This window comes from Oncorhynchus mykiss, chromosome 11 (assembly GCF_013265735.2).
Source record: "Oncorhynchus mykiss isolate Arlee chromosome 11, USDA_OmykA_1.1, whole genome shotgun sequence".
Taxonomy (NCBI): Eukaryota; Metazoa; Chordata; class Actinopteri; order Salmoniformes; family Salmonidae; genus Oncorhynchus; species Oncorhynchus mykiss.
This window is the reverse complement of record NC_048575.1, coordinates 36048084-36120172: the sequence shown is the minus strand read 5'-3', so window position 1 is coordinate 36120172 and position 72089 is coordinate 36048084. Positions and strand designations below refer to the sequence as shown.

The 72089-nt window shown below is 42.2% G+C and overlaps 2 pseudogenes; one reads left to right on the top strand and one right to left on the bottom strand.

Annotated features, from left to right (window-relative positions):
• Positions 1-44439: 44439 nt before the first annotated feature.
• On the bottom strand, positions 44440-54961 carry LOC110535013 (annotated as a pseudogene).
• Positions 54962-55382: 421 nt separating this feature from the next.
• On the top strand, positions 55383-71827 carry LOC110535629 (annotated as a pseudogene).
• Positions 71828-72089: the final 262 nt, after the last annotated feature.

Here is a 72089-nt window from a genome sequence, read left to right as displayed (position 1 = left end):
AAGAACAATACCAACTGGTGAGTGAACATGGGATAGAGACATATAAAGGGGAGGAGATGATGAGTCCAGGTGTGAATCATAATGATTTCCAGGTGCGTGTAATGATGGAGTGCCAGGTGTGCGTAATGATGAATCCCAGGACCCGATGGTTAGCGACATCATACGTGACAACCCCTGTGTCCAGTTTGGGCATGAAGGAGTTTGGCGTGGCTTGAAAGTAGGGTATGTGGAGGTTCACAGGGGGAGAGTAGGTCTAACAGGTAGGCTGGTCCGATGCCATTTAGAGCTTTCTAGACAAGAATATTAATTTTATTGTAAGTTATTTGATCAACAAGTAGCCATTGGAGATCAGCAAGGATGGGGCTGATGTGTGCCAGGCTTTTTAGTTTGTGTCAGAATCCTTGCAGCACTGTTTTAGATGAGCTATGGTTTATGAATTTAATTTGCAGGCAGGACCCCAATTAATGCGTTCCCATAATAAATTCAGAAGAAAATGAATGCATGGATTAGCTTTTCTGCGTTGGATGTGGTGAGAGTCTTCGGTGGGAGATGTTCTTCAGGTGAAAGAATTACGTTTTACAGACGTGACTAATGTGGGCTTTGAAGGAGAGAGCTGATTTGAATTTCACACCCAAATGACGGATGACTGAAGTGAGGGGGAATTTGGCCATATATGGCAGAGCGGATGCTGCAGGAATTTGTTATCTGCTGTTGAGTTGAAGGAAGATATTCTGCATCCAAGATTTTACCTCTTCCAGACAGTTGGACAATGTTGACAAAGCCAATGTTGTGTCAGGCTTTGTTTTAATGTACAGCTGTGTGTGTCGTCTGCATAGTAGTGGCATTGGACACTGTACTTGTCTGAAGATCTGGCCAAGTGGGAGCATGTAGAGCAGGAAGAGGGATAGGTCCAAACACTGACCCTTCTGGGACACTGCAGGTAATGGTGAACTCCTCTGATCTTGCCTCACCATTGGTTAGAGAAGTAGGAGGTGAAGCAGTCAATGGGCAGTCCCACAGATGCCAGTGTGCTCTCTTATGGGCCGCAGTAGAATAGTGTGATCTACTGTGTCAAAAACAGCACTGAGGTCCAGAAGAATCAAGATCCTTTATCCGCAGGTCATGTACAACCGTCACCAGGACTGTCTCAGTAACTGTGCATAGGCCTGAAGCCAGACTGGAGAGCCTCATAAAGCTTTAGATACAAATACAAAATGGGAGGTTGGAAATAGGCCTGTAGTTTGAGAGGAGGTCTTGGTCAAGGGATGTTTTTTTGAGCAAGAGGGTGATGGCAGTGACTTTGAACAGTAATGGCACCTGCCCAATGTGAAGGTAATTGTTGAACAGGATGGATACAAACTAAATGAGAGCAGCTGAGCATGTTTTTAACAGTGATGTTGGAATAGGGTTGAGGGGGCCGCTGGTAGTTTTAATTTTGGCGATTATTTCTAACACAGCAGCAGGTGAGACCAGAGCAAAGTCACTTTGAGATGGGGGCTGATATGGGTGGTGGGGTAGGAGCCAGAGTGGGGTTGAGGTTGAAGGATACAGCAGTCCAAGCTCCTCTCTGTCCAGGCACCCCAATGGTGGAACCATCTTTTCCCTGAAGCTAGGACAGCATCTTCCGAAGCACCTGAAACTCTACCTCTTCAAAGAGTATCTTAAATATTCCCCCCGCAAAAATGTTTTATAACACTTTCACTTGTCTCCCCCTCCCCCGTTTCTAGCTCTGACTTTGTTGATAACTACTTTATTGAGGAAACGTGTACTAATCCTGTGATATGTGGTTGTCCCACCATGGTCCTGGGATTTCCTCGGTCGTTGTCTATCATGGCATATTAGAAGATGTTGCGGACTGCTTTTTGTGCTTTGAAATAGCAAGCCTGGTGGTCTTTATAGGCCAGTAGGTGGACAGGTAGGCCAGTAGTTCTCCTCAGATGCTCTAAACTGCATCCATGGGTCTTCATGCTGGACAGCTCCTCTGTGAACCATGAGGAGGACCGTTGGAAGGATACTTGACAAGTTTTTTCAGTGGCAAAACTGTTTAAGGTGTTGCTTAGAGTGGTATTACTCAGGCCGACCATCTCGTCAGTGTTGTACTCAAGGCAGTGAGCTTGTAGGGCAGGGCAACAGACTCCTGGAAGAGGGATGTGTCAAGGGACTAGATGTTTCTGAATTGAATAGTGTGCTTGGGGTGGAGATGAAGGGCAGGAATAATCACAGACATTATCACAGGCCTATGGTCAGATACACGTAGCTCATGTATATTTAGGTTTGAGGCAGGCACTTCTCCAGTAGTGATGAGGTCTACTGTATTCCCACGATTGTGTGTGGGACATTGAGATGCCATACCAGGTTGAGACAGTCAAGCATGTTCAGGAAGTCAGTAACAGAGGAACATTTTGTTGAACCAATGTAAATGTTGAAATCACCTAATGGCGTATTGACAGGGGGTGTAGCCTGAAAACTCAACACACGTTGTCAGATTGTACTCCAAGATGCCACTCAGAGGTGATTAGCCTTTTACTGCAGTGGGATAAATCATGGTCACACAGAGTGATTCTTGATAGTCTTAAACAAATCTACTTTGAAACAACAACAAAAACACCTCACACACATGGCTATGGCCTTAAAAACTTATTAGGGCTGCAATCCCGTTAATGGGATTGATATAGCCAGTGAAAGTGCAAATCGCCAAAGTCAAACAACAGAAATCTCATAAATAAAATGCCTCAAACATACATGTTTTATACCATTTTAAAGGTAATCTTGCTGTTAATCCCACCAAAGTGTCCAATTTCAAATAGGCTTTCCAGCAAAACACCACAAACGATTATGTTAGGTCACCGCCAAGTCACAGAAAAATTCAGCCATTTTTCCAGCCAAAGAGAGGAGTCACAAAAAGCACAAATAGAGATGAAATGAATCACTAACCTTTGATGATCTTCATCAGATGACACTCATGTTACACAATACATATACGTTTTTTTTCGATAAAGTGCATATTTATATCAAAAAATCTCAGTATACATTGGCACGTTATGTTCACTAGTTCCAAAAACATCCGGTGATATTGCAGAGAGCGCATATCATTGTACAGGAATTATATTATAAATGTCGATGAAAATACAATTGTTAGACATGGTAATATAGATACACTTCTCCTTAATGCAACCACTGTGTCAGATTTTTTTAAAACTTTATGGAAAAAGCAAAACATGCAATAATCTGAGTACAGCTTTCAGACAACAAAGCAGCCAAAAAGATATCCGCCATATTGGGTAGTCAACAGAAGTCAGAAATAGCTTTAACGGAATTCTTTGTCCTCCTCTGACGAGGAGTATGACATGTCGGACCAATGTGCAGCGTGGTATGTGTTCATGATAATTTGTTTTACTGAACACTCAAATACAAACTAACAACGTGAAAAATAAACGAAAACTGAAACAGTCCTGTAAGCTGCGTAAAACACTAAAAACGAAAATAATCACCCACCAAACACCGGTGGGAAAAGGCTACCTAAGTATGATTCTCAATTAGAGACAACGAACGACACCTGCCTCCGATTGAGAACCATACCAGGCCAAACACATAAACACAACATAGAAAAAGGAACATAGACTACCCACCCCAACTCAAGCCCTGACCATACTAAAACAAAGACATAACAAAGGAACTAAGGTCAGAACGTGACAATAGCATTATAAATATTCACTTACCTTTGATGATCTTCATCAGAATGCAGTCCCAGGAATCTCAGTTCCACATTAAATGTTTGATTTAGTTTGATAATATCCATCATTTATGTCCAAAGAGCTACTTTTGTTAGCACGTTTGCTAAACAAAAAGTCATGAAGCGCGTTCCCTAGTTGCAGACGAAATGTCAAAAAGTTCCGTTACTGTCCGTACAAACATGTCAAACAATGTATGGAATCAATCTTTAGGATGTTTTTAACATAACACGTTAATAATGTTCCAACCGGAGAATTCCTATATCTGTAGAAAAGCAATGGAACGCTTCAGAGCCTGTGGCAATCTGCCAGACCCCTGGCTCAAACAGCCCTTATGAGACCCCACCTCACAGTAGAATCCTCAAACAAGTTTCTAAAGACGGTTGACATCTAGTGGAAGCCTTAGGAAGTGCAACATAACCAATATCCCACTGTGTATTCAATAGGGGCTGGGTTGATTTCAGATTTCCTACTTTCTGTTTGGATTTTTTTCTCAGGTTTTTGCCTGCCATATGAGTTCTGTTATACATATAGAGTGTTTTCTATCCAATACTAATAATAATATGCATATATTAGCAACTGTGACTGAGGAGCAGGCCATTTACTCTGGGCACCTCTGGGCACCTTTCATCCAAGCCACTCAATACTGCCCCCTGCAGCCATAAGAAGTTAAAAAAAGAAGACACCTGTACCATGTCAAATATGGAGTTGAAATGTATTACATGTTGAGTTTGCATCCCAATATTGGACTTTATATACATGGCAAAAGACTGAAATATATCAGAACTGTTTGACATCGAAACACTGGATTTTCGTGTTAAAAAATCTTTATGAATTATAAAATATATTAATAACATTACACCCATGAGGCCAAAGGGGGTGCTTTTGGTCATTGATTGTAGGAAAGGGCTACATAAGTAAGTGATAATCTTGAAAGGGTCTATAAAAGTCAATTAGAAAACAATTACACTTATTAACCTTTGTCGACGCATGTGAGATGGTTTTTAATGAGTGTCTATGACATGCCTGATAAGGTCTTTTTGAAGAGACTGGCAACTCGACCTGTGTGCAGTAGCGGAGCAAGGGTCAAATCACTGGGGAAGCCAAGCCAGGGAAAAAAAGCCATATTACAACCTATGTGTTGTGACAATTGCGTTGTTTGCTCTAGAACCTGTTAGTTCATATGTCAAACAGTTTTGTTCAGTATATGTTTACACATTAGTGCTGATTGTCTGTGATTATTTTAGCTCTGGGCAAGTATTTTCTTTAAAGCATTAGACTTAACACAAATGTGTCTGTTACCCTCACAATGGTGGGTACATTTAAATAATTCAGCAGATGCTCTTATCCAGACTGACTTACAGTAGTGAATGCATACATTTTCATACTTTTTCATACTGCTCCCCAGTGGGAATTGAACCCACAACACTGGCATTGCAAGCACAATGGTCTCCTAACTGAGACCTCTTTCTTTGCTGTGTTAAGTGCCAGCGGGACAACTTCCTGTGAAACTGGAGGGAGCGCAATTCAAATAAATAATCATAAAAATTATGGATATTAAACATTTAGGTACAGTCTTATATCGTCTGAAAACTTAAATTCTTGTTAATCTAACTGCACTGTCCGATTTAGAGTAGCTATTTTAGCAAAAACGTGCCACGCGATTATTTGAGGACGGCGGCCCACATCAAAATATTTTTCCACTGGCACAGGTTTCATACATTCACAAATAACGATTAAATATTCACTTACTTTTTGAAAATCTTCCTCTGATTTGTCATCCAAAGGGTCCCAGCTATAACATGTAGTGTCATTTTGTTAAATAAAATCCTTCTTTATTTCCCAAAAAGTCAGTTTAGTTGGCGCAATCGATTTGAGTAATCCTTTCGTTCAACATGCAGAGAAAGGAATCCGAAAATCTACCCCTAAACTTTTTTTCAACAAGTCAAAATACATTTCTATTCACTCCTCAGATACCTTAAAATGTAATCAAACTATAATATTTCTTATGTAAAGAAGTATGTTCAATAGGAAACCAATTTTAGCAGGTGCTTCCTGTCTTCATGGCGCACGCAAACACGAATTTCCAAGACTGTGTCCCTGTACTAAAACTGATATTTCTTATTCGTTTTTGACGTTACAAGCCTGAAACCTTGAACATAGACTGCTGACACATGTGGAAGCCATAGGAATTGCATCCAGGGAGCGAATTTTCAATATGGATTTTCTCCTACCATATCTATTGTGTTATATTCTCCTACATTATGTTAACATTTCTACAAACTTCAAAGTGTTTTCTTTCCAATGGTACCAATTATATGCATATCCTGGCTTCAGGGCCTGAGCTACAGGAAGTTTACTTTGGGCACGTCATTCAGGCTGAAATGGAGAAAAAAGGGCGCTAGTCCCGAGAAGTTAAATGTTTTTTTAAGTGGGTTGGATAGATTGATAATGGTCTGTTAATTACCAGAGGTTTTTTTGAGAAGGGCTTTTTAAATATCACCCAGAGCTTTTGCTGTCAGATCGAGGGGAGGGATACAGCCCTCATTAGTGGCCTGCCTGCCCCGCTGTTCAGCCTGTGTCTGCTAGCTGCTAGCGCCGCCACCATTAATATCCAGCCTGTGTCTGCTAGCTGCTAGCGCCGCCACCATTAATATCCAGCCTGTGTCTGCTAGCTGCTAGCGCTGCCACCATTAATATCCAGCCTGTGTCTGCTAGCTGCTAGCGCCGCCACCATTAATATCCAGCCTGTGTCTGCTAGCTGCTAGCGCCGCCACCATTAATATCCAGCCTGTGTCTGCTAGCTGCTAGCGCCGCCACCATTAATATCCAGCCTGTGTCTGCTAGATGCTAGCGCCGCCACCATTAATATCCAGCCTGCGTCTGCTAGCTGCTAGTGCCGCCACCATTAATATCCAGCCGGTGTCTGCTAGCTGCTAGCACCGTTACCATTAATATCCAGCCTGTGTCTGCTAGCTGCTAGCGCCGCCACCATTACTATCCAGCCTGTGTCTGCTAGCTACTAGCGCCGCCACCATTAATATCCAGCCTGTGTCTGCTAGCTGCTAGCGTCGCCACCATTAGCTTCTGAACCTGTCTGTCTCTACGACTCTTTACTCCTCTACCGCCACAGACATGCTACACAGCCCTCTTAATGGCGAATAAAAGGGCTGATGAATGAGCTGTAGCCATTACCGGCTCAATCATTGTGTTAAAGGGGGAAATACTACAGTGCAAAGGCACAAGAGACAGAGACAGCTCTGATTCTGAGGGAAATACGAAGGAAACAAAGGACTTTGTCCATCTGTTTAAGCTCCATTGAGCTCAGAATATGATCTGACTGCCCCCATGGGGAGCACAGATGAATGCATTTATAGACCCAGTAGGCGGACTTGAGCAATATAAACTACTGGGCCTGATTATAAATTGCTCTTGACAGATTCACTCTGTGTTGACTGGATGTGATGCAGAAATATTGTTTTCTTCTGTACCCAGGTTGTCCGTGTGAATTCCCATGCTGATGGCTTTGGCCCTGCTGAAGAGCTCCTGAACTGTCTAGATGTTACTTTTTTCTCTCTGCCCTGCACCATCGATGCTCCCTCCCTTTGTCCACGCCATGCTGCCTGTCTGAACCGATCAACTCCTATCTGTCTACAGACTCCTTCACTCTCCATCTTACTCACTTCAACTTTTTTTTGTGTTATCCCTATCACATTTTTGTATGTACTGTGTGTATATGTGTTTTTTTAAACAAATAAAATCAATCAAATAAAATTAGGCAAGTAAAATCAATCAAACCTGAAGTGTGTCCTTATACTGACGCACACATAAGCAATTCAGGACCCTGGAGAGCACCACGATTAGCGCTAACGAATGAAGATTGGAGACTGATTCAGCACCACATTTTAGTAATTTAGCAGACACTCTTATCTAGGGTGACTTACAGGAGCAATCAGGATGAAGGGCACATCAACAGATTTTTCACCTAGTCGGCTTGGGAAGTTAAACAAGAAACCTTTCGGTTACTGACCCAATGCTCTTAACTGCTGTAGCAGCCCCTACCATCGCCGTGGATAGCACCACAGACAACTCTAAATGAGCGGAGGTTGCTCACCCTTGGTGGTTGTTTTTACAATAAATAGCTGTAAATGGGGTTGTGTAGTTCTGCAACTGTGTGGATCAGAACAATTGGCTGCAACTGTAGCAACTGAGTTGCCTGAAGAACCACAATGCAGAAGGTTTAAAGCATACTTTATTGACCATTCTGCCACTGTCCCGGTCTATCAGCGCTGTAGAGATCTGTAACGCCGACGGTCAGGTCGCTAGGGACATACTGTCTCATATCAAGGGGCCACCACTGGAGGATAGACATAACACTCTCATCCTCAAGGGCCAAGGCCCCACATCCTCCTCCATGCAGACCCCGAAAACATCCTGGAGAGTGTGAGTTTGGGCTCTTGGCTGGTCGATGGAGGTGCTCTGTAGGAATATTGGCTTTGGATCAATGGAGACTTTCAGGTGAATAATTCATAAAGACTGAACTCAGGTCCCAAATGGCACCCTATTCCCTACATGCACTAGTAGTCCTCTATTGGCCCTGTTAGTAGTTCACTCTATGAGCTCAAAAGTATTGCACCCTATGGGCCCTGGTCAAAAGTAGTGCACTATACAGGGAAGAGGGGGCCATTTGGGATGCATTCTGAATGTAAAGACTCCCAATTGATGGTGAACATCCATACTTTTGTTATATCTTTATCTACTGTCCCCTATATACTGTAATTAATTGATGTTTGACAACTTTGGAAAACAATGAACACTGATTCTGTCAGGTAATCAAGTGAAATGAAGAATGAATCCATTTGGTGGGCTTGAAATGGGAGCGGAAATGTCATCTCCAAAATATTATTACATGCCCTTGTAATTCTGACTTGGGAGAGAGTGAGATGTAATATCCCTGAAACAAAAGGCAATGACTTGAATTTGGTCCACAAATTATGCATTCCCACTGAAGTGTCAAGGTCTCACAGGACCATTTTTTCTCCCAACTTCTAATCAGAACTAATCAGCTCCTTCCCGGCCGATGAAAACTCAATCATGTCCTCATAAATCCTCTAACTTTGAGGGAGAAAAAACAGACAGATCTGTGATCTTGACTGTCCTTACAGAGGCAATTAGCATGGCAACATCATCCTTGTTTTAGACATTCAAGGTGGACCGATGTCTTGAGGCAGGAGGGAGGATGGATCTTTTGGCTGTCCCATTTTGACAAAGTAAGAGTAATGCCCACTGTCAGGATGCCACCTCTGCTCCCAGTTGATTGCATTTGCCTGGCATGCCAGGATGAGCCGTTACTTTTGGGGAGGAGGGCAAACGGATCATGCCTGGGGAAACAGACATACAGTTTGAGTGTGTCGGCAGGGTGAGAGAAACTGTCGTTGTACTTGTACTGTAGATTTCCTCCTGTAGAGCTGTGACAGTATAGTCAATTCTCTATCCAGACAAAGTATAAACAACATAATATCTTTTCACAATGACCAGGGTTTTGTTCTTTCTGAGATTTTTGTGGCACCGTTGAGGTCCCTGTAAAAGCCTCTGGGTGTTTTTAGCATGACCCACTTGGCTTTTATATATAGCTCAGTTTCTTGTTGTTTCACAACATGGTGTGAACAACCAAAAAATGAAATACAATGCCCAGCAGGCTCAATAAAAATGTCTGTAGAGTAGAGCGATACTTTAAAGCCTCGAGATACTGTCATCAGTCTTGACCTTCACACAATCCATGCACACCGTCTCATCTTGAGAAGCACCGGTCTGGACAAGCTCTGAAGAGATATCACTGGAGCTTCTGTATTTGATCAGGGTTCCACATAGAACCTTGTATTAGTGAAAGGGTTCCACTTGAAACTAAAAATAATTATTTTCAGAAGGTTCTCCTTTGGGGACAATTTAAGAACCCTTTATGGTTCTAGGTGGCACCTTCTTTTCTAAGAATATATACTGAGGTGGACTTCCAAGGTGAGGTGCTTATGGTGGGTTCCTCTGACGACTGATCCATAGTAACATGCTGCCCCATCCTCCATCCCCTATCACCCACAGTAGATACCTAACTGACTGGTATCTGTTTCTTCTCACACTTTTACAGTTGGACAAGGTCTTACAGTATAGCTTGCTCAAAGTCTGTTTCCTTGCTGTCATGGTAACAGCACAGGCCTATGGTGTAGCTGTTTGGATAGGATGGCAACGTGGATGCCATTAATAGCCTGTGTTTCTGTTACACTTGCCATATATGACAAGACATCACTTGGCAATCTGCAGGTGCGCTCTCCTGTTTACTGAGATATAATTCATATAAACCTAAGAAAGGAGAGCTTGGTATTGATTTTAAAACACATTAGTAATGCAACAGGGTATTATTTTGTAGCCTCACACCTCTCCACCTTCCCTCTCAATCCCATACACTCTGTGAGGAAACATTCACACTTTGTCTGCTTTTAAAAAGACAGCACGCACAAAGAGGTCAATGGCAAAGAGGGAGGGGTAAATGTTGTACTTCAGATGCAATGGGATACTTCCCTGAGCTAAACCTTTGCAATTGAAGAAGAAACACTCTTTCCTCAAGCCCTCAAGATTTGAATGATGCACCTTTACCGTATGACTCCTCGCGGTGACTCAAATGTTTTTGCTTACCTACTGTATGTTGACGGTTCTGACTTAGAATATGTGGACAACTATAAACACCTAGGTGTCTAGGTGTCGCTCTCGTTGGTTGGCCATCGCTTCATACTCGTCGCCAAACCCACTGGCTCCAAGTCTCTGCTAGGTAAAGCCCCGCCTTATCTCAGCTCATTGGTCACCATAACAGCACCCACCCGTAGCATGCGCTCCAGCAGGTATATCTCCCTGGTCACCCCCAAAGCCAATTCATCCTTGGCCGCCTTTCATTCCAGTTCTCTGCTGCCAATGACTAGAACGAACTGCAAAAATCACTGAAGCTGGAGACTCATATCTCCCTCACTAGCTTTAAGCACCAGCTGTCAGAGCAGCTCACTACATCTGTAGACCATCTGTAAATAGCCCATCCAACTCCCTCATCTCCATACTGTATTTATTTATTTATTTATCTTGCTCCTTTGCACCCCAGTATCTCTACTTGCACATTCATCTTCTGCACATCTACCATTCCAGTGTTCAATTGCTATGTTGTAATTACTTCACCACCATGGCCTGTTTCTTGCCTTACCTCCCTTATCCTACCTTATTTGCACACACTGTATATAGACTTTTTCTACTGTATTATTGACTGTATGTTTGTTCATTCCATGCTTAACTCTGTGTTTTCACATGTGTCGAACTACTTTGCTTTATCTTGGCCAGGTCGCAGTTGTAAATGAGAACTTGTTCTCAACTAGCCTACCTGGTTAAATAAAGGTGAAATAATAAAAATAAAAATAATAATATTGAAACAGTACACAGTAATGCACATTGCTATGGTAACCAAGCCATTCACCAGAATCATTCCTAAGGCCCTGCCTGCATTCCAAATGGCACCCTATTCCCCATACTGTATATTGCACTACTTTGACCAGGATCCATAGATGATGCAACGAGAGAGGGGGAGACTATACATTATCTCAGCCTTAATCTGACGTGGTCTGTGATGAAGAGGGCCCATCTGTGTTGTATACGGCTGCCCAGAGCCTGATTAGTTAGGGGTTGTCATTACTGAATAGGGCTTAGGGATAGACAGGGAAGTCAAACAGTCAGAGTCTCTCTTTGCAGTCTCTCACTCACTACTGGCAATATCAACATGCAGAATGAGATATCACCACACCAAGAATGTCTCAGAATTGATTGAGCCAGTGAGAGGCTTAAAGATTCATTCAATTTAGGGAAAAATCAGTTGGTGCCAATCTGAGCCAGTCACTAATTTACTGACAGGGTTTTATATTGAGGGAAGAGTCTCTCTGTCTCTACTGGCATACTGATTGTTCAGGATTATTCAGTTGCCAAGGTCTTCTCCTCTTGTTATGAAGTGTTGCCTTTGAGGCTACTTCTTTAATGTGCATTTTGGAGAGCCTGATCTGCCTACATGGTTATTATGATAATGGGGGTGTAGACTACATGAAGTACTCACAAACTCCCTATCATTCTCTCTCGCTTTCTGTCTGTTGCTCTCTCTCTCTCTCTCTCTCTCTCTCTCTTGCTCTCTCTCACATATACACACACACACTCACACTCACACACACACACACACACACACCCTCTTCTTGTCCTTGAGACTTTTCAGTGGGTGAAAATAAGATATGTTGAGACAGAAACAAGAGTAGGTGATTGCAGTTTTTAGACAGCTGAAATACTTTATTATAGCCATGAACAAAAGTATTTTTGAGAATAACTGAGTGTTCTGCATTTCAAAATGGAAACCAAAATGTCCTCTCCCTCCAGGTAGCTATGCCTGAATTGTATATTCTATAGATAAAACCACCATGTCTTGGACACCTGCCAGTTTCTCCCCAGGAGGACTGTGTTTCTCAGTCTGCATCTATGATCAATTCTACTTTCTCCTTGATCTTCCTTTCTTCCCTTTCTTTTTCGGTCGAGCACTGGCTGTCTTCCTATTCACAATCAAAAGCTATCCTTCCATTATAGCTCCATAGACCACCTTGTCGGTCTTCATTTGTGGCCCCCTGCTGTTAAATGACAGTGGCCAGGGTGAAGTGAAGTGGTCTTCTCGTTGTGAGTATGTCTCAGTAGAAAAGCATTGACAAAAACTACTCTGGCAGGAGATGGCACCAGCAGGTAACTGACTGCATAGGCTGTCTCTAATGGGACCCAATTCCCAATAGTTCACTACTTATGACCAGAGCCCTATGAGTCCTGTTCAAAATTAGTGCAAATATATAGGGAATACGGTACAATCTTGGTACACAACCATAGGCTGGCTTCTCATCATCACTCAGATGTAAAAAATGTGGCCACTTTCTCTCCAGCCCTGCTTAATGTTCACCTTCCCAAGTCTATTTCATTTACAGTGTTGTTAACAGAACCTTTCTAAGACCCACCCCCACCCTTTATTTTCATTATTTTCAGCAGGCGGTCATCCTGAGATCAAGGTCTCTTTCACAGATGAGCCCTGCACACACATCAATACACATATACATTATTCACATCACTATACACAACCATACACTCTTAGAAAGAAAGGTGCTAAGTAGAACGATACAGGGTTCTTTGGTTTGTCCCCAAAGGGCAACCTTTGTTGGTGCTAGGAAGAACCCTTTGCAGAGGATGTTACCTAGTACCCTCTGTGTAGGGTTCTTCAAAGAACGCCCTGTATGGTTCTACCTAGAACCCTCTTTGAAGTGATCTACCAATAGCCCTTTTACCCTTTAAAAGGTTCTTCCTAGAACCCTCTATGAAGCTTTTATCTTTGGAGTGTTCTTTCTAGAACCCTCTTATGAACGGTTCCACCAACCTTATTAGCCTTTAAAATGTAATAATTTACGACAGTAAATTACATACAGTGCCTTCAGCATGTATTCTTACCCCATGACGTATTACACATTCTGTTGTGTTACAGTCTGAATTCAAAATGGATTATATATTTTTTATTTCTCACCCATCTACAAACAATAACCCATAATGACAAAGTGAAAATATTTTTGTAGACATGTTTCTGAAATTTTCTTGAAAATGAAATAGAGAAATATCTAATTTCCATAAGTATTCACACCCCTGAGTCGAAACATTTTAGAATCACCTTTGTCAGCAAATTTTTGTCATGCTCGTGAAAATGGACGGACCAAGGCGCAGCGTGATTAAAGTTCCACATCTTTTAATAAAGCGAAACTTCCAAACAAAACAATAAAACAACGAAACGTGACATTAGTGGTGTACAAGCACATACACAAAACAATATCCCACAAAAGCAGGTGGGAACAGGGACACCTTAAGTATGATCCCCTAATTAGAGACAACGATGATCAGCTGCCTCTAATTGGGAACCATACTCAATCCCAAACATAGAAATAATTGACTAGAACACCCCCTAGAACACCCACTAGTCATCATACATTACAGAAAATACACACATCAATATAAATACCAAATGCAAGCAGAAAGAAAAACATGGTCATAAAAAACAAACACATTTATCGGTAATAAGGTTCTCAACCAGCCTTCTGAATTACCTTAAAGGCACCAGAACATCACATTTAAGAACAGTTTGAAGATTGTTCCACAAACAAGGTGCAAGAAAGCTGAGTTACCTAACTCTGTAGAGACCAAAGGAATATCCAGAATTAGCCATCCCTGAGCCCGGGTGTGGTAACTCGTAATGATGTTAGTGGGTATTTTTGTAAATGGGCTTTATAAATGAAACCAGAGCAATGTATCAACCTACGGAACATCAAAGAAGACCAAACAACTATCTGGTAGAGAATGCAGCGAAGAATTCTAAAATTGTGCCGGTAACAAAGCACAGTGCGCTATGAAAAACAATGTCTAATGGCTTTAATGAAGTGACAGCTCTGTTCATATAGATGATGTCCCCATAGTCTAGGAAAGATAGGAACGTAGAGTGAATCATCTGCTTTCTACTATTTAGTGAGAGGCAAGACCTATTTCTATAGAATAAGTCCATTTTTATTCTCAGCTTTTTTACTAACGCATCAACATGGTTTTTAACCTTTCTGATCTCCCCATCCCGGATCCGGGATCGTGACTACAGACTCAAGCTCATTACCATAACGCAACGTTAACTATTCATGAAAATCGCAAATGAAATGAAATAAATATGCTAGCTCTCAAGCTTAGCCTTTTGTTAACAACACTGTAATCTCAGATTTTCAAAATATGCTTCTCAACCATTGCAAAACAAGCATTTGTGTAACAGTATTGATGGCTAACGTAGCATTTAGCGTAGCATTTAGCATTAGCATTCAGCTGGCAACATTTAAACAAAAAAACAGAAAAGCATTCAAATAAAATAATTTACCTTTGAAGAACTTCAGATGTTTTCAATGAGGAGACTCTCAGATAGCAAATGTTCAGTTTTTCCTGAAAGATTATTTGTTTAGGACAAATCGCTCCGTTTTCTGCGTCACGTTTAGCTATGAAAAAACCCCTGTATCCAGGACTGTGTAAATCTATCAGCAAGCTCATTAGCATAACACAACGTTAACTATTCATGAAAATCGCAAATGAAATAAATATGCCATCTCTCAAGCTTAGCCTTTTGTAAACAACACTGTCATCTCAGATTTTCAAAATATGCTTCTCAACCATAGGAAAACAATCATTTGTGTAAAAGTAGCTAGCTAGCGTAGCATTTAGCGTTAGCATTTAGCGTTAGCATTAGCGTTAGCATCCAGCACGCAACATTTCAACAAAAACATAAAAGCCTTCAAATAAAATAATTTACCTTTGAAGAACTTCAGATGTTTTCAATGAGGAGACTCTCAGTTAGATAGCAGATGCTCAGTTTTTCCAAAAATATTCTTTGTGTATTAGAAATAGCTCCGTTTTGTACATCACATTTGGCTACCAAAAAAACCCAAAAATTCAGTCCTCAAAACGCGAACTTTTTTCCAAATTAACTCCATAATATCGACTGAAAACATGGCAAACGTTGTTTAGAATCAATCCTCAAGGTGTTTTTCACATATCTCTTCGATGATATATCGTTCGTGGAAGTGTGCTTTCTCTCCTGAATCCCAGGAGAAAATGCCCGCACCTGAAGATTACGCACAAATTTAGACAAAGGACACCGGGCGGACCCCTGGAAAATGTAGTCTCTTATGGCCAATCTTCCAATGATATGCCTACAAATACGTCACAATGCTGCCGACATCTTGGGGAAACGGCAGAAGGTCTAAGCTTATTCCTGTCGCATTCACAGCCATATAAGGAGACATGAGAAAACAGAGCTTCAGAAATTCTGCTCATTTCCTGTTTAACGTATCATCTTGGTTTCGCCTGTAGAATGAGTTCTGGGGCACTTACAGACAAAATCTTTGCAGATTCTGAAACTTCAGAGTGTTTTTTATGCATAGTCGAGCATCTTTTCGTGACAAAATATCGCGCTTAAAACGGGAACGTTTTTTATCCAAAAATGAAATAGCGCCCCTAGAGATGCAACTGGTTAATAGAAAAGCTTTTCATCTATCCAGATAGTCAGATATTTGTAAGCAGGGACATGATCAATATAGTTATTTTTATGCGCTCTAGAGAACAACGTATACTTAGTTTTACCTGCATTCAATACTAATTTCCGGTCAATAACGTTTTTCTCTAATACAATGAAGGCAGACTGTAGTTCAGATAGAGCCTTGTCAACCATGGGGGCAATAGCATACACAACAGTATTATCGGGATACAGTGCATTCAGAAAGTATACAGACCACTACCCTTTTACATTACAGCCTAATTCTAAAATCTATTAAATAAAACAAATCCTCATCAATATACACACAATACCCCATAATGACAAAGCGAAAACAGCTTTTTAGAAATGTATGCAAATGTATTCAAAAGAGAGAAAACAAAGGTATTTCCATACGTATTCAGACCCTTTGCTATGAGAGGCGATATTGAGCTCAGGGTCCTCCTGTTTCCATTGATCATCCTTGTGATGTTTTAACAACTTGATTGGAGTCCACCTGTGGTGGACAATACAACTGACTGGATATGATTGGAAAGGCACACAGCTGTCTTTATAAGGTCCCACAGTTGTCAGAGCAAAAACCAAGCCATGAGGTCAAAGGAATTGTCTGTAGAGCTCCGAGGCAGGATTGTGTCGAGGCACAGATCTGGGGAAGGGTACCAAAACATTTCTGCAGAATTGAAGGTCCCCAAGAACAAAGTGGCCTCCATCATTCTTAAATGGAGGAAGTTTGGAACCACCAAGACCGGCCAAACTGAGCAATCGGAGGAGAATGGCCTTGGTCAGGGAGGTGACCAAGAACCTGATGGTCACTCTGACACAGCTCCAGAGTTCCTCTGTGGAGATGGGAAAACCTTCCAGAAGGACAACCATCTCTGCAGCACTCCACCAATTAGGCCTTTATGGTAGAGTGGCGAGACGAAAGACACACCTCAGTAAAAGGCACATGACAGCCCGCTTGGAGTTTGCCAAAAGGCACCTAAAGGACTCTCAGACTATGAGAAACAAGATTCTCTGGTCTGATGAAACCAAGATGGAACTCTTTGGACTGAATGCCAAATGTCACGTCTGGAGGAAACCTGGCACCATCCCTACGGTGAAGCATTGTAGTGGCAGCATTATGCTGTGGGGATGTTTTTCAGTGGCAGGGACTGGGAGACTAGTCAGGATCGATGGAAAGATGAATGAAGCAAAGTACAGATAGATCCTTAATGAAAACCTGCTCCGGAGCTCTCAGGACCTCAGACTGGGGCAAAGGACAAGTCTCTGAATGTCCTTGAGTGGCCCAGCCAGAGCCCGGACTTTAACCCGATCGATCATCTCTGGAGAGACCTGAATATAGCTGTGCAGAGATGCTCGCCATCCAACCTGATAGAGCTTGAGAGGATCTGCAGAGAAGAATTGGAGAACCCCCCCCCCCCCCCCCCAAAAAAAAATGTGTACCATGCTTGTAGCATCATACCCAAGAAGACTCAGGGCTGTAATCGCTGCCAAAGGTGTTTCAAGAAAGTACTGAGTAAAGGGTCTGAATACTTATGTAAATGTGATATTTCAGTTATTTATTACAGTTAACCACATCATTTATAACTAGGGATGCAGAAGAGATAATGCTATGACCTGGTCTAAAACACGACTGATGTACATATAAAAAAAATGAAAAATAAGAAAGATCTTGGCTGAGAATTAATAAAGGATTCTAATATTTGAACTAGGCAAAAAAGTTTAGAAATATAGTTATAATTATTCAGGTCACCACCTTTGTGAAGGGGGAGTACATGGGCCGCCTTCCAAACCTTCGTACCAGATATAATTGTCAGGTTAAAAATATGGGTTAATGATTCAGCAATCAGGGGGGTAGAGAGCTGCAGCAAAAATGGATCAAGCATATCACCCCCAGTGGATTTTTTTAAACATAAATATTAAGCAAGGCATCTAGCACATCAGAGAGTAAATTGTTGAAATTAAAACAAAGTTTCACTAGAAGTTGACGGGTTAAACGTCTAGTCAGCTAGAGGCTGGCAGGGGGAAGAGCAGCCGATTGACTGACCAGGGTCAATTAAACCACAGTCTCTCTCAAATAAAAAGCCTGACGAAATACAATCATGATTAAAAGCATCACATTTCATTCTTCTCCGTTATGATGCCAGAGTCAGACCGAACTTGCTTAGGCAGGGAAGAAGAGGAATGTGTATGATTCAGTGCATTTACTATTTTGAAGGATTACCAGCAGAGTCAGAGATAGAGCTTAAAAAAATAGCTTGATTTATCTTTCTTAATCGAGATAGTACATCTGTTTCTCAATTCACGGAAAGATTGCCAGTCCACTACAGAGTCAGTTTTCCTTACTTTGGCCCAGGCCTGATTTCTCATCTGAATGAGTTCAGATAGCTCAGAAGACTGAAATGTTTAAAAGGGAAATATTTATCTGCCAGAGGAATAAATATGGAGGAGAAATGTTCTAGAGCCAACTCAGGGTCAGGAATACAGGAGATAGTGGGTAAATCAGAGCAGAACATGTCATGTAAAAAAAAAACCTTGAGGAGAAAACGTTTTAAAATGTATCTTCTTAATTAAACAAGCATTAGTAATTGTACTGTTTCATATCTCTAATACCGTACATACTATGGGACAATGATCACTGAGATCATATGCAAATACTCCACTAGACAAATATTTATGGGGGTTATTAGTAAGAAATAAATCGATCAATGAGAACTTAACAAGGTTTTCCACATTTAGCCGTGTGGGTTTTGAGATCAATTGAATCAATGCATACACTCTTACATTTATCTGAGGTGGGGGAGGGGGGGGGGGTGCATTATAGCCCAAGCCCCCTACGAGATAAATGATACAGGACCTTTTAACCATGTTTCCAGGATGTCAGAAACCAAGTCCTGTACCCAAATGGCAATTGTGTCCAAAATGTTTATCATACTTCGCACATTTAGGTGCATTAGCCCAAGCCCCCTACGAGATTTAAAGTCAGAGGGGTATTTAGCTCATTCCCATAAGAGCTACCAGGCATAGGGTCATCTGCAGCTATGTTTTGAGTGAGCTGAGATTTTGCCAAAGTCACTGGCCAACCAATGCTCCATTCTGGGTGTGCACAATGCTCCATTCTTGGTGTGGCTCCTGTTGCAGGTTTGGGGCTGCCATGAAGGGCAGGAGTATCCCAGGCCAGTCCTGGGGATGGGAGTAGGGAGGTTAACCAAAGAGGGAGGTTGTGGGATTACAGCTGCCTGAGAGGGAGGTTATTGTCCTGCTGAATGGTGAATTCATTTTCCTGTGTCTGGTGGAAAGCAGACTGAAACAGGTTTTCCTCTAGGATTTTGCCTGTGCGTCAGTTAATTTTGTACATTTTTTTATGCTGAAAAACTCCCCAGTACTTAACGGTTACAAGCATACCCATAGCATGAATCAGCTTAATATGCTTAAAAATATGGAGAGTTGGACTCGGTAATGTGTTGTACTGGATTTGCCCCAAACATAACACTTTGTATTCAGGACAAGAAGTTAATTGTATTTTTTTTGCAGTATTACTTTAGTGCCTTGTTGCAAACAGGATGCATGTGTCACGCCCTGACCTTAGAGATCCTTATTAGTCTCTATGTTTGGTTAGGTCAGGGTGTGACTCGGGTAGGAAATTCTATGTTTTCTGTTTCTTTGTTTTTGGCCAAGTGTGGTTCCCAATCAGAGGCAGTGTCACGGTTTTCTTCCTGGGAAGGAGAGGAGGACCAAAATGCAGCGTGGTTATCTTTATACATCTTTAATGAAAGATGAAAATAGAACAATATACAAAACAAGAAACGTGAAAAACCGAAACAGCCCTATCTGGTGCAACAAACACAAAGACAGAAAACAATCACCCACAAGAGACCTAAAGAATATGGCTGCCTAAATATGGTTCCCAATCAGAGACAACGATAAACACCTGCCTCTGATTGAGAACCACTCCAGGCAACCATAGACTTACCTAGAATACTTAACTAAACACAATCCCATAAACTACAAAACCCCTAGACAAAACAAACCACATAAATCACCCATGTCACACCCTGGCCTAACCAAAATAATAAAGAGAACACAGAATACTAAGACCAGGGCGTGACAGGCTATTGTTGTCTCTGATTGGGAATCACACTTAGGCAGCCTGTTTTTCAACTGAGTTTGTGGGATCTTGTTTAGTGTCTTTGCCTGACAGAACTGTGCGCTTTCGTTTTTGTTATTTTGTTTGAGTGTTTTTTGAGTAAAGAATCATGAACACTTTCCACGCTGCGCTTTGGTCTACTCTTCCTACCACCAACAAGAGCATGTTTTGAAATATTTGAAAAAAAGGAATTCAGTACAAAATACAATCTGTAAATTATGTTAGTATTGTGGAGTATTTCCATCCTCAGTTTTATCCTATCACAGCCATTAAACCCTGTAATTGTTTTAAAGTCGCCATTGGCCTTATGGTGACATCCAGGGGCGCAACTTTGGTTTTAGAAGTGGGGGACACACAAATGTATATTTATTTATTTTGCATTTATTTTTTAGGAGGTAGATCAGCTTTAATAATGCAGAGAGATTGTGACTTCCATCAATGTAATTGTCTGCATCATTTCCAATCTACCAAATATTTTTGGGGAAATATATACAGTACCAGTCAAACGTTTGGACACTCCTACTCATTCAAAGGTTTTTATTTATTTTGTACTATTTTCTACAATGTAGAATAACAGCAAAGAAATCAAAACTATGAAATAACACATGGAATCATGCAGTTACCAAAAAAGTGTTATATTTTATATATGAGCTTCTTCAAATAGCCAGCCTTTGCCTTGATTACAGCTTTGCACACTCTTGGCATTCACTCAACCAGCTTCATGAGCTAGTCGCCTGGAATGCATTTAAATTAATAGGTGTGCCTTGACAAAAGTTAGTTTGTGGAATTTATTTCCTTCTTGATGTGTTTGAGCCAATCAGTTGTGTTGTCACAAGATATGGGTGGTATTCAGAAGATAGCCCTATTTGGTTAAAAACCAAGTCCACCACAAACCTGCCAAGAGAGGGCCGCCCCACCAAAACTCACAGACCAGGCAAGGAGGTAATTAATCAGAGAGGCAACAAAGAGACCAAAGATAGCCCTGAAGAAGCTGTAAAGCTCCAGTGGAGATTGGAGTATCTGTCCATAGGACCACTTTAAGCCATACACTCCATAGAGCTGGGCTTTACGGAAGAGTGGCCAGAAAAAAGCCATTGCTTAAATGAAAAAATAAGCAAACACGTTTGGTTTTCGCCAAAAGGCATGTGGGAGACTCCCCAAAGATATGGAAGTAGGTACACTGGTCAGATGAGACTAAAATTGAGCTTTTTGGCCATCAAGGAAAATGCTATGTCTGGCGCAAACCCAACACCTCTCATCACCCGAGAACCTCATCCTCACAGTGAAGCATGGTGGTGGCAGTATCATGCTGTGGGGATGTTTTTCATCGGCAAAGACTGGGAAACTGGTCAGAATTGAAGAAATGATGATGGTGCTAAATACAGGGAAATTGAGGGAAACCTGTTTCAGTCTTCCAGAGATTTGAGACTGGGACGGAGGTTCACCTTCCAGCAGGACAATGACCCTAAGTATACTGCTAAAGCAACACTCGAGTGGTTAAAGGGAAAATATTTAAATGTCTTGGAATGGCCTAGTCAAAGCCCAGACCTCAATCCAATTGAGAATCTGTGGTATGACTTAAAGGTTGCTGTACACCAGCAGAACCCATCCAACTTGAAGGAGCTGGAGCAGTTTTGCCTTGAAGAACGGGCAAAAATCATAGTGGCGAGATGTGCCAAGCTTATAGAGACATAACCCAAGAGACTTGCAGCTGTAATTGCTGCAAAAGGTTGCTCTACAAAGTATTGAGTTTGGGGGGGGGGGGGGGGGATCCTTGTTGGACATCTTATGTAATATAAAGGAAACCTGACTTGAAACCTGACCTGAAACCTGACTATCCATACCCTTACCACATCATTTAACACCAAGCTTGCAGCAAAGATGGTGCCATGACCCGGCCTGAAACCAGACTGGTGATCACTTAGAATACATACTAAGCTATGAAGGATCTAAGCTGACAGTTGATTAAGGTTTCAAAAGGTTTTGCTAGGCAAGACAATTAAGATATGGCAATAATTATTTCGGTCGGAGGGGTCATTACTGTACCTTTGTGGAGACGGAGCACATGGACCGTCTTCCAAACCTGGGGACAGCACTTCGCAATCGGGGGAGCAGAAAGCTGAAGCGAGAAAGGATCAAGCAAATCAGCCCCAGTGGATTTATTTTTATATCAATCTTAAGATAAGCATCTAGCACATCACAAGTAGAACGATTTGAAATGAAAACAAAGTTTCACTAGACTGCCCAGGTGGCAGTGCAGTGATTGGTCAAAAAGTATTCCACAGAGATAGAGATTGTCTGGTTGTATAGATGGACTCATTTGTTTCCATACCATGCTCCATAATAAGTAGACTTTTTCTGCTAGATTTCTAAACATTCAGTAACGCCTTTATAAAAGTCTATTTATTCTCTTAATTATCTTTATAACTAAATTATGCAGGAAATCAACGCTACCGAATGGGCTACAAAATGGATAGTTTAGCTGTTTATTTTTGTCCAGACTTACAGTATTTTGTCTGCAACATGCTCACGGAATCCTTCAGAAAACCGGTTAAATGTGGCTACATGAACGCTAAAAAGATGCTTTATGCCTTTGCCAAATGCCTCCCGTATCAAAATCAGTTTGGGGAGGTATTTTTCCAACATCATTTGTAACCCAAGCAAAACTCGATGATTACTCTATGGCCATTCATTTGATACATGGTTCAAAAGAGTCTCCTCTGTGCATATAGTATGCCTATTTAGCATCATAATTATACATTGTCTTGACATAATGTCAGTGAAATGACATACTCTACTCAATACAGTATAGATTACTAGATTTTACTATACTGGAGATTCTGGAGGTGTTGCATCTCCCCTCCATCCACCATTAAAAAAAACATAGTCAATTCTACATTCATAACACTTCAACATTTGTTATACACTGAGCTCTCTGCCTTTACATCCATCTGGGTATAGTAGTGGACACGCACATTACTTTATGCATATCTGAGAGCGCTAAACAGGACATGAATGATTTAGGCCTATAACTGTTACCTCCCACACATTCGCCTTTTTACATTTTAATAATTGCTGGATGTGTGAAAGAGTGTCCTTTAACATAAGTTTTAATATTCTTAACTTGACTTGTTTGTCTTCATGCTGTCACAATACATTAGATAGGGAGTAACTGCATGTACAGTCCTGTGACTCCTCTTCATATTACCCTCCTCTCTCTGTCTAATTCAAGGAACACCATTAAAGGGATAGTTCACGCAAATAAAAAAAAATGACATATTGGTTAGCACTTGGAGACAGTGGCCAGGTAAAAAAAAAACAAAGCATGGATTGCTGTCTTGCCTTTTCCATAGACTGTTTACAGAGTACGGAAAGCAATATCAGATTTTGTAATTTGGGTGAACTATCCCTTTAAAACAGTAGGGGTGGGTGGGGTATGCCGTGCCAAAGGGTTAGTTGAGCCACCCCTTGTTTCTAGGAACATAGACAAAATGAATACCGTGACCAAATATTTAGGAAGAGATCATCATGTCATGGAGTCTGTGAAGCAAGCAAAGTAGGTCAAATGAATGTATTGGTTTCATGATGCTTGTATCTAAACCAAAGTAGATAGTTTTAAGACTGTACATCAGTTGGGGTACACTACAATAGAGGTCCTAACCCTAGCAAGAAAGTGCATCCTTATAGCTGTGTGGGCTAATATAGTCAAAATGGTTGCTGTTGGGTAAATTGTGCCATTTGACCAGGGGCAAGTTGAGCCAATGGCTCAACATACCCCATAGAAATGATGACATGCATAGTATTTCTTCCATTTGATTCGATTCGATTTGTCATGCATATGAACTCAAGATAGTGCATTTTTATTGTTACAGAGCAGGCTTCGTCCCAAATGGCCCCCTATTCACTATTTAGTGCACTTCTTTTGACCAGGGCTAATATGGTAACCCATAGGGTTCTAGTCAAACGTATTGCACTATATAGGGAATAGAGGGCTATTAATTAAGATGCAGACCAACTGGAACCACCAAAGCACCGAGGGGTCAGGGGAATGTCAGGGTTGTTGTGGATATCATTGGTTCATCTCGTATTGGCTCCAGTCTGTGTAGCTTTTGACACTGGTCTCTGTATGTATCAGTTGTCCGGCTTTATTTATTAATGTTATATAATGAGCTGAATGCCCGGGGGATTAAGATGAGACTATAGGAGCAACCAGTCCCATTGAAATAAAATGACTATTTAACTAATAATATTTCTTTGAGCAGTACACACAAAAGAGACGGCCCGCAAATGGTGTTTCCTCAAGATGTCCCCTGTGATCATGTTCTTAAAATGTCATGTACTGTAAGAAATGTAATCACAATTTACAATAAAATGTACAGTGAAGGGTGGATGAGAAAACAAAGCATTATAAGCCGAAATGATTGGACAGCAGTTGGGCTTGCTGTGGGGAGGCTTTCTGTGAACTGTGATTACAGACTCTTGCCAGTATCACTTAATTTATTTAAGCATACGTATCGTCCTGTTGGCCTTTGTCAGAGCTTTTGGGATTTTCTGTCTAGAGCAGTCGAAGATATCATCAAATTATTCCCACCCACAACAAGCAAACTTGTTGTGTGAGTGTGTTTTCTAATTTGGAAAATTGAAGTCTGTTTTGCCGTTGTGCTCATCTGCTTTGACAGTCCAGGACTGTTACAAGATACACATTTTAGGAGATTAATAACTGTCTGAGCCATTTTCTTTAATTAAGAAAGATCACCTTCAGGGGCCTCCTGGGTGGCACAGTGGTTAAGGGCGCTGTACCACCAGCTGTTCCACCAGAGACGCTGGGTTTGCGCCCAGGCTCTGTCATAACCGGCTGCGACTGGGAGGTCTGTGGGGCGATGCACAATTGGCCTGGCGTCGTCCGGGTTAGGGAGGGTTTGGACGGTAGGGATATCCTTGTCTCATCGCGCACCAGCAACTCCTGTGCCGGGTGAAGTGCGCGCTAACCAAGGTTGCCAGGTGCACAGTGTTTCCTCCGACACATTGGTGCGGCTGGCTTCCGGGTTGGATGCGTACTGTGTTAAGAAGCAACCTTTAAGAAGCAGTGCGGCTTGGTCGGGTTGTGTATTGGAGGACGCATGACTTTCAACCTTCGTCTCTCCCGAGCCCGTACGGGAGTTGTAGCGATGAGACAAGATAGTAGCTACTAAAACAATTGGATACCACGAAATTGGGGAGAAAAAGGGGTAAAATTCAACAATATATATATTTTTTTTTTATAAAAAAAAAGAAAGATCACCTTCAGTGCTCGGTTGTCTCCACCCAGTGTGTCCCCAAACAATTTGATTTACTGGTTTTAAGCATTACACTTTCAAATAGCACTTTGTTGACTGTTGCTGGGTGCTATCGTCCTCCATCAGCACCGGCCTGAACCCTACCTGCCCTAAACTCTCTCCTGGTCCCTTGCACTAAGTCTGAATTTGTCCTGCTAGGTGACCTACACTGGGACATGCTTAAACTACCTGACCAAGTCCTAAAGCATTGGGACTCCCTAAATCTTTCTCAGATTATTACCAATCCCACAAGGTATGACTCCAAACACCCAGAAAAAGCTACTCTCCTCTACGTTATCCTCACACATAATCCTGATAGGTATCAGTCTGGTGTTTTCTGTAATGACCTTAGTGATCACTGTTTTACAGCCTGTGTTCGTAACGGCTGCTCAGTGAAACGACCTGTCCTGATTTGTCATAGACGCTTGCTAAAAAACATTCATGAGCAAGCCTTCCTTTATGGACTGGCCTCTCTAAAATGGTATAGGATCAGCTTGATCACCTCAGTCGAAGATGCTTCTTTTTTGATATGTTAAGGAAAATGAGAATTAAAAGCAGGTTCAGCCCTTGATTCAACCATGATCTGGCAGAGTTACTCCACCCCAAGAATTGTATTTGGCGAAAGGCTCGGCACATGCATACTCAGGCTGACAGGGTCTCGTTCAAGCAAATGAGAAATAAGTGCACTCAGGCTATACGGAAGGCCAAAATTAATTACTTTAAGGAGCAGTTCTCTCTCTGTGTGTCTAACCCCAAGAAGTTCTGGAAAACGGTTAAAGACCTGGAGAATAAACACTCCTCCTCACAGCTGTCCATGTCCCTTAATGTTGGATGCGGTTGTTACTGACAAGAAGCACATGGCTGAGCTCTTTAATCACCACTTCATTAAGTCAGGATTCCTATTTGACTCAGCCATGCCTCCTTGCCCTTCCAACATTTCCTCATCTCCTACCCCTTATAATGGGACTATCCCCGATGCTTCTCCCTATTTTTACCCTGTCCCGCTACAAAGTTTCTCCCTGCAGGCGTTCACTGAGTCCGTGGCGCTAAAGGAGCTCCTGAACCTTGACCCCAAAAAACATCTGGGTCAGATGGTTTAGACCCTTTCTTCTTTAAGGTTGCTGCCCCTATCATTGTCAAGCCTGCCTCCAACCTTTTTAACCAGTCTCTCCTTTCTGGGGAGGTTCTTGTTTTGTATTATGGTCCATTTATTTATTAAAACACTCACTCCCTGAACATGCTTCCCGACTCTCAGCGCACGTAGTTACACTTAATGCATTTTCCATCCTGAAAATCACACCCGCCCAAGAAACACAATGACAGAAACATCCCTGTATACATTTGTGGCACATTCGAGCTGATCACTTTGTCATGACGGTGACTATCATTGGACACTGCATTTTAGTGTGTTGCATTATGGGGATAGAATCAAATAAAATGTTATTGGTCACATATACATATTTAGCAGATGTTATTGCGCGTGTAGCGAAATGCTTGTGTTCCTAGCTCCAGCAGTGCAGTAGTAATCTAACAACTCACAACAATACACATAAATCTAAAAGTAAAAGAATGGAATTAAGAAATAAGAAATGTCGTAGTGGCATTGAATAAAATACAGTTAAATAGAACACAGTATACGCATATGAGATGAATAAGGCAGTATGTAAACATTATTTTAACATTATTAAAGTGACTAGTGTTCCATTATTAAAGTGGCCAGTGATTCCACATCTACGTATATAGGGCAGCAGCCTCTAAGGTGCAGGGTTGCACCGGCTAGTGATAGCTATTTAACAGTCTGATGACCTTGAGATAGAAGCTGTTTTTCATTCTCTCAGTCCCAGCTTTGATGCACCTGTACTGACCTTGCCTTCTGGATTATAGTGGGGTGAACAAGCCGTGGCTCAGGTGGTTGATGTCCTTAATGATCTGTTTGGCCTTCCTGTGACATCACGTGCTTTAGGTGTCCTGGAGAGCAGGTAGTTTGCCCCCGGTGATGTGTTGGGCAGACCGCACCACCCTCTGGAGAGGCCTGCAGTTGCGGGCGATGAAGTTGCCGTACCGGCGGTGATCCAGCCCTACAGGATGCTCTCAATTGTGCATCTATAGAAGTTTGTGAGGGTTTTAGGGGCCAAGACAAATTTCTTCAGCCTCCTGAGGTTGAAGAGGAACTGTCTGTGTGCGTGGACCATTTCAGTTCATCAGTGATGTGTATGCAGAGGAACTTGGAGCGTTCCACCTTCTCCACTGCGGTCCCGTCGATGTCCATAAGTGGGTGCGCCCTCTGTTGTTTTCTGAAGTCCATGATCAGCTCCTTTGTTTTGTTGATGTTGAGTGATATTTTATTTTCCTGGCACCACTCTCCCAGGGCCCTCACCTCCTCCCTGTAGGCTGTCTCGGCAATGTTGGAAATCAAGCCTACTCTGCAAACTTGGTGATTGAGTTGGAGGTATGCGTGGCCACGCAGTCATGGGTGAACAGGGATTACAGGAGGGGGCTGAGCACGCACCCTTGTGGGGCCCCCTGTGTTGAGGATCAGCGAAGTGGAGGTGTTGTTTCCTACGTTCACCCCCTGGGGGCGGCCCGTCTGAACCCCAGACGCACAGACTTGGTTCAGACCCAGGCCCCGAGCTTAATGATGAGCTTGGAGGGTACTATGGTGTTGAATGCTGAGGTATAGTCAATGAACAGCATTGTAACATACAGTTGAAGTCGGAAGTCAACATACAATTAGGTTGGAGTCATTAAAACTTGTTTTTCAACCACTCCTCAAATATCTTGCAAACAAACTATAGTTTTGGCAAGTTGGTTAGGACATCTACTTGTGCATGACACAAGTCACAAGACATCTACTTGTGCATGACACAAGTCATTTTTTCAACAATTGTTTATAGACAGATTATTTCACTTATCACAATTCCAGTGGGTCAGAAGTTTACATACACTAAGTTGACTTTAAACAACTTGGAAAATTCCAGAAAATTATGTCATGGCTTTAGAAGCTTCTGATAGGCTAATTGACATCATTTGAGTCAATTGAAGGTGTACCTGTAGATGTATTTTAAGGTCCACCTTCAAACTCAGTGTCTCTTTGCTTGACATAATGGGAAAATCAAAAGAAATCAGCCAAGACCTCAGAAAAAAAGTTGTAGACCTCTACAAGTCTGGTTCATCCTTGGGAGCAATTTCCAAATGCCTGAAGGTACCATGTCCATCTGTACAAACAATAGTACGCAATCATAAACACCATGGGACCACGTAGCCGTCACACCACTCAGGAAGGAGACGGGTTCTGTCTCCTAGAGATGAAAGTACTTTGGTGCGAAAAGTGCAAATCAATCGCAGAACAACAGCAAACGACCTTGTGAAGATGCTGGAGGAAACAGGTACAAAAGTATCTATATCCACAGTAAAACGAGTCCTATATCGACAAAACCTGAAAGGCCGCTCAGCAAGGAAGAAGCCACTGCTCCAAAACCACCATAAAAAAAGACAGACTACGGTTTGCAACTGCACAAGGGGACAAAGATCGTACTTTTTGGAGAAATGTCCTCTGGTCTGATGAAACAAAAACAGAACTGTTGGCCATAATGACCATTGTTATGTTTAGTGGAAAAAGGGGATGCTTGCAAGCTGAAGAACACCATCCCAACCGTGAACCACGAGGGTGGTAGCATCATGTTGTGGGGGTGCTTTGCTGCAGGAGGGACTGGTGCACTTCACAAAATAGATGGCATCATGAGGGAAGGAAAATTCTGTGGATATATTGAAGAAACATCTCAAGACATCAGTCAGGAAGTTAAAGCTTGGTCGCAAATGGGTCTTCCAAGTGAACAATGACACCAAGCATGCTTCCAAAGCTGTGGCAAAATGGCGAACAACAAAGTCAAGGTATTGGAGTGGCCATCACAAAGCCTTGACCTCAATCCTGTAGAGAATTTGTAGGCAGAACTGAAAAAGCGTATGCGACCAAGGAGGCTTACAAACCTGACTCAGTTACACCAAAACCTAGTTACAAACACTGGACAGTGAAAATCCAAAACAAACACGATACATCACCAAACGTAACAAACCAACAAGCCCGCACAAACACCAGCGGGAAAAACGAACTTAAATAACACCCATCCCAAAACCCCAACAATGAACAGGTGAAAACAATTAGACAAAAACAAACTAAAAGGAAAAAGGGATCGGTGGCAGCTAATAGACCGACGACGACGACCGCCAAGCGCCACCCGAGCAGGAAGGGGAGCCACCTTCGGTGGTATTCGTGACAATATGTGGTCGAGTGTAGTTATTTGAGGGCCGTCGTGGTATCAGCTTGAGGGGGAATACACACGGATGTGACTATAACCGAAGATAATTCTCTTGGAAGGTAATACGGTCGGCATTTGATTGTGAGGTATTTTAGGTCGGGTGAACAAAAGGACTTGAGTTTCTGTATGTTATCACAATCACACCATGAGTAGTTAATCATGAGTCGGACTAGAGGTTTTCTCCGCCTGCTGTGTTTTGGAGCAGCCTCTGGAATAAGTTCAATTGCCCTGGGGGTACAAACAAAGGATCCAATTAGGGAAAGTCGTATTCCTGGTCGTAACGCTGATGAGTTACCGCCACTCTGATATCCAAAAGTTCTTTCCGGCTGTATGTAATAACACAAAAACATTTCTGGGCTAATAATGTAAGAAATAACACACAAAAAAACGAAATACTGCAAAGATGCTTAGGAGCTAGAAGCAGAGCTGCCATATCTGTCGGTGTCATCTTAATAACATTATTAATTGTCTGATTTGCTTCTACATGTCGACTAGATGAACTTTACAAAAATCCTGTGATCAAAGGTCATGAAGTTTTGACTGGAGTCGACTGCAAGTTCCTGCAGTTGCTCTTCACCAACTTCCTCCTGCAGCCATCGCCTGCATTGTGAGAGACTCTATTGTCATCCAATCATTAGTATGTTTTTGATTGACCCGCACGTGACCAAAGACAGATCTGAAACAGGAACCAACTTTGCAGAAATTCATGTATACAGTGGCTATACAGTACACCGAGTGTACAAAATATTAAGACCTCCCCCCCTTTTGCCCTCAGAACAGCCTCAATTCGTTGGGTTATGGACTCTACAAGGTGTCGAAAGCATTCCAGAGGGACGCTGGCCCAAGCTGACTCCAAAGCTTCCCACGGTTTGGTTGGTGGACCATTCTTGAAACAAACTGTTGAGAAGGAAAAAAAGAGCAGCGTTGCAGTTCTTGACACAAACACACAAACCGGTGCGCCTGGCACCTACTACCATAACCAATTCAAAAGCACTTAAATCTTTTGTCTTGCCCCATTCACCCTCTGAATGGCACACATACACAATCCATGTCTCAATTGTATCAAGGATTAAAAGTCGTTTTTAACCTGTCTCCTCCCCTTCGTCTACACTGATTTGAAGTGGATTTAACAAGTGACATCAATAGGGGATTTTTGCTTTCAACTGGATTCACCTGGTCAGTCTGTCATGGAAAGAGCAGGTGTTCTTAATGTTTTGTACACTCAGTGTATGTAAATGAATGTATGAATGAGGATCTCACTAATTGATTGTACACACATGATTTTAGTTTGTGAGTGTGTGATATGGGGGTTGGAGAGTTTATTTCGACATTATAAAGAAAAAACATAAACAATGGCAACGCTGGTATTTTGCATTGAGCCTTGTTGTTGGCAAAGCACATCATTGTCCGACCTTTGCCTGTCGCAGATGCACCTCCACCGATTTCACTCCTCGACTTTCATCTGTAGTCAATTGCTTCTGCCTTACCGCTCAAATGAGCCCATTGTCATGGGGCAGAGAGATTTGCTGATGTTGCAGCTTTAACATGAATCCAAGTCGATTTGGATAAAAGTGTGTGCTTATTAACCTCTAGTAACACCCCATCCCGGGTCCGGGAGCGTAATCATCAACTGACACTAATTAGCATAACGCAACAGACATAAATATTACTAGAAAATATTCCTATTCATGAAAATCACAAGTGAAATATAATGAGACACAGCTTAGCCTTTTGTTAATCACCCTGTCATCTAAGATGATCAAAATATGCTTTACAGCCAAAGCAAGACAAGCATTTGTGTAAGTTTATCGATAGCCTAGCATAGCATTATGTCCAGCTAGCAGCAGGTAACTTGGTCACGAAAATCAGAAAAGCAATCAAATTAAATCATTTACCTTTGATGAGCTTCGGATGTTTTCACTCACGAGACTCCCAGTTACACAGCCAATGTTCCTTTTTTCCAAAAATATTATTTTTGTAGGCGAAATAGCTCCGTTTGTTCTTCACGTTTGGCTGAGAAATCGACCGAAAATTGCGGTCACGAAAACACCGAAAAATATTCCAAATTAACTCCATAATATCGACAGAAACATGGCAAACGTTGTTTATAATCAATCCTCAAGGTGTTTTTCGAATATCTATTCGATAATATATCCACCGGGACAATTGGTTTTTCAGTAGGACCGATTGGAAAAATGGCTACCTCTATTTTTACGCGAGAATCACTCTGAGAGCCATCAGGTGACCACTTACACAATGTAGCCGCTTACGGGTATTCTTCAACATAAATGCGTAAATCTAAGTCACAATGCTGTTGATGTTGATAGCCCATTCACTGCTCAATAGGGACGCATTGGAACGCAGAGCTTTCAAAACATGAGGCACTTCTGGATTTGATTTTTCTTAGGCTTTCGCCTGCAATATCAGTTCTGTTATACCCACAGACAATATTTTTACAGTTTTGGAAACTTTAGAGTGTTTTCTATCCTAAGCTGTCAATTATACGCATATTCTAGCATCTTGTCCTGACAAAATATCCCGTTTACTTTGGGAACGTTATTTTTCCAAAAATAAAAATACTGCCCCCTAGTCACAAATATCCTGCAACTCCACACGTTCTTCCATGAGGCAGTGAGAAAACCTAGCATTTTTTAATGCTTAAATTACAGTGTATTTATGTAATATACAGTCCTGGCCAAAAGTTGAGAATGACACAAATATTTATTTTCACAAAGTCTGCTGCCTCATTGTCTTTAGATATTTTTATCAGATGTTACTATGGAATACTGAAGTATAATTATGAGCATTTCATAAGTTTCAAAGGCTTTTATTGACAATTACATGAAGTTGATGCAAAGAGTCAACATATGCAGTGTTGACCCTTCTTTTTCAAGACCTCTGCAATCTGCCCTAGATTGCAGTAAATTAACTTCTGGGCCACATCCTGACTGATGGCAGCCCAGTCTTGCATAATCAATGCTTGGAGTTTATCAGAATTTGTGGATTTTTGTTTGTTTGTTTGTTTGCCTTTTGAAGATTGACCACAAGTTCTCAATGGGATTAACGTCTGGGGAGTTTCCTGGCCATGGACCCAAAATATTGATGTTTTGTTCCCCGTGCTACTTAGTTATCACTTTTGAATTATGGCAAGTTGCTCCATCATGCTGGAAAAGGCATTGTTCGTCACCAAACTGTTCCTGAATGGTTGGGAGAAGTTGCTCTCGGAGGATGTGTTGGTACCATTCTTTATTCATGGCTGTGTTCTTAGGCAAAATTGTGAGTGAGCCCACTCCCTTGGCTGAGAAGCAACCCCATACATGAATGGTCTCAGGATGCTTTACTGTTGGCATGACACAGGACTGATGGTAGCGCTCACCTTGTCTTCTCCAGACAAGCTTTTTTCCCGTTGCCCCAAACAATCGGAAAGGGGATTCATCAGAGAAAATGACTTTACCCCAGTCCTCAGCAGTCCAATCCTTGTACCTTTTACAGAATATCAGTCTGTCCCTGATGTTTCTCCTGGAGAGAAGAGGCTTCTTTGCTGCCCTTCTTACACCAGGCCATCCTCCAAAAGTCTTTGCCTCACTGTGAGTGCAGATGCACACACACCTGCCTGCTGCCATTCCTGAGCAAGCTCTGTACTGGTGGTGTCCCGATCCAGCAGCTGAATCAACTTTAGGAGACGGTCCTGGCGCTTGCTGGACTTTCTTGGGCGCCCCGAAGCCTTCTTCACAACAATTGAACTGCTCTCCTTAATGATCCTATAAATGGTTGATTTAGGTGCAATCTTACTGGCAGCAATGTCCTTGCATGTGAAGCCGTTTTTGTGCAGAGCAATGATGAAGGCACGTGTTTTCTTGCAGGTAACCATGGATGACAGAGGAAAAACAATGATTCCAAACTTCCAGTCTGTTATTCGAACTCAATCAGCATGACAGAGTGATCTCCAGCGTTGTCCTCGTCAACACTCACACCTGTGTTAACGAGAGAATCACTGACATGATTTCAGCTGGTCCTTTGTGGCAGGGCAGAAATGCAGTGGAAAAGTTTTTTGGGGATTCTAATCAACTTGCCAAAACTATAGTTTGCTAACAAGAAATTTGCGGAGTGGTTGAAAAATGAGTTTTAATGACTCCAACCTAAGTGTATGTAAACTTCCGACTTCAACTGTAAATAATAGTGGAGTAATTTGAATACCAATATCCCTGTGAGCCTCCCAGGCTGATGTTGCCTAGGTTTAAGAACAGAAATTGTAGATTAATAATATTACATTGTATTGTATTACACACTGTAAATATATTACACAGATGCCTTGGTCAAAATGTGTTTAACCTGTTGTTGTTAGTAATATTCATAAATACAAAATTTAATTAAATGTTTTATTTTATTTTTATCTGGCCCAGCCACAGACCTCCTGCAGTTCCTCCCCAGGGTCCCCCTGAAAAACATGGGCCTGGGAGGATCACAGGTGCTGTATATTGGTATCCACCCCAAAAATTATTTTTCAAATGAATACATTTTAGTCATCCTGTCGACACTCTTATCCACAGCAACTTACAGTTAAATACATTGTTTTACTTTTTTCTGTCCTGGTCTCCCATGGAACTCAAACCCACAACCCTGTCATTGCAAGCACCATGTTCTACCAACTGAGCCACTTCTTGAATTCCAAAAAATTGCTTTACTGCAACTGTGGTTTGTGTCTACTATGATTTCCCTTTGTGGCCAATTCAATTGCATCCATTCTGTTACAGATTTCTCGGTCACTCTGTTACCTTTTTAATAGTTCTACCTTTACTTGTTACTTCTATGAACTTTACTGATCCTTTCTCTTCATGAGGAAGAGAGATTAGAACATATATTTATGACATGGAGTTTTGGTAACAGAATGACAAGACACTAGGCAATATTTTTTATATTTACAGAAGGGAAATAATTCTGAAAAATTAAATATAAATGTTGATATTAGTTGGCAGGGGTCTGTACTTCAACATTATTGTTAATACCGTTTTAAGTATTTTTCTAGAAGATGTTTTTTAAGAACCCTTTTCCATCTGTGTGACCAGAAATCAAAGCCTTTGCTTATTCCTAATTTTGGAGATGGAAAGTGTTTAAAAAAAATGTATCTATGTCTTCATTTCCCAAAAATATAGACGCTTAGCTTTCATTTGACACCAAATTTGATATGCTTCTATAAACTTCACATGTTGGTGCCCTTTTGCATGGAATAGACCATGATGCAGTAGAGTAGACCCGTGATATAGACAGTGTTGGGGAAGCTACTCTGAAAATATAAGCCCAAGTCGTACATTCTAAGAGCAAGTCAAGTTGAGTCACGAGTTTAAGTCAAGTCTCAAGTCAAGTTATTAAAATATATAAACATGCAACAACTTTTTCAACTAAAAATCTTTGCTATTTATTATTTTGTCTACAACACATTTTGATTAGTCTATGTAATTGTAAAATATGGACCATGTAACAGTCATAAGGGCAGGAAATCAGCAGAATGCAATGCAGGTTGACGTGCTCAGCGTGTAGATTTATTTACAGGTCTTAGTGATCCAAAGTGCTATATCATACAAAATATACAAGTATATTGACCAAATAGTATACACAGGCAATAGCCCAAAAGAAATAGCCTCTGTATCAGACTTAACCTGTCCTATCTGAACGGACAAAGGTAGAGGGCAAGACTGTACAGCCTCTCCTTGACAAACCAAATCGATTCTGTCTAACAAGAGCTCAAACAAGTAGGCCTACATAATAATCACTTGGCCCCCAGGACCATACAATTATCCAATTGGCAATTACAACTAATAATCTGGTTTTACAATGTAAAACGCAATTTCCACATCCATTGTTAGATTGGTACATTTGTCTTAATCAGACTTAATGATTATTAATGAGATTTATTCTATTTATATGCAGAATGAGGCTTGCACGCTCCTATTATGCACAACCAGAATGACAGACCTAGGACACAGACACACGGACCTCCGACTTAACCCGGGAAATATGAACAAAGGAAACAATACATTGAATTAAATAAACATAACTTCTACCTCATGAGTCTCGTGAATGTCCATGTGCACAACAAACATCACGACCACTCAGCGTATAGGAAATGGTTGGCTAAATTAAAATGTATCATAGGCCTATCAAACATGAAACAGACATGTCTACTTGTTGCAAATAAACAGTAGAGGGATGGAATGATGAAAAGCTAGCAATTATTGTAGTATGGTGGCGACCCGTCATTCATGGCAGGTGGGGCAGATATACCTTATTTATGTAAGTATTCAGACCCATTGCTATGAGACTCAAAATTGAGCTCAGTTGCATCCTGTTTCCATTGTTCATCCTTGAGATGTTTCTACAACTTGATTGGAGTCCACCTGTGGTCAATTAAAATGATTGGACATGATTTGGAAAAGCACACACCTGCCTATATAAGCTATCAACCAAGCCATGAGGTTGAAGGAATTGTCCATAGAGCTCCACTGAAGGTCCCCAAGAACAAAGTGGCCTCCATCATTCTTAAATGGAAAAAGTTTGGAACCACCAAGACTATTCCTACAGCTGGATGCCTGACTATGCAATCGAGGGAGAAGAGGTTTAGTCAGGGAGGTGACTAAGAACCCGATGGTCACTCTGAGCTCCAGAGTGGAGATGGGAGTACCTTCCAGAAGGACAACCATCTTTGTAGCACTCCACCAATCAGGCCTTTGTGGTAGAGTGGCCAGACGGAAGCCACTCCTCAGTAAAAGGCCCATGACAGCCTTCTTGGAGTTTGCAAAATAGCACCTAAAGGACTCTCAGACCATGAGAAACAAGATTTTCTGGTCAAACCAAGATTGAACTCTTTGGCCGAACGCCAAGTGTCACAACTGGAGAATATCTGGCCCCCTCCCTACAGTGTAGCACGGTGGTGGCAACATCATGCAGTGGCGATGTTTTTCAGAGGCCAGGACTGGGAGGCTACTCAGGATCGAGGGAAAGATAAATGGAGCAAAGTACAGAGAGCTCCTTTATGAAAACCCTCTCCAGAGTGGTCAGGACATCAGGCTGGGGCGAAGGTTCACCTTCCAACAGGACAACGACCCTAATCACACAGCCAAGACAACGCAGGGGTGGCTTTTAGACAAGTCTCTGAATGACCTTAAGTGGCCCAGCCAGAGCCCGGACTTGAACTCGATCGAACATCTCTGGAGAGAACTGAAAATAGCTGTGTAGTGACACTCCCCATCCAACCTAACAGCTGGAGAGGAATATGCAGAGAAGAATGGGATAAACTCTCCAAATACAGGTGTGCCAAGCTTGTAGTGTCATACCCAAGAAGACTTGAGGCTGTAATCGCTGCCAAAGGTGCTTCAACAAAGTACTGAGTAAAGGGTCTGAATATTTATGTAAATGTGATATTTAAATGTTATTTTATACATTTGCAAAAATTTCTAAAAACCTGCTTTTGCTTTGTCATTATAAGGTATTGTGTGTAGATTGATGAGTAAATAAAAACATTTAATACATTTTAGAGAATGTTGGAACATAACAAAATGTGGAAAAAGTCAAGGGGTCTGGATACTTTCCAAATGCACTATATATTTTGGGGGGTTGCTGTTGTTGCCTGTTTTGCATGTTATTTTGGCATTCATTCGTGCCACATATCAGTTTGCAAACAATGTTTAAAACAAAATTGAGTTAATAAAGCTTCATACAAACATGGTCTCTTTTTTGCTTTCTTGAGTAAAGCAGCTCTAAAATGCAGGTGTTTCAGCCTAGGTCAGTGCTTTCTGTGTTGGTGGGGGAGCTAGCAGAAAATACGGAGTGTAGGGATTGGTAATGTTCTCTAGTTAAGCTGTGATGGGTTCAGTGTTCTGTCACTCATGGGGACACTACGTCACTGCAAAATGTATAAGTAGAGCTCGAAAATGTAAGCCCCTTGGGTGCTGCCATAGAGTTACTTTAGAAGTGTCCATCCAAGAAGACTCAAGGTCATTGGCCACAGATAAAATGACGTCAAATCACGTTATATCTACCGTAGCTTTGATTGGACTGATCATGTCAACATCATACTCACAAAATCTTAGCTAGCAAGCTAGACAAGCAGTCATCGTTATGAATCTCATCGACAATCTACTAGCAAATCCCTTTCAATCCTTGTCATATGAAGAGAAAGTATATAAAACGTATCGGTGCTCATCAGCCATTGGACAGGAACATTACATAACAAGTTGGAAATTGCAAATTCAACAATGAGTGGTTTGGAAGGAATCAGTGGCTAACTGCAAGCGTTGCAAAGCAATCACTAGCCTGCTATTCAATGGAGTGGGTGTGTGGTCCAAGTCTGGGTTTAAGGGTCTGTTTTCCTATTTTAAAAGGATAAACATTCACATGCAACACCATGGGCCAGAAAAGGTTGAATACATTGGCCATGCTGTCAATCCAGCATGACTTCTGCCGCGTTCAAAACAACTGGAAACTCAGAAATCTCAGATTTCAGTGAGTTCAAGTCAAAAACAAGCTCCGACTGGGAAAATACGTTTCGAATGGTCATTCATCTCTGAATTCCAAGTCGGAAACTCTGGCATCGTTCTCGAGCTCCGACCTGAGGACCACTGCCATCATGATTCTGATTTCCCAGTTGTCTTGAAAGCACCATTCATCCAGAGAATGCCAGACTTTGATGACAAAGTCAAATGACAAAATTTGCCCACAAGAAGGACCGCTGCGCCACCTTCCTATTCAAGTGAGCACAGATCAACAAGGTGAGTCCAAAAATGTATTGTATGCTGCTGCATAAAATATGTAATATGCAAGGGAGATATGTATACTGTAGCTAAGAAAGTAATACTAAGTGTACAGTATGCTGTGTTAGTTGCCCATTTGTCTCACCCTAACAATTTGGTCCCTTTTTCCGTCATAACTTAGCCTACTGTTCTGACTTGGTGGTGCACATGTACCCTATAGCCTGTTTTAGAGAAATTCATTGTCTGCTTATATGCCCCCTTTAATTATCCTACGGTTCTCACTTGGTGTACAGATAGAATGCTGTAAGAACAGCCCATGTTTTGAATTCTGTTGCTGTACATTTCGAAAGTGCTGAACAAATAGTTATATTGACTACGTCAGTCCTAGCTCGCTCATTAATGTCTAAATCGAAATTACGGATTGCCTCTTATCTGCTCATTGTTCCCTTATGTCACAGTTTGTACATTTCAGGTGTCAGTAGAAACCACATTTGTTTAAGCAAGTCAACCATATCAGCTATTTTTTCAAAAGGCAGTACATGAGGCTGAATTAACTGTTTGGCTTCCAGACAAGGCTCTGCTGATAGCCTGGTGTAGCAGTGGTAAGGATTATCTCCATGATGCTGAAAAGAAAGCTCTACTGTTGGGACAGCTTTATGTAGGCCCTAACAGTTTGTGGGCACCGTTTGTCATCGTTATAGCGCAATTAATGTATTGTTTAGTATTGTGTTGGGTAATGGCTTTTCTGACATGCATCTACACATTTTGGGGGGAGTTTGCCCCATCAACATATACAAGCAAAGATTGCCTCTTGTGGTATTAGATGGAATTCAGATTTACCACACAGGGCATATGCATTTAAACGTGTGAAAGCAAGAACAACATTTCAACAAGAGAAAAGAAAGCACTCTCCACTGGCGGGAGTTTGGAGAGCGCAAGTGAAGAGCCGTGCCTACGGTGCTTCTTCGTCACTGTAATAATTCATTTTAAACAAATTCCAAATGCAAGCTTCATAAGTAAATTATCACTTTCAAGCAATTGTTACATACCAAAATACCAGTAGGCCTATGTTAGTAATTGTCTCTGGCTTCTGTCTCTGGCTGCGTAATCCATGTAGACTCTGTGCCACAAAATGAGTGACCAAACATTACAAAACCTGTCTAGATAAAGTCATCACTCTTAAGTCAAAGTCGAGGCCTGAGTATTGAGCCTTCAAGTCCAAGTCAAGTCTGAAGAAATTTTATTTCTGTCAAGTCGAGTCTCAAGTCATCAAATGTGTGACTGGAGTCAACAACTCTTCAAACTAGGGCTGCAGTCCAAACATGTTATTTTTACCCCCTCAGCCCTCGTGCTAGCCACTTTCCCTCAGGGGAATCCCCGTCAAAATTGGAGGTCCAATTCACAAACGCTGCGCCCTCAGCCCTCGATTTAGCTCAAGGGAGCGAAAGAAGAACTTTGATCACTTGTGGGGTTGATATGACCCACAATTCAATGCAAACTGTAGTCACGTGTCAAACTCTGGTGGCTGCGTTTTGTGTTTATTTATTTATTTACTTAACTAGACAAGTCAGTTAAGAATAAATTCTTATTTACAATGACGGCCTACTAAAAGGCAATAGGCCTCCTGCGGGCAGGGATTAAAAAATACATAAATATAGTACACGACAAGAGAAACACTACATAAAGGGAAACCAAAGACAACAGCATAGCAAGGCAGCAACACATGACAACACAGCATGGTACTGTAGCAACACAAAATGACAACAACATGGTAGCAACACAACATGGCAGCAGCACAACATGGTAGCAGCACAAAACAGGGTACAGTACAAATATTATTGGGCACAGACAACAGCACAAAGAGCAAGAAGGCAACAATACATCTCGCAAAGCAGCTACAACTGTCAATAAGAGTGTCTATGATTGAATCTTTGAATGAAGAGATTGAGATAAGTATGTCCAGTTTGAGTGTTTGTTGCAGCTCGTTCCAGTCGCTAGCTGCAGCGAACTACCGTCCCACCTGCCCATAAGAAGTTAATGAAGTGGTGATTAAAGAGCACAGCCATGTGCTTCTTGTCAGTAACAACCACATGATCACCATTAAGGGACATGGGCAGTTGTGAGGGGAAGGGTTTATTCTCCAGGTCTTTAACCGTTTTCCAGAACTTCTTGGGGTTAGACCCACAGAGGGAGAACTGTTCCTTAATAAACATTTTGGACTCTAACCATCTGCCTCCTGTGTCTGCATCTGGGTCTCGCCTTGTGCCCTGATAGTATGAACTGGCCATGACAGACCCAGCAGACTTGGACCAGCTCAGCCACGCTGTCTCCCTGCAGGGAGCCACCATTGGTAGACATGAGGAGCTGTTACAGGACCTTCTGCAAGGGCTCCGTTCATTGACGGAATGCCACGACCAAGGGTTTAAGGCTATAGTGGAGCAAATCAGGGAGTTAGCTCAGAGGCAGCCTGCCATCTCTGAGACTCCCCAACCATCCAGTAACTTTTTCCCTATTTGTGGTGAGTGTGTACAGCCTACCCCGGCTCCCTGAGAACCCACTTACCTCCGGAGCGATAATTCTGGGGATCCTGGTACCTGCCGGGGTTTTCTTTCTCAGTGCTCTATTATTTTTGAGCTACAGCCATCTTCGTTTCCTTCAGACCGATCTAAGAAAACGTATATTATTACGCTAATGTCGAGAAGGGCGCTCTCCTGGGCTACGGCAGTTTGGGAGCAACAATCCACCATTTGTTGTCACCTGGAGGATTTCATAGCAGAGGTGAGGAAGGTATTTAAGTGTCCAGTATCCGGGAGAGAGGTAGCCAGTAAACTTCTTGAATTATGTCAAAACACCCGTAGTGTGGCAGACTGCGTGATTGATTTTTGCACGTTGGCCACCGAGAGTGCCTGGAATCCGGAGTCTCTTTTCGATACCTTTCTTCACGGATTATCTGAGGTGGTAAAAGATGAGCTAGCTGCTCAGGAATTGCCGGTGGACCTCGACTCCCTCATCGCCCTAGCCATTAGAATTGATGGACGCTTAAGGGAACACAGGAGTGAGAGGAGGTCTGGCCTCGGGCACACTCGTTCATCCGCTATGGCTCGCTACCCTTCAAAGGAATCCGGAAGTTCCCAAAGACAGTTTTTCCGAGAGGATCTGAAGCCACCCGAGTTCCCTCGTGAATCATCAACGACGGGTGAGTTGGATACTCCTGAGCCTATGCAATTGGGAAGAGCCAGGTTCTTGGTTGGGGAACGCTCACGTAGGCTGAGTTCTAACTGCTGTCTGTACTGTGGAGGGCCTGGATATTATATAGCTACCTGCCCTGTTAGGAAACCCTTGTCTCTGGTGGGTACAAGTACTCTGGTGAGCCAGACTGGGAGTTCCCTAATTCCCATCACTGCACACTTTTTTTTGTGCTTTTGCTGTGGGGAGACCAATCTAAGTCTCTCCTAGTGCTCATTGACTCTGGGACTGATGAAAGTTTTATGGATGCTGCTATTGCTACTGAGTTTGGTATTCCCAGTCTACCTCTCTCAGTTCCCATGGATGCTAGGGCACTGGACGGCCGCTCAATAGGTGGAGTCACCTATAGTACTGTGCCCGTTTAAGGGTTTCATGTATCCACAGAGACCATACAGTTCCTCCTCATTGAATCTCCCCGTGTTCCTGTTGTCTTGGGATTTTCCTGGCTCCAAAAACACAACCCTGTTATTGACTGGACCATGAGCTCCATCCTGGGTTGGGGCCTTTTTTGCCATTCCCACTGTCTTCAAGCAGCACAGCCTTCCCCGAGACGTCTTCCTCAGGACGTTAGCAAGGCTTCGGATGTTTCTGCCATTCACACTGAGTACCATGACCTCCTTGAAGTTTTCAGTAAGGCACGTGCTACTTCCCTTCCTCCGCACAGTTCTTATGATTGTGCCATTGATCTTCTCCCAGGAGACCAAGGCTATGGAGGAGTACATAGAGGAGTCACTGGCTACTGGGGCCATCCGTCTGTCTGCATCACCTGCCGGCGCAGGGTTTTTCTTTGTGAAGAAGAAGGACAAGACCCTGCGTCCGTGCATTGACTACCAGGGACTGAATGACATTACTGTTAAAAATCGTTACCCCCTACCACACCTCTCCAGGGGCCACCATTTTTTCCAAGCTGGATCTTCGGATTGCCTATCACCTGATTCGGATACACAAAGGGGATGAGTGGAAGACAGCCTTCAACACAGCCAGCGGACATTATGAGTATCAGGCCATGCCGTTTGGACTCACCAATGTCCCCGCTGTCTTCCACGTTTTTGTAAACGCTGTTCTCCGGAACATGCTAAACCGTTTGTGTTCGTCTACCTTGACAACATCCTGTTTTTACCCCAGTCTGCCCAAGAACATGTTCTTCATGTCAGGCAGGTCCTTCTGTGCCTCCTGGAGAACCAATTGTTCATGAAAGCTGAAAAGTATGAGTTCCACCGCTCTACAATCGCCGTTCTGGAATATGTCATTGCTGAGGGTAATGTCCAGATGGATCCTGGAAAGGTGAAAGCAGTGGTGGATTGGCCTCAACCTATGTCCAGGGTGCAGTTGCAACGTTTCCTTTTTCAAACTTCTAACGCAGGCCTGGTGGGCTCTCTTGTTTACTAGACTCAACTTCACCATTTCCTACTGCCCATGGACAAAAAATGTGAAGCCTGACACTCTCTCCTGCCTATACAGTTCCTCTGCCACACCCTCGGTCTCCAAAACCATTCTCCCTAACTTATACCTTGCAGCCACAGTGGGTTGGGGTATTGAGATCCCTGGTTCACAAGGCACAATGCTCCCTGCCTGAACCTGAAGGGGGCCCGGCTAACCGTCTGTTTGTCACTAACTCAGTCCGGTCCCGGGTTCTGGAATGGGCTCATTCCTCCAAGCTAACCTGTCATCCAGGTTCTCGCCGTAGCATTCCTCCGACAACATTTCTGGTGGCCCACAATTGTTCCTGATGTCTCTGCCTTCGTCGCCGCATGCACGGTGTGTGCCCAGAATAAGACTCCATGGCAAGCCTCTTCTGGCCTTTTTCCGCCACTACCGGTCCCTCATCGTCCCTGGTCCCATATTTCTCTGGACTTTGACACTGGGCTTCCCCTGTCTGATGGCAACACCATCATTCTGACAGTAGTGGATCGGCTCTCTAAGGCCGCTCATTTCATTCCTCTTCTCAAACATGCCTCGGCCAAGGAAACGGCCCAGCTCATGGTGCAGCACGTCTTCTGGATTCATGGTGGATATGGTTTCCGACTGGGGTCCTCAATTCTCATCTCAGTTTTGGAAGGCGTTCTGCATTCTTATTGGGGCTTTGGCCAGCCTATCCCCCGGATTCCATCCGCAATCGAATGGCCAGTCGGAGCAAGCTAACCAGGACTTGGAGACCACCCTAAGATGCCTGGTCTCAACCAATCCCACTACCTGGAGCAGTCAGCTGGTCTGGGTGGAGTATTCCTGGAACACCCTTCCCTGTTCTGCCACGGGACTTACCCCATGGAGCACTCAGAAGGGGAATCAGCATCCTCTCTTCCCAGAACAAGAACCAGAAGTCAACGTACCCTCGGCCCAGATGTTCATCTGCCACTGTCGATGTACCTGGAGAAGAGCTCGGGTAGCACTTCTCGAGACCAACTCCAGGTATTGTCAACAAGCGGACCGCCGCCACACTCCAGCTCCCTGCTACCACAGAGGGTATGACTGTCTACATGGGACCTGCCCCGTCGGGTAGTCTCGCAGACTGTCCCCCATTTCAAGGTCCGTTTCCCATCTCTAGAATCCTTAGATCCACTGCTGTCCGTCTCTTGTTACCCCGTACCCTCCGTATTCACCCTACCTTTCATGTGTCTAAGATTAAGCCCGTGTCTCACTGTTCTTTGTCTTTTTTTCCCAGACCCACCCACCCCTTCCCGTGTCATTGACAGCCATCCGGCATACACGGTAAAACGCCACCTGAGTGTTCGACCACGGGGCAGGGGTTTCCAATACCTGGTTGACTGGGAGGTCTATGGCCCAGAGGAGAGGTGCTCAGTTCCCCTAGAGACATCCTGGATCCAGGCCTCATCGCCGACTTCCACCACCGACACCCCGGTCAACCAAGTATGTGCCCAGGTAGGACGCCAGGTGGAGCCCTTGGGGGGGGAGGCAGGGGTACTGTCACACCCTGATCAGTTTCACCTGGCCTTGTGATTGTCTCCACCCTCTCCAGGTGTTGCTTATTTTCCCTGGTGTATTTATCCCTGTGTTTCCTGTCTCTCTGTGTCAGTTCGTCTTGTATGTTCAAGTCAACCAGCATGTTTTTTTCCATGCTCCTGCTTTTCTATTAACTTCTACTAGTCCTCCCGGTTTTGACCTTTGCCTGTTTTCTGGACTCCATTCCCGCCTGCCTGACCATTCTGTCTGCCCTGACCTTGAGCCTGCCTGCCATTCTGTACCTCTGGAACTCTGAACTGGTTTTGACCTTTTGCCTGTCCACAACCATTCTCTTGCCTACCCCTTTTGGATTGTTAATAAACATCTTGGACTCTAACCATCTGCCTCCTGTGTCTGGGTCTGGGTCTCGCCCTGAGCTTCATAAACATATATTTGGGAATTCTGAAATGTTTTGGAATAAATTACCAAACTATAAAACTAGCTTGCCAACTATGGGTAATTAGCTACCTGACAGAAGTGCTAGCTAGCTACGTTAGCGTGCTAGGTACATTAGTAGCTTTAGGTTGATTGTTTTTAAGCTCAACTTCAAGATTTCCACCAAGGACGTTGCCTCTCCGATCAGCACTCTCTCTTGCTTGTTCAAGTGACATTTAAGGTAAACTCGGATGTGACGATGTAAAACGTAATTCAAGGACTGAGGGTTTAGGGCAGAGGGCTGTCTACTTTAAGTTTGACCGCAGCCTAGGACAGTTACTGTTAACCATTAGGCTGGTATGGCATATGAAAACGAGGTCCGTATTCATTAGGGCACATCGTAGCAAAACTTTTTACAACGGAAACGAAAAAAGGGTTTGTTATTGGAAATGTTTACATAGTCCCTCCCTGTTTCAATACGTTTTCTTTTGTTTGGTGCCAAATGAATACAACCCTGTGTATTTGATCACTACGTTTAGACTAACATAGAAAACATTTAGACTAACTTCGACATGTTTTTTTCTCGACCCTGAATGCCATTTGTGTTAGAAGAAAATGTGTTATGTATTTACACCCGGGGAACCTTTTGCAGGACAAATAGATCACGGAGAAGGAGTTATTTTCAAATGTCAGGGTAAAAGCCACCTGTAATTCCCAGCCTCCAGAACTGTAAACCAATTTAGAAAATGGATGAGAAGAGATGGGTAATGTCCTGGGGAGAAAAACGTAATGTTGAGGTTTTTGGGAGGAAAACACACCGTAATCTGAAAATGGTAAATGATGCCCCATGGTTTGTCTTTCTCTCTCCCTCTTCCCCTTCTCGTTTTCTCCCTCTCTATCTTTGATCTGCAGTTCTGCTTGATCTACCCCAAGGCCTGTGCCCTTGCTGATAATTATCTGGTCCCACACTAACTTTTGCTCTCCTCCCTCCCATCCATTCTTTTCTCTCTACCTCCATCCCTCTCCCTCAATTGTTGATGTATTGTGTGCTGTGCAGTGGGCATGCACTCTATGGTCCGATTGGCTCTAGCACCAGCCATAAACGTCCAGGCATCCCATAATGCACCGTCAGCGTTTTGGAGAGATGATCACCTGTTCTTCAGGGCCACATATCAAACAAGAAGCCCTGCTGACTGGCTGCACTAAGGCTAAACTCACCCGGGTCACGGCCACAACCACACATATTGCTTTGTTCACTGGGCATTTTGTCGTTATTAGTTTAGACATTGATTTGTTATGGATGTTTGATATACAATGTACTGTAAGTTAGTTCATTTTACAGGTTGGTAAATGTGAAATATGCCTGCATACTGTACTTATGAATGTCTTGGTGACATGCTCAGCTGTTTTATTTTATCCAACTCGTGCGTCGTAATGCAAGTCAAGCATCTCCTCCTGTTGTGTCTTTGTCTTTAGACTCATTCGTTCAAGAGTAGATGTTTAAGATTTTATTACTCTACTCCATACTACGTGGGAGACTGGTTGGTAGAGATTATGCCTGTAGATTATTCTTCATGTCAACCAACCATTCCTGTTGCAAAGACGCATTCAGGCCTAATGGCTAGAAAACATGCCAGCGTTTTTCAATTGAAGGAGCTCCACACAGAAAACAGCAGTGAGTTCCATATTTAATCAAGGCAATTTGACACGGATTTCTTGACAGCTGGCTTCTCCATTCTTCACTCTGTCTCCAGTGATTCAAACTATAGCAAAAAGTAGCCAGCGTCATCTTAACTTCCGCAATACCGATACTAAAGCGAAAGAAATCTGATGAAAATATTGATGAATTAAAACTGCTCAGTCTTGCTATACCATCTGCAGCTATAGGAGTATGTCTGGCCAAGCGATACTGAACTGCTCACAACCTCAAACTATTTTCACCCAAAAAGTCAAACAAATAAAACATTTATTTGGTTAAAGTACATTTGGGGTTTGACTTGAGCTGAAGCAGCATTGATTTTCCAGGTGAGTCATAGACAGGCAGACAGATGTGTAGTATTCATGTGTAAACATACTGAATTGTAATTGGATGCATTTTACCGCCTGTGCTATGATTGGTTAATACCACCCAAATGGTTAGGTCATGGTCAGTTTGATCCTGGTTGGCGATACGTGAACATGCCAGTTATAGCTAGCTAATAAAGAGCTATGTTAAGAAATATCCTGTAGTACTGCATTTTATTATTTTGTACAAAGTGTACAAGACATGGTGTCAGAGTAAAAGGTCTTACAAGATCGATTTTTCTGGAGTTCCTTCACCTCGAATGGACTGGGAGTCTACAAACTTACAAGATGCATGGCGTAAGTACAAACAGCATGTGGAGCGAATGTTCACGGGTCCTCTGAAGGACAGAGGAGAATAGGGAAAAACAAGACATGGTCTAAACTCCCAAGGGTCTTGGTATACTCCCAAAAGAAATCAAGACAGAACTCAACACACACACACACTCCCACACACATCCCACACACACGCCGCACGCACACACACACACACAAAATGTACATCTCAATTTGGGATCTCACTGCAATTCTTCCAGGGACTAGATACAATCATCAAATGACTGGAGCAGATTGAGACTCATCTTTGACCCACACTGTTTCAATAAACATCCAGATCATAAATTAATTTCCAGCAGCAGTAGATTTGTGGGAGGATAAAAATGTAAGCTGTTCTCCAAATTGGATTACTGAATTCACACTGGCAGAGTACTCCAGCCCGCTAGTAGCAAACGTAATTTCAATGTCTATTCCATGTTGGTTCAATATTACTTAATTGAAATGACGTGGAAATAATTCAACCAGTCGTGCCCAGTGGGATGAGATTGAAACTCATAGTCAGTGGACTACACCAACCAGTCAGCAAATACTACAATATTTGTGCAAGAGATGTAAATATGGTTTGAAAGATTAAAGGGGCAACCTGGCATTTTAAACATCAACAAATGCAATGGAAACATCTTAGCTAGGCTAAATAGTTAGTTGACACATTTAATGTCAATTTATAATTTTATGTTCCATGGATCGATCAATTACATGACAATGACAATCAATGCGATTTTAGTTCACTGAGAATATAACGCTTTCTATTTAGAAAAACAGAATCTCTTCACTGTATTTCTTAAAACCTCTTTACAATCGATGTATTTTTCAACCTTTTGGTCTTTGTGCATTTAATCCATAGCCTTGGTAATGCAGCTCCCAATGCTCACAGGAACATATTTGTTTTTCTGTTCAGATATACTTGTCAATCATCCTTAATCTTCATCAAACACAAACATGAGGACTGTTGGAAGATAGCCATAAGGCATGAATCATGACATATGAAACACTGCAGCAGTACCACATTCTTATGATCTGTAAGAAGAACCCTTCATTATTTTATAGTGCAATCGAAGGTGTTTGCAAATGAATTGTAATATATTAATCATTGGCACACGAGTCAAAACAATGAATTCCTGTTGAGGTTTTGATTTATGCGCCGTGAATGTTGTCAAATCAAATCAAATGTTATTTGTCACATACGCCAAACACAACAGGTGTTTGAAATGTTTACTTATGAGCCCTTATCCAACAGTGCAATTTTTTTTTAAGTAAGAAAAATGTGCTAAATAAACTAAAGGAAAAATAGTAACACAATCAAATATCAATAACGAGGCTAAATACAAGGGCTACCGGTACCAAGTCAATGTGTAGGGGTACGGGTTAGTCAAGGTAGTTGAGGTAATATGTACATTTAGGTAGGGGTAAAGTGAATACGCATAAATAATAAACAGAGAGTAGCAGCTGCGTATGTGAAGAGTAAAGGAATGTGAATGTGTGTGTGTGTGTGTGTGTGTGTGTGTGTGTGTGTGTGTGTGTCAATATGCATGTGTGTGTGTGTTTTCTGTTTGTGTCCATGTGTGTGTCAGTGTAGTATATGTGAATGTGTGGTTAGAGTCCAGTGAGTGTACATCAAGCCTGTGCAAAAAATAAATACGAATAAAATAAGGGAGTTAATGAAAATAGTCTGGGCAGTCATTTGATCAACACTTTAGCAGTCTTTTGGCTTGGGGATAGAAGCTGTTAAGGAGCATTTTGTTCTCCGACTTGGTGCTCCGGTACTGCTTCCGGTGCGGTAGCTGAGAGAACAGTCTAAGACTTGGGTGGCCGGAGTATTTGACAATTATTGGGCCTTCCTCTGACACCGCCTGGTATAGAGGTCCTCGGTTGCTGAAAGCTCCGCCCCAGTGATGCACTGGGCCCTACACATTACCCTCTGTAGCTCCTTGTGGTCGAATGCCGAGCAGTTGCCATACCAAAGCTGAGATGCAACCAGTGCTCTCGATGGTGCAGCTGTAGAACATTTTGAGGATCTGAGGTCCCAAGCCAAATCTTTTCAGCCTCCTATCTTGTTGTGTTTTGACTATGATAGGTCCTTAGTGATGTGGACAATAAGGAACTTGAAGCTCTCGACCCGCTGCGCTACAGCCGCGTCAATGTGAATGGGGGTGTGCTCGGCTTTCCTTTTTCTGTAGTCCACGATCAACTCCTTTGTCTTTCTCAAGTTGAGAGAGAGGTTATTGTCCTGGCACCACACTGCCATATCTCTGACCTCCTCCCTGATACAGTTCTGGATATATATTCTAAACAAGTGATTTGTACATTTTTTAATTTACATTTTAATAATTTAGCAGAAGCTCTTATTCAGAGTGACTTATAGAAGCAATTAGAGTTAAGTACCTTGCTCAAGAAAACATTGACAGGTTTGTACCAAGTCAATTCAGGGATTGGAACCAGCGACCTTTCGGTTACAGGCCCAACACTCTTAAGCGCTGGACTACCTGCCGCCCTAACAAGTAATACTGACATATGATAACTGTGTTGGCTTCCTTCCCAAAAGAAGTTGCTACTGTATAGAGGGAACTAAACAGAAAGGGACTGACTTGGCAGCCCTGTAAAGGCACAGTGGCAGGGTTGAGGGAACCGTTCCTGCTGAAGAACTTGGTGAAGGCCTCTTCTAGTACATCCTGCTCTGGCCCACCTTGCTGATGAAGCAAGCTCAACAGACAGTTCCTGTACATTTTCATTGGCTAACAAATCACAGCTTACAGTGCATTCAGAAAGTATTCACACCCCTTGACTTTTTCCACATTTTGTTGTGTTACAGCCTGAATTTGAAACTGGATTACATTAAGATTTTGTGTCACTTGCCTACACACAGTACCCCATAATGTCAAAGGGGAATCATGTTTTTAGAAATGTTTACAAATTAGTTAAAAATGAAAATCTGAAATGTCTTGAGTCAATAAGTTGTCAACCTTTTGTCATGTCAAGCCTAAATAGGTTCAGGAGTAAAAATGTGCCTAACAAGTCACAAAGTAAGTTGCATTGACTCACTCTGTGTGCAATAATAGTGTTTAACATCATCTCGGTACCCCACACAATTGTCTATAAGGTCCCTCAGTTGAGCAGTGAATTTCAAACACAGATTCAACTATAAAGACCAGGGAGGTTTTTCAACACCTCGTAAAGAAGGGAACCTATTGGTAGATGGGTAAAAATAAAAAAGCAGACATTGAATATCCCTTTGAGCATGGCAAAGTTATTAATTACACTTTGGGATGGTGTATCAATACACCCAGTCTCTACAAAGATACAGGTGTCTTTCCTAACTCAGTTGCTGGCGAGGAAATCAAATCAAGTTTTGATCAAATTAAATGTTATTGGTGGTATACATATATTTAGCAGATAGCATTGCGGGTGTAGAAAAATGCTTGTATAACGTGAGGGAGGACTGGTGAGGCCAATGGTGACTTTAAAACATTTGCAGAGTTTAACGGCTGTGACAGGGAGAACACTGAGGATGGATCAACAACATTGCAGTTACTCCACAATACTAACCTAATTGACAGAGTGAAAAGAAGGAAGCTTGTACAGAATAAAAATATTCCAAAACACGCATCCTGTTTGCAACAAGGCACTAAAGTAAAACTGCAAAAAATGTGGCAAAGAAATGTTCTTTATGTCCTTGTCACGACTCCTACCGAAGGTGGCTCCCCTTCCCGTTCGGGTGGCGCTCGGCGGTCGTCGTCGTCGTTGGTGTGGCGTCTGTTTTCACCTGGTTGGTGAATAAAGAAGTAGCGCTACTCTGAACTCTCTGTCTCCTGCGTCTGACTCCTTCCTCCACTACACCCCGGGCATTACAGTCCTGAATACAAAGCGTTATGTTTGGAGCAAACACAACACATGTCTGAGAACCACTCTTTATATTTTTAAGCATGGTGGTGGCTGCATCATGTTATGGGTATGCTTGTCTGGCAAGGATTAGGGAGTTTTTTGGAATAGAATGGAACAGTGTTTTGGAATGGAATAGAGCTAAGCACAGGCAAAATCATAGAGAAAACCCTAGTTCAGTCTGCTTTCTAACAGACACTGGTAGACAAATTCAATAACCTAAAACACAAGGCCAAATATACACTGGAGTTGCTTATCAAGATGACATTGAATGTTCCTGAGTGTCCAAGTTACAGTTTTGACTTAAATCGTCTTGAATATGTATGGCAAGACTTGAAAATGGCTGTCTAGTAATGATCAACGGCCAACTTGGCAGAGCTTGAAGAATTTTTAAAATAATAATGTGAAAATATTGTACAATCCAGGTGTACAAAGCTTTTAGAGACTTACCCTGCGATTGCTGTCAAAGGTGATTCTAACATCTATTAACTCAGGGTTGTGAATACTTATGTGAATGAAATATTTTAGTATTTCATTTTTTTTGTTTGTTGCTAAAATGTCTAAAAACATGTTTTCACGTTGTCATTATGGGGTATTGTTTGTAAATTGGTGAGAAAACAATATATTTAATCAATAGATCAATGAATTCATGCTGTAACACAACAAAATGTGGAATAAGTAAAAGGGTATGAATATTGTCTGAAGGCACTGCAGGTGTCTGTTCAGTTTGTCCTCCAGCTTCCACAGTAGTGTCAGATAATGTTTTGCACTCTCCTCCACCGGTTCAATATTACACTGCATCTGAACAACCTTGTATGTCCGTAGTTTAGCCAGACTGTTCTCACAGACTAGAAGTAACATAGTGAAGGTAAATCCAGGACACTCAAATTAGTATGATATGTTACGTTAGGTATGGTTGCGTAAGACTGAAGGTTACTTAAGGCAATAACAAAAGAAGGGTGGTTGTTCTGGGTGCATGGGTGGGCATATAACGCAAACCTCTAGCAATCCAAAGGTTGTGTGTTCGAAATTTATCACATACAATTTTAGCTAATTAGTAACTTTGCAACTACTTACTACTTTATTGCTACTTTGCAACTACTTAGCATGTTAGCTAACCCTTCCCCTAACCCTAACCCTTTTAGCTAACCGTTTCCCTAATCCTAATCCTAAACCCAACCTTAAACCTTTAACCTAACTCCTACCCTTAACCTCTAACCCCTAGAGATTGCTAATGTTAGCGTTAGCCACCTAGCTAATGTTAGCCATGACACATTGGAATTTGTAACATATCATACGTTTTGCAACTTTGTAACACATTGTACATTTTAAGAGTTTGTGAAATATCATACGAATTGTAATTCGTAACATATCATACAAAACGGATGATGGACATCCACAAATGAATACATACAGTACCATACGATACGTAACATATCACACTAAAGGGATTGTCTCAGATTGACAGAATAATACAAAATACTCTGAGACAATGTTGATTCTGCGGGTTCTGGGGTGGGGGATTTGACAGAGGTGGTGACAATGGGCGAAAGGGCAGCCCAAACGCTAGGTTGTAGATACCATTCCCGACATCCTCCAAGAACTTCTCCAGTTCCAAGTCAGGATACTGAAACAGCTTGCCCTGCACGCCTGCCTTTATCTCAGCGATGATGAGGTTGGGGTCCATGTTCTTAGTGTTCTCCTCTAAGGCATTCTCAGGGATCATATGCTGGTGGCTAACGATGCAGTGTGCAGCTAGCAGCTTCAACAAGGGCACCTAAAACAGAGCCTGGTGGAAAAGCAGCTCTCTGGCTGTAGGCCTCTTAAACAGGTCAGCCTCCAGAAACGTCTGAATAAACTCCCTCTGTAGGGGGATCTTCCAGTGACTATATGACGTTGTTGATGCCCTCCTGAAATGGGAAGATTCTCAATTTCCCTGGATCTCCAACACTGCCATCTCCAAGGCACACATCCCAAAGGAGTAGATATCCATTGCAGTGGTGACATCTACAACAGTTCCATATTCAGGGGTGAAGAAGTACAGGTTTTTCTGTTCCTTTCTGCAGGTCTTCACACGGTTGTTGATGGTGTCTGGAGCCACTGATACTATCTTGATGAGTCCGTTGTGTTGGATGAAGATGGTGTCTCAGGTCAAATGCACTCAATGCATTTTGCAGCAGAGGAACAGTGTGTCCCTCAAAAAGGTTCTCATACCACACATGAAAATGTAATATCCAAATGTACTACCGCCCTTGTCCCTGATACCGCTAATCAAGAAAGCTGTTATGCAGAGTAAGTCTGCGTAAGGAATGGAATCCCATTCCCTACAGGGCTCCCCATAGGGCGCTGGTCAAAAGTAGTGCACCATCGGGAGTAGGGTGCCATTTGGAATGCAACCTAAGAGATAGCGATCCAACCTTCTTCGCCTGGCTTACTTTTGGGGATATCTTTGTCAAATGTCCACTGTCACAAATTCAGGTAGACTCCGCCAGGTGACACAATCATTCATTTTTATGTGTCTGATTTGCCTGACGTTGTGAGAGCCATTTGTGATGGAAGCTGTGAAATACAGTTTCCTTAAGGTCAGGAATATTTCAGAGCTTCAAGCCAGAGATGACTTGAGCCTTACATCAACACCTACCAGAAGAACAAGACATGGGAAGTGATCCATATTGAACTGACAAGACATTCACATTGACAATTGATACAGTGGGAAAATAAATGACAATGTCATTTCCAATAACTATATTGCATTTCAAAATAACCCTGATTCATTTCAGCCATTGCAGTAGAACACGCTAGTAATTCAGTACTTATGTGTTCTCTTCAGATATTTTCTCAAAAAAACGTAATTAACACAATTAAACGCTATTCCTGTATGTAATACATAGGGTTGCTGAAATGCCATGACATATTACCATTATTTTTACAAGCTACAAACTAGTTAACCCTTTTAAAGAAATTCTGAGAAATGTGCTAGGATGACCCCCTATCCCAGCAAATAAAACGTAACTTCCAGGAAAGCATTTTGCTGTACTAGTGCTTGAACAAAATACGAAATGATCTGTTCAACCAAAGGAATTTCTTTTTTTGAGAGAAAGGGGCCTTGCAAAAACGACACTTTAGAGTATGACTAAAAGCTCTTGGGCAGAAGAGAGTGAGGTTGGGAGCCATGGTGGATGCCCTATGCACCCAAGGGGGCCAAGAGGATTAAGTCAAGTCAGAGTATGACTCAGTAATCATCAGTACTGAAGCAATACAGAATAAAAGTGCACCAATCAATTATAGACATCTATGGATATGATGACTGCTAAACATTTGAAAGATCTGTGCTTAAGTGCTTCAATCTGCTTCCTGTTGTTTGTGTATCTGTTGATCTTATTTGAACCAAGGACCTATCGTGCATCATATCCACTATGTAAATCACCGTGGGAACATTTTGGGCTGTATTAACTAGGTTTGACTTTCTCATTTGCTTTCTCCTCTGATTAGCTGTAATTAGTGTTTAGAGCTCATGGATCCTTGGCATCCCTCAGGCTACCCAGAAGACTACAAACCGAGACTGAGACCCAGCATTTCCACTCACATCAGTTACAGCTTGTACATGCATTTCAGGACATACACAGAGTAGCCTATATTTACCTACGTTACAGGATAGAGGGTAGGAAATATATCACCATACGTCATATTCATATGGCACAGCATATGATTGGTCACAGTGCATAATCACATAGTGTACATACAGGACATCATCTTTGTTAGAGGGTATTTTGTGTGGCTAATAATGAATGATTGGTTCTGTGCTGGAATGATATATTATTCATGGTCAATAACTTCCACAAAGAATATTATATAGTGTGATATAACTGATATGATAAAGACTATATTATTGTGATTTAATTCATGTAATAAGGAAATGGATGTCTGTATTTTCTTTGCGCACTTTACCTCTCACAGTTGTGGGCTAGTCCATGGTTACGTGGGGACGTTAACTATGTCTTGGGGTTATTGTCACTTCTCTGATGTCATATTTGTGCTCGATGGGGAGGGGGAGGGGGAGGGGGGGGGGGGGGGGGGGGGAGGGGGTTGTCGGGTAGGCTACTGAGCGGGAGTGACTCGAGTCTCCGCCGAGCCGCGGTGCTGCGATTGTTGCTCACATACATACTCCACTCTACAAAGTTTGGCGAGCCATAACCTTCTGAAATCCAACAGAAAATATATTTTTGTTCAGCAAAAATTCCATATTCTACAAACACAGAAAAGGAACAGAAGGAACTAATATCCAGAGGGTAAGTCACCGAGGGCCCGGGTGGGTGAAATTACGCATTGTGCATGACGTTTTAATTGTTAATATCACATTAAAAACAGGATTGATTTGACCTGTATATATATATATGAATATATATATATTAATTTGAACGGCATATAATAAAAAGTTGGTTTAATTTACAAACTATAATAATTTGACGCACATCTTCAACTTTCTTACCGTTATTTTTTCTTCTTTCGGGCTTACTTCACGCATAGCAAACAGCCAGTCAAAGGCATATGCCCTTTTCTCCTTTTCGTTAGGTGGTCAAACATACCCAAAAATGGAAGCCACCCCGGTTGAAATTTTCAAAGCCGATAAGTGCCACTTGGCGCTCGGCGAAGAATGCTATATGAATTCTACTTCGCAGTCTGGATTTGCAGCAGGTCACAATCTGACTTTGGACTCTGACGGGGAAGAGGAGTCAATGTCCCCAATAATCCCCATTATCACAGCTGTGTACTCCGTGGTGTTTGTGGTGGGCTTGGTGGGCAACTGCCTCGTCATGTATGTTATCATCAGGTAAGGTTTATTTGAATTGATTTGCACACTCATCTCAATATTGCATTGATATCAATTGCCAATATATAGGCTATTGCCAAAGAGTTTAGGCAAATTAAGGGTTACACCAAGTATGCTAAAAAAAAAACATTTCAGTAAGATGCCCATGCAAACACCTTACCACATTTTCGCACACAAATGTAAACTAAAAAGTGAAGTTTTGAAACATTTGCAACACTTGTGAGCCACCCAGTGGCAGGTGCATGTTTAAACCTAATAGTACATGTACAATCACTATATGATTTGTTAGGCTTGATTATTTTTGTTTCAATCATAACATACTGTACAGTTCTATTGGAAGGAAAATACTTTTTTTACTATTGGGACTTTTTACAATTGGAATGCGACATCTGTTGGGGGCAATGTTGAAAAGTGTTCTAAATGTGTAAATGAAATGTGCCAAGCCTATGAGAAATAGTGTTCTTTGGGCAGAGAGAAAGCGCATTAATTGCATTTAAAACCAATGGCGCTCTATCATGTTGATAGGGTTGCTTGCACCTCGTTGGGTTTTATTTAAGGTGTGTAAAACAGATAAAACAGTGCTGGTGTCATACGCAGTGCACCAACGGCTCACAAAGCACTCCAGACTAGAGACAATTACCTCAAATCAGATTGATTGCACATTATCTTCCGGTGAGCAGAATTCCGTATTTTAGACGTCCATGGATGTCTTCGTCAGAACATGCTCGTTGCCAAGTTAATTCCATTGATTAGTAAATAGCGATATACTCTCAGCTCTCTGTTTTATGTAGCCAGCTCAGTTTACAATTGATATATTTTTTTCATCTGATTGACTGATTTTCCCCCCTTCTCATTAGAAGGAAATGTGCTATCAGAGCGGTGATTTAATTGTCGTACAGGCCTAGATTCAATCAGATCGAGCGTTAACCATTGATAATCAGCATTGGCCGACATCCGCATAGCAGATGTTTTGGCCTTCCTTATTATCCCTACCGCGTTATATTTTCAAAACGGCAATGGTAAGTGTAGAATCTGTCGATGATAGGAATAATCACAGTGTGAAATGGGAGCATGTCCAAGGTATTGATCCAAAAAAGCAACAGGCTCAACTAACTTCTAGTGGATCATGTGTATGGTAACTGACCAATAGTCTATAACGCTATACTGTATGTAAAATGCATTCAGAAAGTATTCAGACCCCTTCCCTTATTCCACAATTTTACATTACAGCCTTATTCTAAAATGGATTAAATACATTTCCTCATCAATGTACAACAAAATACCCCATAATGACAAAGCGAAAACAGGTTTTTAGAAATGTTTGCAAATTAATATTTTTTTAAAAAAAAACAGAGAAACCTTATTTAAATAAGCATTCAGACCCTTTTCTATGAGACGAAATTGAGCTCTGTTACATCCTGTTTCCATTGATCATCCTTCAGATGTTTCTACAACTTGATTGGAGTCCACCTGTGGTAAATTCAATTAATTGGACATGATTTGGAAAGGCACACACCTGTCTATACAGCGTCCCACAGCTGACAGTGCATGTCAGAGCAAAACCGAAGCCATGAGGTCAAAGGAATTGTCCGAAGAGCTCCGAGACGGGATTGTGTCGGCACAGATCTGGGGAAGGGTACCAAAAAATATCTGCAGCATTGAAGGTCCCCAAGACCACAGTGGCCTCCAGCATTCTTAAATTGAAGAAGTTTGGAACCACCAAGACTCTCCCTACAGCTGGACCCCAGCCAAACTGAACAATCGGGGGAGAAGGGCCTTGGTCAGGGAGGTGACCAAGAACCCGATGGTCACTCTGACAGAGCTCCAGAGCTCCTCTGTGGAGATGGGGAAACCTTCCAAAAGGACAAGCATCCCTGCAGCACTCCACCAATCAGGCCTTTATGGTAGAGTGGCCAGATGGAAACGATTCCTCAGTAAAAGGCACATGACAGCCCGCTTGGAGTTTGCCAAAAGGCACCTAAAGAACTCTCAGACCATGAGAAACAAGATTCTCTGGTCTGATGAAACCAATATTGAACTCTTTGGCCTGAATGCCAAGCATCACATCTGGAGGAAACCTTGCACCATCCCTACAGTGAAGTATGGAAGTATGGTGTGGGGATGTTTTTCAGGGACTGGGAGACTAGTCAGGATTAGAGGGAAAGATGAACGGCGCAAAGTAGAAAGAGATCCTTGATTAAAACCTGCTCCAGGGAGCACGTGATGCCGCGGAGCTGAGCAGACGTTGACAAACTGAGCTCTTCAAAGTTATTCCATTATTACCTAAATAACAACATTGAAACAATATTCTAACATTGGCTGATAAATTGTAAAAAACGTACCTTCCCAAAGAGCCATGGACCTCTGGCCGAGAGGCAAGAAGGACGACCTAAACGTTGTTGATTCCCAAGATAACGCTACAGCTAGCAAGATTAGTATTAGCTCTCATAACTCAGACGACAGTTTCAGCCTCTTGCGAGCCTGCCGACATGCTTGCTACTCTCCTCTGGGAAATTCAGGATAGTAACAAAGGTCTTTCTCTGAAAATTGACAAGAAATCGGCTGAACTCCATTCTTCCATTGACAACCTGAAATCCTCCATGAATGATCTCCTTTTGAGAACGACTGAGGCTGAGTTGCGCATTAGCACAGATGAGGATACCATCACTCGACATGACCAGGTTCTGATACAACTGCAAAAGGACAATGCCTACCTCAAAAACAAGGTAGACCAGATGGAGAACCAGAACCGAGGTAGTAATATCCGTGTGGTGGGATTGAAAGAGGACAGCGAGGGCCGTGACCCGGTCCGTTTCTTCACTCAATGGATCCTGGATGTCCTAGGCATAATCAACGTCATTAAGCCATTGGAAATCGAACGCGCCCACAGAACATCAGCACCGAAACCCCGGCCAGATGAGCCTCCACGAGCCATCCTGATCAGGTTCCTCCGTTTCCAGGACAGAGATAAGATACTGCAACTCGCAAGAGCCAAAGAGGACATCACCATCGATGGCAAGAGGGTCAGCCTTTTCCCGGATATGAGCGCGGATCTCGCCAGACGTCGCAAGCATTTCAGACCTGCCACCAAAGCACTGAAGGAGAAGAACATCACCGGCTACCTCATCTACCCTGAGCGGATGAAAGTTCAGTACAAAGGCCGAAGCCATCTCTTCAACACACCGGGAGAAGTGCTCACTTTTATCAAAGAACTGAACCACTTCTGAATCAGGATGGTCTCTCTGGGGGATAAGATACAGTTTGTTTGTTTTTTCTTTTCCGTGCTGTCCTGGGACTGGACTGCAGATATCTTCTTGGAATTTGAATCCGTTTACCCCGCTATCCGGTCGCTATAATTGATTTGTACTTTTTCAACTAACTGTTTTTTTTCCGGGGTGAGTCCTATTACATTTACAGGAGAGTATATTTCGGTTTAGTCAATATCCACTGGGCGAAGCAAATTAGTGAGCTTAGGCCCACTGCTTTCCCCCCCATTTATGTTTCTCCTCTCCTGAAAAGAGACTCAAGCAGCCCTTACTGTGGGCAGTAAATATTCAGCCATAAATGTCTATTCACAACGTTTGTTTTCAACTTAGAGAGCTTGCAGGTTTTAGTTTACGCCAAGGTTTAGCACTTGAGCAAGATGGATAGCGAGCAACAACGTATCTCTACAATTGTATTCATGTTTGATTGTTGGGATTGTGGTTTTAGTCTGACAATTGGGGTGGATGGGGTTTCTGTTTTTGTTTATTTTTCCATGTTTTTTGTTGTTTCTTTCCTAACTAAACTAACTAAAGTTGAAATATTACCTGACTATTTACATACGAGAGATTCCCATTCGGTTATATATTTGCAATCCAACCTATGTTTAATCCAAAAGGTCTTAAAGGTCTTAACAGCACGAATAAGAGGAAAAGAGTCTATACATACCTTAAGAAATTAAAGGCCGACATTGTGTTTTTACAAGAAACACATCTTACAGCCAGTGAACACAAGAAATTGAAGAGGGAATGGGTAGGACACGTTTTTGCATCCTCTTTTAACCCCAAAGCAAGAGGAACTGCAATTTTGATAAGTAGACACATCCCCTTCTGCGTCAACAACACCATCTCTGATCCCTCGGGCAGGTTTGTTTTGGTGCAGGGGCATATGATTTCAGAGTCTTGGACCCTATTGAATATTTATGCTCCTAACTTCGATGACCATATGTCTTCCTTCAGGCTGCTCAACCAGGATAGCTACTGGCTGGAGGAGATTTACATTTTTGTTTAGATACAGTTCTTGATAGGTCCTCTGATAAAGCCTCACTTCTTACCAAAGCCGGCAAGCTCACCATGCAATTCATGAAAGATCTTAATTTGCTAGACATCTGGAGACAGTTGCACCCACTGGATAGGGACTACTCTTTTTATTCACACCCACACAAGACACACACACGCATAGATAACTTTTTACTATCGACCCAACTGTTTCATAGAGTGTTAGATATCGAGTATCTCCCCAGATTTCTTAGTGACCATTCTTCTCTGGTATTATCAATCTCCATTCCTACCAAGGTAAATGGGGCATATAGATGGAGACTAAATTCTACACTCCTGAAGCAACCTGAATTTTGTGCAATCATCAAGGAGCAGATCAATATTTTTTACTTTGACAAACAAACCCTCCGCTCCTGACAGTTTCATTCTTTGGGACACATTGAAAGCCTATCTGAGGGGACAGATAATTTCCTATACTAAAGTGTTGAAGAGAAAACACGGTGTGGAACTGAATGTCCTTGAATCTGAAATCTCTGAGCTAGAGAGAACCTACCAAAGAGGCCTGGCTAAAGATCTATACAGGCGTTTGGTAAATAAAAAACTGAAATATAATACTCTGAACACATATCAAGCTAAGAGGGCCTTCACTAAATCAAAACAGCGTTACTACGAGCTTGGAGAGAAAGCACACAAAGTATTGGCATGGCAACTGAAAGTAGAGAAAAGTAAGAGGACAATTAATGCTATAGAAACTCTTACTAATGAGATATCTTTCACCCCTACTGAAATTAATGAGACTTTTAAGAAATACTACGAAGACCTCTACACTTCCCAATCAAGCGATGATCTATCAGAGATCAACTTCTTTATCTCCTCTCTCAACCTCCCATGCCTGGAAGAGGAAGACAGAGAGCGCCTGAGTGAACAGTTCTCAGTTCCTGAATTGTTGGAGGCCATTAAATCCTTACCTTCTAATAAATCTCCTGGGAAGGATGGCTTCCCTCCAGAGTTCTATAAAGAATTTAGGGAGCTGTTGGACCCCTACCTTTATGGAGGTACTTAAAAAGCCGGGGAGGACAACTGCTTTCCAGAGTCTTTCTCTCAAGCAGTGATTACTGTGCTTCAGAAGAAAGGGAAAACCCTGCTAAAGTCCGCCTCCTATAGACCAATCTCTCTCCTTAACACAGATTGTCAACTGGTCACCAAGAGGCTATCTAAGTGACTGGAGTCATGTCTTCCCCTGTTGGTCAACCCGGATCAGACTGGCTTCATAATTAATAGATTGTCCTCCAATAATCTCAGAAGGTTCCTTGATATAATTCACCTTGCTAACAAAAACAAAATACCTAGTGTCGCAGTCTCCCTCGACACCGATAAGGCCTTTGATAGGGTTGAATGGCCATACCTCTTTCGCGTCTTGGAAAAGTTTGGTTTAGGTACCGTGTTTGTACATTTAATAAAATCACTCTACAAATCTCCTAAAGCTAGGATTGCTATCAATGGGATTATTTCCTCCTCTTTCCCTCTCTATAGGGGGAACAGACAAGGTTGCCCAATTAGCCCCCACCTCTTTGCCCTCGCCATCAAACCATTGGCTGAGACTATTAGAACGTGCCCTGACATACATGGCTTTGAGGTGGGCCCCCATACTCATAAGTTATCACACTTTGCGGACAACCTTATCTTATTTCTAACGAACCCAGAACATTCCCTCTCTCACTTGCAGATCCTACTACGGTGTTGTAGTTCTTTCTCTGGATATAAGGTCAATTTTGATAGAAGTGAAATCTTACCGTTGTCTGTCTTTGACCACCATACCATCAAGCACAAGTTTACTTTTAGATGGTCGCCTATGGGCTTCACATATTTGGGCATAATGGTGGATGGTAACCTGAAGAACCTCTATAAACTCAATCTGGCCGGCTTGTTGCAAAAAGTGGAGGGTAACCTGTGTAAATGGATGGACTTGCCTCTCACTCTACTGGGTAGAATCAATGTAATTAAAATGAAGGTCCTGCCCAGATTTCTATATTTGTTTCTATCCCTGTGCCTGCAGCATTCTTTTCCTCTCTCGACAAGCTGACCAGGCGGTTTATCTGGCACGGCAAAACCCCTACGGTTGGCCTGGATAAACTGACCCTTGATTACGGTCAAGGGGGCTTAAGCCTCCCCAATTTTAGAATATACTACTGGGCTGCACAGTCTAGGTTTCTGGCAATGGTCCCTCTCCCTCATGATTGAACATTGAAAAGTTTGAGGTAAATGATGACACTGGGGCAGAATTCTTTTACAAATGGGACAGAAAATCTATAAAAACCATCACCGACAACCCTTTAATCATACATTCTGTCCTGGCATGGTGCAAACGGCATGAGCTGTTCAGACGGGAGGGATTTCTTTCCCCTAAAACCCCTTCATGGAACAATAGATTGATTCCTATGTTTTTCCAGAATAGTAACTTTAGACCATGGTCTGTGTCACTCTTCTGCAGAATTGTTATGAGGAGGGAGTTCTTATGTCTTTTGATCAGCTGAAACAGAAATACCACTTGCCTAACAGGGACTTCTTTAGCTACCTACAACTACGAAACTTTATTAGGGTGACGCTCAAGGGACAATGGAACCTACCTAAGATGTCACCAATTGAACAACTCTGCCACGCAGACCAACCACTGTTCAAGACCATTTCCCGTGTTTACAATGCTCTTATGTCAGGATTAACACTGCCTGAGCTAGATAAACCCCGACTTAGATGGGAAAAAGATCTGGGTATTAATCTTGATGAGGGTCTATGGAGTGACCTATGCAGGGATGGTGTTACATCCACATTGAACTCCAGATACAGACTGATCCAGTTTAATTTCCTCCATCAGCTCTCAATCACCCAATCTAGACTGCACAAGTTCAACCCTGATATCTCCTCCCTGTGTTTTAGATGTGGCTCAGATGAAGGAACAGTCCTCCATTCCACTTGGCAGTGTTCAAAACTACACGGTTTCTGGCAGGGGGTATGCGATACCATATCCTCAATTCACGGGGTTGCATTCCCTTTAGACCCGGAGGTCTGTGTACCGGGTAACTTTACTAACTCGAATCTTAGGCAAAGCCATACTATAAAGCTAACATAAATATTGCTAGCGATTGCCAAGAAATGTAGTGCCTTGAAATGGAAATCGGATTCCCCCCTGCTAGTTGCAATGTGGCTATCGGAAGTTAATAGTTAAATCTTAATGGAGAAAATCACTTACTGCTTAAGTTAGAGACATTTTACAGAATTTGGCAACCTTTTATTGGCTATATGAAGAATCTCCCCCCACATCACATTGATTGAATCTCTATATAATCCTCACATAATGTTTCACACGTAATGTATAATATGTAGAGTACGGCAGGTATATGATCCAATGTCTCATTATTATTATTTTTTATTTGACTCTTTATTATGACTTATTTATTGTATGTTTGTATATATAATTATTTTTATTTTTTTACACTCGTCTGTTACTGTCACTTTGTCATATTGTTGTCTAATATCTTTTCACTTTTGTTTTGAATGTTCTTAATTGGAAAATGCAAAAATAAAATATATTTAAAAAAATATAAAAACCTGCTCCAGGACACTCGAGACCTCATACTAATGTGAAGGTTTACTGTCCAACAGGACAGCGACCCTAAGCACACAGCCAAGACAACGCAGGAGTGGCTTCGGGACAAGTCTTTGAATGTCCTTGAGTGGCCCAGCCAGAGCTCGTACTTGAACACAATCAAACATCTCTGGAGAGACCTGAAAATAGCTGTGCAGCAATGCTCCCCATCCAACCTGACAGAGCTTGAGAGGATCTTTAGAGAAGAATGGGAGAAACTCCCCAAATACAGGCGTATCAAGCTTGTAGCGTCATACCCAAGAAGACTTGGCTGTAATTGCTGCCAAAGGTGCTTCAACAAAGTACAGAGTAAAGGGTCTGAGTACTTCTGTAAATATCATATCAAACATTTCTAAAAACCCGTTTTTGCTTTGTCATTGTGGGGTATTGTGTGTAGATTCAACAGGGGAAAATATATTCAATCCATTTTAGAATAAGGCTGTAACGTAACAAAATGTGGAAAAAGTCAAGGGGTCTGAATACCTTCCGAATGCACTGTATATATGGCTATAGCCATTTCAGATCTTAAAGATTATCTGGGATTCAAACAACAACAAACGGCCACCCAATCCCTTTATGGGGTAAACAGCTGAGGAATGGGGCTTGAGAAATGTAACCACACCCATATGAGAGAGAGTGATGGATGCAAGGACTGACCATCCATGAGATCAGCATTTTTTGTTTTGAAGCTTAGACAGTTGAGACAGCTACTGACAGTTGAATTAAACTTTTGAGACATTCATAAGTTGTCCTATTTTCTTCAAGAATCAATGGCTATATTCACTGAGTGTATAAAACACTAGGAACACCTTCCTAATATTGAGTTGCACCCCCATTTGCCCTAAGAACAGCCTCAATGGACTCTACAAGGTGTCTAAAGAGTTCCACAGGGATGCTGGCCCATGTTGACTCCAACGCTTCCCACGGTTGTGAGAAGTTGGATGAATGTTCTTTGGGTGGTGGACCATTATTGATACGTGAAAAACCCAGTAGCGTTGCAGTTCTTGACACACTCAAACCAGTGCGCCTGGCACCTACCACCTACCACCATACCCATTTTAAAGGCACTTAAATGATTTGTCTTGCCCATTCACCCTGTGAATGGCACACACACACAATCCACGTCTCAACTGTCTCAAGGCTTAAACATCATTATTGTCTCCTCCCTTCATCTACACTTTTTGAAGTGGATTAAATAGGTGACATCAATAAAGGATCATTGCTTTCACCTGGATTCACTTGGTCAGTCTATGTCATGGACAGAGCATGTTTGTACACTCAGTGTATAATGTATTTGAAAGTCAAAACATGTATTTACCAATCGCAGATTGCCACTTTAAAGTATAAATTGTTTAATGTAGATCACTTACGTGTTTGGGACACCATTTAAAAGTATGACAGCTGCTAAGCTAGCCCTGCCAAGTGTCATTTTCTCCCCTAGTTACAGATATATTTTTTCAGAGATATCAAAAGACCTTGTATGATCATTTTGTATTACTTTTAGTCTGCCTCGTGTTGTTGGGATTATCAATATAAATGAAAATCACCAGGTCAGAGGATGGCAAGATAGATGCTTATTCCTGCGGACGAATGACAAAATCGCCCTCTAGTGGCCTCATGGGTGGAACGTTATTCATATTTTTCATAATTAATAAACATTATATATTTTTTAAATGCTGAAAATCCAGTATTTCTCTGTCAAACGGTTTGGTTATATTTCAGTCTTTTGTGATGTATATAATGTCTAATATTAGGATAAAAACTCAAAATGTAATACATTTCAACTCTCTATCTGACATGGTACATGTGTATTCTTTTTTAAAGACCATAACCTGTGTGTGAGGTGTATACCTTTGTGTCAATGTAGATCTGTTTAAGACTACCAAGAAATCCTCTGTGTGACCCTGATTTAGCCCACTGCAGTAAAAGGTTTAACAGATGGAAAAGTTTTCCTTTGGGTTTCATTTCGTTCTTTCATCAGCTGTCGATAACAATAATCGCCTGGGTTCAAAAACCATTCGAAATCTTTCAAATACTGTTGGCATTTGCTTTAGTCTAGCCTTTTTCAAACCTCTCCACAGGGACCCACAGCCATTCTATGTACAGTGCCTTCAGAAAGTATTCCTACACCTTGACTTATTCCACATTTTGTTGTTACAGCCTGAGTTCAAAATGGTTGAAATTTATATTTTATCTACACACAATAGTCCATAATGACAAAGTGAAAACAGAAGTGTTTGCTAATTTATTGAAAATGAAATACAGAAACACAGCATCTCATTTACATAAGTATTCACACCACTGAGTCAATGCATTTTAGAATCACTTTTGGCAGCGATTGCAGCTGAGTCTTTCAGGGTAAGTCTAAGAGCGTTGCACACCTGGATTGTACAATATTTGCACATTTGATTCATTCTTCAAGCTCTGTCAAGTTGGTTGTTGGTCATTGCTAGACAGCCATTTTCATGTCTTGCCATTGATTTTCAAGCCAATTTAAGTCAAAACTGTAACTAGGCCACTCTCGAACATTCAATGTCGTCTTGGTAAGCAACTCGGGTGTATATTTGGCCTTACCTGTTCTGCTGAAAGGTGAATTCATCTCCCAGTGTCTGGTGAAAAGCAGACTTAACCAAGTTTTCTTCTATGATTTTTCCTCTGCTTAGCTCCATTCCGTTTCTTTTTTATCCTGAAAAACTCCCCAGTCCTCAACGATTATATTCCTAGCCATAACATGATGCAGCCACCACTATGCTTGAAAATATGGAGAGTGGTACTCAGTAATGTGTTGTATTGGATTTGCCCTAAACTTAACACTTTGTATTCAGGATAAAAAGTGAATTGCTTTGCCACATTTTTTGCAGTATTCCTTTAGTGCCTTGTTGCAAACAGGATGCATGTTTTGGAATATTTTTATTCTGTACAGGCTTCTTTCTTTCACTGTCAATTAGGTTAGTATTGTGGACTAACTACAATGTTGTTGATCCATCCTCAGTTTTCTCCTAGCACAGCCATTCAACTCAGTAACTACTTTAAAGTCACCATTGGCTTCATGGTGCAATCCTTGAGCGGTTTCCTTCCTCTCCGGCAACTGAGTTAGGAAGGACTCTTGTATCTTTGCAGTGACTGGGTTTATTGATACTCCATCCAAAGTGTAATTCATTTTGTATTACCCATCTACCAATAGGTGCCCTTCTTTGCGAGGTATTGGAAAACCTCCCCTGTCTTTGTGGTTGAAACTGTGTTTGAAATTCACTGCTCGACTAAGGGACCTTACAGATAATTGTATGTGTGGGGCACAGAGATGAGGTAGTCATTAAAAAATCATGTTAAACTATTATTGCACAAAGAGTGAGTCCATGCAACTTATTATTTGACATGCACATTTTTTTTACTACTGAACTTATTTAGGATTGCCATAACAAAGGGGTTGAGTACCTACTGACTCAAGACATTACAGCTTGACATTTTTTGTTAATTCTGTAAAAAATTCTAAAAATATAACTCCACTTTGACATTATGGCGTATTGTGTGTAGGCCACTGGCACAAAATCTCAATTTAATAAAAATGAAATACAGGCTGTAAACAATAAAATTCAAGGGGTGTGAATAAAGTGGGCGTGGCGAAATAAGTGGGTGGATCATCGGCGATGGGTGTAACATCAGCACTCTTTGATTGGTTAGACTGTTTTGATTGAGCGGCCTTGTTTTTAGTTTCTAAATGTGTTTTCATTGGTCAGTTCCTGTGTGGTGATACTGATGCTTTGTCAGGACAGTTGCAGTCATGCAAAACGGTCTCTAAATTCTGCCCATGTAGCTGTTCGCTTTCCATACACCCACTTGTGTTTATACGCCTGTATACAGTGCCTTGCGAAAGTATTCGGCCCCCTTGAACTTTGCGACCTTTTGCCACATTTCAGGCTTCAAACATAAAGATATAAAACTGTATTTTTTTGTGAAGAATCAACAACAAGTGGGACACAATCATGATGTGGAACGACATTTATTGGATATTTCAAACTTTTTTAACAAATCAAAAACTGAAAAATTGGGCGTGCAAAATTATTCAGCCCCCTTAAGTTAATACTTTGTAGCACCACCTTTTGCTGCGATTACAGCTGTAAGTCGCTTGGGGTATGTCTCTATCAGTTTTGCACATCGAGAGACTGACATTTTTTCCCATTCCTCCTTGCAAAACAGCTCGAGCTCAGTGAGGTTGGATGGAGAGCATTTGTGAACAGCAGTTTTCAGTTCTTTCCAAAGATTCTCGATTGGATTCAGGTCTGGACTTTGACTTGGCCATTCTAAAACCTGGATATGTTTATTTTTGAACCATTCCATTGTAGATTTTGCTTTATGTTTTGGATCATTGTCTTGTTGGAAGACAAATCTCCGTCCCAGTCTAAGGTCTTTTGCAGACTCCATCAGGTTTTCTTCCAGAATGGTCCTGTATTTGGCTCCATCCATCTTCCCATCAATTTTAACCATCTTCCCTGTCCCTGCTGAAGAAAAGCAGGCCCAAACCAAAACATTGCCACCACAATGTTTGACAGTGGGGATGGTGTGTTCAGGGTGATGAGCTGTGTTGCTTTTACGCCAAACATAACGTTTTGCATTGTTGCCAAAAAGTTCAATTTTGGTTTCATCTGACCAGAGCACCTTCTTCCACATGTTTGGTGTGTCTCCCAGGTGGCTTGTGGCAAACTTTAAATTACACTTTTTATGGATATCTTTAAGAAATGGCTTTCTTCTTGCCACTCTTCCATAAAGGCCAGATTTGTGCAATATACGACTGATTGTTGTCCTATGGACAGAGTCTCCCACCTCAGCTGTAGATCTCTGCAGTTCATCCAGAGTGATCATGGGCCTCTTGGCTGCATCTCTGATCAGTCTTCTCCTTGTATGAGCTGAAAGTTTAGAGGGACGGCCAGGTCTTGGTAGATTTGCAGTGGTCTGATACTCCTTCCATTTCAATATTATCGCTTGCACAGTGCTCCTTGGGATGTTTAAAGCTTGGGAAATCTTTTTGTATCCAAATCCGGCTTTAAACTTCTTCACAACAGTATCTCGGACCTGCCTGGTGTGTTCCTTGTTCTTCATGATGCTCTCTGCGCTTTTAACGGACCTCTGAGACTATCACAGTGCAGGTGCATTTATACGGAGACTTGATTACACACAGGTGGATTGTATTTATCATCATTAGTCATTTAGGTCAACATTGGATCATTCAGAGACCCTCACTGAACTTCTGGAGAGAGTTTGCTGCACTGAAAGTAAAGGGGCTGAATAATTTTGCACGCCCAATTTTTCAGTTTTTTATTTGTTAAAAAAGTTTGAAATATCCAATAAATGTCATTCCACTTCATGATTGTGTCCCACTTGTTGTTGATTCTTCACAAAAAATACAGTTTTATATCTATATATAGCCTGAAATGTGGCAAAAGGTCGCAAAGTTCAAGGGGGCCGAATACTTTCGCAAGGCACTGTATGTTGACACACACATGTTCCAGCAGCCATGTTGACTTCCAGTTACCCATGAGTCAAATGTCTGGGGGTCCCTGAGGAGAGATTTGAAAAAGACTGCTCTAGTCTGCCAGATGGATGAGGTTAGCACTCGTCACTATTCTATTCTTTCCACTGTGCCATGCAGGCAAGCTCAATCAAGCCCAGATAGATGATTTCAAATAGACCTTACACATTCTACCCCACATTCTTTACTCTATGCTGTTTTTGAAACAGGTATACAAAGATGAAGACGGCCACCAACATTTACATATTCAACCTGGCTCTGGCCGACGCCCTGGTCACCACGACGATGCCTTTCCAGAGCACTGACTACCTGTTGAACTCGTGGCCGTTTGGCGAGGTGGTGTGTAAGGTGTTCATATCCATCGACTACTACAACATGTTCACCAGCATCTTCACCCTGACCATGATGAGTGTTGACCGCTATGTGGCCGTGTGCCACCCGGTCAAAGCCCTGGATTTCCGAACACCCATCAATGCCAAGATGATCAACGTGTGTATCTGGATGCTGTCGTCGGCAGCCGGGATACCAGCACTTCTACTGGGGGGCACCCAGACCAACAATGGTGAGAAAGCATGCAGACACACACACAGCCATGAAGCACGCACACAAAAGAATGCATGCGCATGGATCCACACACGCACACATTTCCGAAGAGAAGGTCATGAAAATTTTATGCACAGTTTGCGCTGGTTACTTCATGCCTCTGTTTGAGTGAATCAATGTGCAGAAGTGCCCATCTAATCTCAGAACATTTCGGTCCTATTTTGTAGAGGGGAATAATGATCAATCTAAGCCATGAGCTTGCCATGATCTTTAAACCATATATTATTGTTTCTAAGCTGTGAATAAGTGGGAAAAAGTGGAAGTTCCCTTTTGAGTTTACATTAGGCATTCCATAACAGCACCGCAGAGTTTGAGGTGACCCAGACACAAAGGGAAATGTATGTGTTCTCACTTTGTATGAGCCTAGGTGCATTTCATCGGTGTTCTCTCTTTCTCGACCTCCTCTCTCCTCTCTCTTTCTCTTCTCCCATCTCTCTCCCTCTAGGCACCACGGAGTGTGCATTACAATTCCCAGAGCCATACGTGTACTGGGACACCCTGATGAAGATCTGTGTGTTTGTGTTTGCCTTCGTGGTGCCCGTGCTCATCATCACCGTGTGCTACTCCCTGATGGTGCTACGACTCAAGAGCGTGCGTCTCCTCTCGGGCTCCCGGGAGAAGGACCGCAACCTGCGACGCATTACCCGCCTGGTCATGGTGGTGGTGGTGGTATTCGTAGTGTGCTGGACGCCCATCCACATCTTCATCCTGGTCAAGGCGCTGGTGAGCGTTCCAGAGAACACCGCCGTCATGGCCGCCTACTTCTTCTGCGTAGCGCTGGGCTACACCAACAGCAGCCTCAACCCCGTCCTCTACGCATTCCTGGATGAGAACTTCAAGAGATGCTTCAGGGACTTCTGCGTCCCGACAAAGCTGAAGAAGGTGGACAAGGGGTCGGGTAAAAAAGGCACCGTAAGGTCCCCGGAGGCCCCAGTTCCACTGGAGAACCCACACGGGACTAGAAAGCCGGCATGACTAGCCATGGAAGTGTCTTTCATTTCTCAAGTTGGAAAGGAAGACTCTAATGATCTGGGCCTAACCCAGGCGATATCAGTAATGTGAGTACAGCAGTGCTACTGTTCCTTTGTAAATAGCTCAGACTAGATGACTGATGTTCCATTGTTTCTCTTTCAGTTATTTGTTTCTATCTCACAATGGGGATTCGCTTATTCACCTATTCTCGGAAGAACCTATCAAAAGTGGTTGTTGGAGACCGAGCCATAGAGTGGTGAATGAGGTGAGCACCTCAAGGCTAACTTGGCTATCTCGCTGAGAGCCAAGCCAACCTCAATAACAGATCCTACCTGCAACACGGTAGCATTGCTAGCTCCCTTCTCTCGTCTAGTGCCCCCACTTAGTTTCCTTCGGTCAGCACTGAGCTAGCCACACCACACCTTCACCAAGTGGTAGCTGCAAGCTAACACCCCACTAGCCTTGGGTTTAGTGTACTACTGTGCTCATTATTGTTGGCTGTTAGCCACAAGGCTTCTAACTAGCTAGCTTATTACGCTGTTTACATGAGCTACTATTTCCTTGCCACCAGCCGCAAGGCTTCTAATTAGCTAGCCTCTACATGTTGTTCTTACAAACGGTGTTGCTTTGTCCACCTAGCAAGCCCTAGCAAGTTCCAAAAAGTAAAAAAACAGGTTTTAATATATGAAATATCAGAACAAGCAATATCAGAAGGAGCAATGTCAAGAGTCTGAAATATATATATATATATATATATATATATATATATATATATATACACACACACACACACAGTTGAAGTTTACATACACCTTAGCCAAATACATTTAAACTCAGTTTTTCACAATTCCTGACAATTCCTGTCTTAGGTCAGTTAGGATCACCACTTTATTTTATGAATGTGAAATGTCATAATAATAGTAAAGAGAATGCTTTATTTCAACTTTTATTTCTTTCATCACATTCCCAGTGGGTCATAG